This window comes from Canis lupus, chromosome 7 (genome assembly GCF_003254725.2).
Source record: "Canis lupus dingo isolate Sandy chromosome 7, ASM325472v2, whole genome shotgun sequence".
NCBI classification, from domain to species: domain Eukaryota; kingdom Metazoa; phylum Chordata; class Mammalia; order Carnivora; family Canidae; genus Canis; species Canis lupus.
Window position 1 is genome coordinate 28,091,752 of NC_064249.1, and position 60,948 is coordinate 28,152,699.

A 60,948-nucleotide genomic window follows, 5' to 3' on the forward strand; every position below is an offset into this window, starting at 1 on the left:
TGGCACTCTGTAAGTACCTGGCAAAGCAGTCTATGAGTGGTACAGCTGGCAAAACTAACGGCTAGAGCAAAAGTGCATGTTCAGGATGGCCAGGGCACCCAGGCCAGCAAGGCTATACGCTTTCCTAGTAATAAGTAACTGAGTCGGAACTAAAGACTGTTAATCAGAGTCAATATTCCAAACACAGCAGTGACTTTGGCCATCCACAGTCTTTCTGTGCGGGGAGAAACAAGACATAACTATTTTTACAGCAGTTCCCACCAATTATTTTTAAAATATATAAAATCTGATGTTTTCATCAGGCAAATCAATTCATCCTGGGCTCTTGTCTCCAGCAGTGACAATTAAAGCTTTGCAAGAAACCACTACCCACTGCCTCTCTCTCTTTCCAGAACACTTCTTGTTCATGTGCTAAATCCTCCTTATTCCCTGAAGACTATACCTGTAAAAACTTCAGGACTTAACACAGGAGATTCAATTACCTTTTTTATTATTCTCTTATCTTGTGTTGCCATGTTATTACACTAGAAGAATTTTAACCACCCAAACACCATCTAAACCTGTGTAAATGTAATTTGCAAGAAAACTCCCGACAAGTCCCTTTGGGCCTGTTGGACACAAGCTTAGTAACGGAATATATTTTAAGTGAGTCTATTTTTCTGGCTGAAATTTCACATTTGCTCCGTGTTTATAGAAGAATGTGTTTACTCCCTCCAGGGGACGGGACTTCATCCTCCATATTTCCTCTGGGGTGTAGTGCTATAATGGACCAGTGGTTTTGATGACTTCCCGAAGTTCTTGCTCCTGGAACACATGATCTGGGAAGACTAACGCAGGGGCAAAAGCCAGGACAGGAATGCCTTGAGAGCGCTCAGTGCTAAGCCTCTAAGGAGTTAGGAGAAGCAGTACCAAGAGAATTTAGCAGACCTGGGAAGAAATAGAAATTAAATATCTCTTCTGATGAGCAAATGATGCTCCTAAAACCAGACAAATGTGTCGCACACGGGCAAGACTCTAGGCTTCGTCATTTCCAGTTCATCTCTGACCCCACCACTAGATCTGCCCTTTCACTAGGCTGTGGCCGAGTAGGAGCTCTATAGAAAATCCCTCAAGCTTGTAAGGAAGCCCTGAACATTGTACCTTCCCAGCCAATCTACCGCTGCTGTTCCTCACAACCTGTATCCACCCATACTGAACTTTTCCTTCCTCTAATTCACCAGGATTTGCTCTCTCCCAGGGTTTTGGGCTGGCTATTTCTTTTGCCTGGTGAAATCCCCTATTTGTCAAATTCCAACTTAAATACAGCCCTCCCAGGATGCCTGGGTGGCTCAGGGGCTGAATGTCTGCCTTAGGCTCAGGTCGTGTTCCTGGGATCCTGGGATCCAGTCCCACCTCGGGCTCCCTGCAGGGAGCCTGCTTCTCCCTCTGCCTGTGTCTCTGCCTCTTTCTCTCTCTGTGTCTCTCATGAATGATTAAATAAAATCTTTAAAAATAAATAAATGAGTACATACATACATACATACATACAGTCTCCTCAGGGAAGGTTTCCGAAGGCCTAAAGCTGACATAGTCTCTGACTACCCTGGTGTTCTTGGATACTTTGCAACAGATCTCTATTATAGCACCCTGTACTCCTTTGTAATTACTGTTCCTATGTCCATTTCCCCCACTACACAGTGATATCTTCAAAGGGTAGGAAACATTTTTACAAATTTTATGTACTCCAGTGTTTCAAAAAATAGTGAATGAACTACCATAAATAAATAAAAATTAAAAAAAATTTTAAAGAATGAATAGATGAGCCGTCCCAGAGCAAGCATCCAATGATACATCTGAGAGAAGATGAGATGTTAAGGAGGTACCCAGCTTCTTCCTCCACATTGTCTGGACTATTCTACTGACTGAGTTATTTTGCAGAGGATTTCCTGGGAATAGATGACAACAGATCCCTAGGGAAGGACCCTCTGTTCGCAGAAAGGCAGGTGCCCCTGAAAGAGACCTTTCAGGTTGCTGATTTTCCCATCATGAAAATTTACCAAAGAGAGGACAGTATCACAAAGAATCCTCAATGAGAATGGAGGGAAAATGTGTGGAAGAAAACAAGGTGCAGAGATCCCTTTGCAGAAAAATCACAGCTCTGTGGGCCGGGAAATTCTTCCACTTAAGAGTCATATGCTTTGGAATGTGCAAGGGGAAATAGTCTCAGTAGGGTCTTGACTCAGCAAGGCCTGGAATTGATGTTTGGGGCTGTTCTGCAAGGTCCTAGGGCATTTAGATTCTCAGTGGTCTGAGCCCAAGTGCACACGCCAGCATGCATCAGTACAAGCCTTAAATCAGAACCACCCGTTATACCCCCTCCCCTCTCCCTGGCTCTGAGTTCTCCCTCCCCACCTCCCCCCTTCATTGCAGGCTCATTAAGGCCTTTCCCAGTGCAGAGACACTGCATTTTGGGGACTGGTGGAGTGTTTGATATTTTCCACTCTGCGTGTCAAGGGCATTTACAGTCGGCGTCAGAATGTTATGTCGGTCTGAGGAGGCACTTTGAAGTGTTTGCGGTGGAGGCCACATGTGCAGGCAAGATGTGCCTACTCCCCATCCCTGAGGTTCCTGCTCAGCTCTTTCCCAGCATCATGTGACAATGAACAACACTGTTTAACCCTTTACTTCTTGGTGTAGCTGGTTACGATTACTCTTATTCTTATCATTTGAAAAGGCATTTCATCTTTCCGTATCTTGGCTTTGGAGCTGGTTTGCAGGCTTCTCTCCTTGACTTCTGGTCACCCAGTATTGGCCTTCTGTGGCTGTGTTTGCTACCACCCACATGAGCTTATGTGTAGAAATGCATTTCTAAGGACTATACACAAAGCAAAGGCATACGTCTTAATACTGCCCAGATGGTAAATGCAGTGGGATTCTTGACACATTCATAGAAACCCAGAGCCAATTCAGAGATGCTCAGCCACCTCCAACAGCAGGAAGCCCCCAAATGGAGCCACTGGTTTTTCACTTTACTAAATGATAATTCACAGGTGGCCCTTCAAAAGTCACTTGGCCCCTTCTGTGAAAGTCTGGGGACCTAAAACTCTGATAAACAAAAACAAAAAACATTAGACTTTGGGAGGAAATATTATCAGCTGACCTCAGTGTCTTACTCAGCTACATGGTTTGGCTCATGCAACGGAGCAGGGCTAAGATTGATGACCTCCAAAGCTCCTTTCAACTCTGAGGTATGGCAATGCTCAGCCCTCAGCTAGCCCGGAAAGGTCTTGGATTTGGCAGGACGGGCTGGGTGGAGACAGAGGGCTCTTCTCAGAGATAATGGACGTCAGTGTCTCCAGGGATCAGTTTGTATTCACAAAGCACTTGGCAGTCCAGTGGGAACAAAAGAGTTTTTAGTGCACATAAGTCATTTTTAAGTACTCAGAGACTGAGACCTTTTGGCAAAGGTGCCTCAGACTCACTTCATCATCTAGAAGTGTCTCTGGAAATGTTTCTTATATGTGGAATTATGCCCTATGATAATAGCTAAGCTTCTTTATTTCAATTTAGGGATCTGAAGAAAGGAAGAGACATGCCTTAATATCAGACCATTAAAATACTGATAACAGTTACAATGTGCAAGGCAATCATGTGTTAGGTAAAACAGTATCTTATTTAATGTTCATAATGACCTTATGAGGTAAGTACCATTATCAGCATCCGAAACCCAGAGAGGTTAACAAGGTGCCAGAGGTCAGATTGGAAAATGAAAGATATGGGACACAGACCCAAAACATCCTGAGTCTAATTAATATCTTTGTTACTAACCTCCTTAGCACAATTCTGCGTATTCAAGGTCAGAGTCAGTCAGATGACCTTTTCATCTCCTAGGACCACTCCTGGGATTGCTGCCTGCCCTTAACCCACATTTTCACTAGCTCTGCATCACGAGTGTTTCATAAATCCCTGCTGAATGAAGGAATGAGTGAATGGCACTTAACAAGCCTGGGAAAGGCAATGGAGCCTAAGACAACATCTCTCAATTTCTGTAATGAAACTCTGCCCTGGGACATCCCCAACACAAACAGGACACTTTCCCAAAGCAGCCGGGGGATTCAAATCCTTTGGAGCCAGGAATCCATGATTCTCTGTCCAGAAATCCCGCCCAGATAGCATAAACTCACAGGCTTCCTAAACCTCTTTCTTCCTATGCCACAGGCTCTAAGCTTTACTGGCCTGCCAACAATTAGGCACCAAGAAAGTGGACTGAAGAAAACACTGACTCACAGAGTTTGTTAAAATTACTTTGCCTTTTGTATTTGCTCTGCATGGGGTCCAGGTCTTTCCTAATAAGGCATTTGCTCTCCTGTAAAGAGCCTTACTGAAGTGAGAGGAATGAAGTGACCAAAAGGAGAAGGCTGAGAGTGTTTTGCTGGAAAGATGGCTTATCTTGTAAGTTGTTCCCAAGAGGGCCCCTGGCGTGGGAGCAGGGAAGCGCTTTGCCGTTTTTTGTACACTGATTGGAATGAGAAACCTTTCCGGTCAGTGTGTCCTGAAAATAACATGTTTGATGTGGAATAGTGTCAAAGATATGTGACCCCTAAAAAGCCTACTTGTCTCAATACTTGAGCCATGTTTTCAATCAAGAATTGCTACCTTGAGTTTCTTCTGTACCTCTCACAGTGGAGACCTCCCTGCAAGCATCCCTTATAAAAGAGGCTTCTCCCTTTCCATGGCTCTCTTTCCTGAACAGAAACTCATTTGTTTTGTCTCCAATGTACCAGAAAGAAAGAAATATATTTTTCACTTGCTGAATGGATTAATCCAACTATTTTCTGGGTTTGTTTTAGAGCTGAGCTGGCAGTTGATTCTCACAGGAGACGCGATTGGCAGTTAAATCAATTTTAAATTAGATATTTGTCATGCTTTGGCCTGCTCATAAAATTAAAAAAAAAAAAAGGAAGGAAGGAAGGAAGGAAGGAAGGAAGGAAGGAAGGAAGGAAGGAAGGAAGGAAGCTTAAAGGTCAAATCTATCAGGACCAAGATCTGCTTGCCTTTGGAATTAATAGAAGACGATTGGTGGTCCTTCGCCTGCTCACCTGAATTGCTACTAAGATGCACAATTTTGGTTTTATTCTTTGTTGTCCCTCATCTTCCTCTACACTTTTCTACTATGTCTCTTCTTTCTCCCTCTTGCTTCCTATTTTCCTTTGCTCACTGACTCATATCTTGTACTTTTTACATCCTCTGACTTTTCTCACTCAATATTGTATGCTTCAGATTTGAAGCAGGGTGAGAAGCAGGTGAGAGATAATGCATTTGTTAAAAGAGGGCGTTCATGTCAATTCTCCGTCTTTGTTCACTTTCAAGTCAGCTCTGTCACAGCTTCCCCCTGAGCACCCAGCTTTCCTATGCTCTTTATTTCCCTCTTCGTTTTCGTTGTTTTTCTCTTGTTCCTGTTTGTCTATCTCTCCAATTTCCTCTGCTTCCTTTCCAGAGGGAACAAAAATAGCTCTTGAGTACTGAATAAATGCTAAATATAATACTTAGCCTTTTAAAGTATGTCATGTAATCATAACTGGAATCCTAAATGATAAATGAGTCTCTTACCATTGGACAAGTGAGGAATCAGGTGTCTTGCCCGAGTGAGGGTGTAGGTAGAATCAGGATTCCACTCTACAGTGCCCCATTCGTTGCTGTCTTCACAGATGGATTCTCATCTTCCGTATTCTTGCTGACTACAGGTTTGAAGGTCTGAGAACCCCGGGGGCCTGTTTTTTTCAGTTTAAAATCTGAATCCCTGGGGCTTGAGACCTTGATACTTGGCTCAAACTTCCTCTTAGTATGATTGTGGTAAGGGTGTGCTAAGGGCTATGGATGGTGCAGCCACTTTGGAAAATTGTTTTCAGTTCCTCAAAATGTTAAACAAAGAGTTACCATTTGGCCCAGCAATTTCATTCTTAGGTATATACACAAGAAAAATGAAAACGCATGTATATATAATAACTTGAACATGACTGTTTATGGAAGTGTGACCTGTAATTGCTAAAGCACGGAAATGCCATAAATGTCCATCACCTGATGAATGGATAAACAAATGTAGTATATCCATACAATGGGATATTATTCAGCAATAAAAACAAATGAAGTACTGATACATGGTACAATATTGATGAACCTTAAAAGCATTATGCTAAGTGAAAGAAGCCAATTAGCAAAAACACATATTGCTTGGATACATCTATTAGAAATGTTCAGAATAGACAAATCCATAGACAGTAGATTAGTGGTTGCTTGGGGCTGGGGTGGGGAAGAGATGGGGGTTTGGGAAATTACTGGTAATGCATATGGGGTTTCTTCTTGGGGTGTTAAAAAGGTCCTAAAATTAGATTGTGGTGGTGATTACACAACTTTGTGAATATGCTAAAAACCAGAGCTGAACAAAAAATATATTGAGAGAAGGAAACCTCCTCTAAGTAAATTACAGTGTTAAGGGTGCAAAATAAATAAGTATGGCATAATCTTTACACCAGAGGGAAAGAAGAAAAATAATAATCCATACATATTTATATGAAAAAAATGCCAATGCACCAATTTAGTTAACTGGACAAAAGTTATGAACAAGTAAGCCAAAAAACAGGGAATATACATAGGGGAAATATTCACTTGTGGTGTTAATTGAAGAGATACAACTTAAAGCAGCAATAAAAAATACTTTTCTTTTTAAATAATCAACCAGAAAGCTTGAATTCTAATACTCTGTGCTGGCAAAGGTGTGGGGAAACTGGCACTTTCATGCACAGCTGGTATGAGTTATATCAATACCCTTTTGAAAAGCAATTTAGAAACATATATCAAAGACTATGAAAATGTTCATACCAATTGACCTGATACTTGTTGGTACTCTATCGTAAAGAAATTATTTGAAGTATGGAAAAACTATTTGAGAAAGTAGAGAAAAAAATTTTTTTAAAGATTTTATTTATTTATTCATGGGAGACAGAGAGAGAGAGAGAGAGAGAGAGAGAGAGATTGGCAGAGACCCAGGCAGAGGGAGAAGCAGGCTCCATGCAGGGAGCCTGACATGGGACTTGTTCCCGGGTCTCCAGGATCAGGCCCTGGGCTCAAGGTGGCACTAAACCGCTGAACCACCCTGGGCACCCGAGAAAAGAAATATTTATTGGATCCCTACCAGGTGCTAGGCTCTTTACATATCTTATCTCTTTTAATTCTCTCAATAACCTCAGTAGGCATTGTATTCTTTGCTTCATTTACAAACAAATAAACTAAGTCTGTACAGTGGGGCTCTTGTCCACACAGCTTGTAAGACACAGAGCAGAGTTTTGATCTCAGATGATCCCGTTCCAAACCCACTGGGCAGTAGGGAGCAATGATAGTTTTCCTGGGGGCAAGAACAGTCCTCATGGAAGCAGAGGAGCTTAAGGAGTCTACACTTCCTTTAGAACAGTTTATCCACCTATCAAATAAAGGGGAGGGATGCACTAAAAGGTCGCCAGGATTTGTCTAAGTTCTGGGCTTTTATTTATTTATTGTTGTGAATAACCCTCAGAAAAGACAAGTACAGAGGTGAGTAAGAATCATACAGAAAATACTAGACTCCCTTCATTTTTCCATCTTTAGGACTTTTGTTTAGGATGATCATCCTTTGTTTTGGATTTTTATTTTGAATATATTGGAGTTTTCATAATCAAGATTAGCTCCTTAGTGTGTTTGAGTGCCTATATGTTGAATGAATATAGTGTAGTTACCAGAAGTGCAGGCTATATGTATGGAAGTTCCCTATACCACTCTTGAAGTTTTCATTCTTGTTTAAATTGATGTCAAAATAATAAGTTATTTAAAAGTTAATTTCCAAAAAGCAACTGGAAAAAATGCTTCAAAAGTTATGTTAACAAGGATAGTAGGATAATAGAGAAAAATGGTTGTTAGACTGTCAGGTGGGGAAAAAAAGCAGTCTATAAACATTAATATACAATATTACTATAATTGTATGCAAAAATACAAAAACCAGTGATTGATGTAAAAAGTGAAAGGGAATATAATAAAATGTGAATATCTTGGGATGCTAAAACTAATAGATACTTATATTCTACCTTTTTCTATTTTCCAAGTGTTCTAGAGTAAGTGTTATTTATTTTCACCAACATATCTCGGCAATGTCACTTCTCATTACTTTTTCTTGAGTTTTTCTTTTTCCCTTTTAGATTTACTTTTTAAAAAAAACTGATGTTGACCCTTTAAAGTTCCTTCAATAAGCATCTATTGGGAGGCCAAATGGGTTTTTTTTGGGGGGGGTATTTTTATATGTCCAAACATATCTTTATTTCCCTCCTCATTGAAAAAAAAATCATTAACATAAGTACATGGTTGGAAAGGGATGGCTACTTTAATGCAGTACCTTTGCCTTCTGTATCTAGCATTGCAAATAAGAAACTTATTGCTCAGTTTTGTCTCATTTCTCTGTATATAAATGATCTTTCTTCTCTGCTAAGTTTTTTTTCTTTATTTTTTGATGATCTGGAGTTCTCTATTCCCTACTTCTGGAAGTACTATTATTGAAGCATCTAAATCTATCCTTTATTTCTCCTAACTTCTCTTTCAAATTTTGTCCCATTACATTCTTATACCACATTCAGAGGATCTTCTGAATACTACCTTCCATTTTACTAATTTTCTTTTACACAGTCATGTCAGAGATTCCTCATTGTTTTGATATTGGTCCTATTTTCAATTCCAAAAAATTCAATTTCCTTCTTTTTTATATCCATCTGTCCTTGAGTCATATCTATTGGCTCTTATTTTATGATTAATTGTTCTGTATTACAAGATTATTACTTCTTTTGATATCTGAGAATCTTAACTATATTATTTCAAAGTTATTTTTAAATTGCTCTCTATATTCATTTAGTTGAGATTGAATTCATCATTATTGAATACACTGACTGTTGAATATTAATTTTTTCATGTGCCTTAGAATTTTAGTTTGTAAATTCATCTTATATGAATGTCAGCCTAGCTCTTATAATTTATAATTTCTTTTTTTTAATATTTATTCATGATAGACAGAGAGAGAGAGAGAGAGAGATTGGCAGAGACACAGGCAGAGGGAGAAGCAGGCTCCATGCCTGGAGCCCGACGCGGGACTAGATCCCGGGACTCCAGGATCACGCCCTGGGCCAAAGACAGGTGCCAAACCGCTGAGCCACCCAGGGATCTCCTAGCTCTTATTTCTCATAGTGAGCCTACATTTTGTCCCTTGTCACGTGTGGGACACTATGTTCTTCATTATCCAATAAAAGTCAAATTTCTTTGGTCTTTTCTAGTCCCAAAGTCTGGTAGGCCCTTGCCTTCTTCCCCTGATTGTTGTTTTGCTTCTTATTATCTATACGTATGCAGTCCATATAATATATAAATAATATCTAAGTATCTATAAAATATAAACCTATATATAATATGTTTCTATTTTTTACATTGTTTTATTGTTTTAAGAACAGCTGTGCCTTTTAAATGTACACACATACAAATCTATTGTTTCTAAGTCTTTGGAGCAGAGGAGTGTGACTTTTAAAGCTCCACCTTGATTGGAAATGCATTTATTATTTCTTCTTTTCTTTTGGTTTCTTATTATGAGACACCTAAAAAATACATGAAGGCTCAAAAAATACTGTATTCACTCATATACCAGTGGTAAGATAAAACATGTTAATTTTTTACTATATTTGTCTCAGATCTTTCTTTTATTTTTAAAAATGTAAACTATTACAGATGATGTTGAAATCCCTTCATTCTTTCCCCCTCTTCTTCCAAAGTGATGATTACTTTATACATGACGTTTATCATTCCTGTGTGTTTAAGATACATGTATGTAACAGAATTTCCTACACATAAACATGTATGTCCTTGTTTGTTTGACAATGATATCCTAATGTGCTCTCATGTTTAAAATTTTGCATGAATAAATTATTCCATATAAATGCAAAACTCTTACTGTGACTTGAGTTTCTAGATTCAGTATCATATGTGAGTTTCATGGCGCATATTTCCCTAATGCAGAACTGTTAAGTTGTTTTCACTTTGCTGGTATTACAAATGGAGCTAAGAAAATCATCCCTGAGCGTGTCCCTTGCACTTATGTGTGTGAGCTTCTGTAGGATGAAATTCAAGAAGCAGATTTGCTGAGTATTGACATGTTTAACTTAAATGTTGCAATGACTCCACAAAGTAGTTGTACTCTCGTAGAATCCCACAGTTATGTGCTAGGGTTCCCAGTACTCCACATATTCATCATCATTTGGTGTTATCAGATATTACATTTTGCCATTCTGCTGTGAATTAAACATTTTCTACTTATTTGGAATTTTCCTTATTTCCAGTCAGGTTGGGCATTTTTTCATCTATTTAATTGTTGGTCAAGTTTCTCCCTCTGGTGAATTGTTTTTACATGCACTTCACTCATTTTTCTGTTAAATTTTTATCCTTACTTTTAATTCTATATTTTGTATTTATATATTCTGCATACAAATTCTTTGTCAGTGTTATAGTCAATAGTGCCACATATTGATATACAGTTCTCCTTTCTTAGCACATGAATGATTGAATTTCCTGGCCTCCTTGGTATTGGGTGGGACCATTCAACTAGTTCTGCCAAGTGAATTCTGAATAGAAGTTGTGTGGGTCACTTATAAAGAGGTTAGAGCATTTACCTGCCAGTATAAACTTCAAAACTTTCTCTCTCTCTCTCCAGCATGGTTCTTGGTATTGGTCAAGATGTGGGTGCTCCCACTGCCTGGATCTCTGTGTAACTATAGTGAGTAGCATTCCCTGCTGACTATAACATGACCATGATATAAACCTTCATTGTTTTAAGCCACTGAAAGTTTGCAGCTATTGTTATGTCATAATCTAGTCTATCCTAATTTACAGAATTCATTATATGTGTTGCAAATAACTTCTTTCCATCTGCATCACACTTAAAGTTCTAATTTTAATGTAATCAAATTTGTCAATCTTTTCCTTTATGATTTGCCTTTTAAAATTGTACTTTGTAAATTATTTTCTCTTTGAAGTCATAGTTTCATCTGAAAAGTTTTAATGATTTCATTTTTTGGAATCTATTCTTGTGTATGATATAAGGTAAGGCATTAGTTTAATTTTAATTTTATATGTAAGTGACCAACTTTATAACTTCCATTGATGGAATAACTTAACTTTTCCCCTTTTGCTTTGTAAGGCCACCTGATCCACATCAAGTTTCCTTAAATGCTTGGACATGTCTCTGAGCCACTCCACTCTCCATTTGTCAATTTTGCACCATTACCATGCTGTCTTAAACATTTTTCTAGTGAAAGTCTCTGAATGATAAATCCTTTCTGTTTTTGACTGAAAATGTTTTCTTTTGTTTTTAGTTGTGAATAATTTAGCTATTATGTAGGATTTTAGTTTGGCAGTTATTTTACATCAGCACATTAAAAATATTAGTGCATTTTCTTTCGTACCCTATTGTTGGTATGGAATAGTCTTTTCTCACTTCTATTGCTATTGCCTTGTAGGTAATCTGTCTTTTCTATCTGGTTGCTTCAAAGATTTGGTCTTTGTCTTTGGTGCTCTGCAAATTCACAACAATATGGGCAGGTATGATTAATTTTTATTTATTTGTTAAAAGTTATTGTGAAGCATAAATTTGAGTATTTATTATGTTCTTGATTCTAGAAAATTTTGAAACATTTTCACCATTCTCTTGTTCTTTTACCACTGCAATCAAGTAAATGCTAAGCCTCTCTTTCTATCTTCCATGTCTCTCAATTTCGTTTATGTACATGTATTTTTTGTCATTAATTATCAATCTGCACTACATTTTGGAAATATTCTTATTTCTCATGTTACTAACTTCTCTTCATATACTTCTTTTCTATCATTTAAACTGTACTTCAATAACTTAAATTTTTTTTTCTTAATTTTTTCCAAATGTTGGTTTCTTTTCATGCTTTCTTGCTTTCTTTACTTGACTTTTACTTATTTTTGTATGCTTTTAGTATAGTCATTTTATAAGTCATATTATTATCTAATTATCTCAAGTTCTTAAGAGTTCCAAGCTTGTTGTTTGTCATATTTGCAAACTTTCACTCATGCCAGACTGTTCTTTCAATATTTTGTCATTTTTAATAGCAGTGTATCCTACCTTAGGATAGGTTTTTATCCCCCTGAGAATCCTTTATACCTGTGGATGGATTTCCAGAGTGATTTTTGTTTGCACTTTTCAAGTGACCCCAGAGTATCACTAACCATGGAATGATTTTACTACTATTTTCTAGATTTATGGTTTTCTAGATCAAGGAGGTTTTAAATCTCAAACACCTGCCAGAAAATGTGACATATTTACAAATTACCAGGAGAGACTCCATTCTCTGGCAAGCTGTCTTACCATGTCTGTATATCTCTGGTAATTTTTCCCCCATTCCCTCCTTTAATTAAGGATGCAAGCCTTTTTGGACTCTGGATATGTTCAGATGGTCTTTGTTTTAATTTCCTGTTTTATACAGTTCCAAGGCATCAGCATCCATCTCTGGAAGGCCAATAGGAATTATCTCCCTAATATAATTAGAGGCACACTCTGTACACATTCTACCATTTTTCCTTTCCCTAATGGTTTTCAGTCATCCTCCTGATTCTGGCATTGTCCATTCTCACGTATGGCTTCAAAAGAACGTGTGAACATTTGAAATATGCCATATTTTATCTAGCCTTTCTGTATTTTTTTATTAGATAGATTTATAGATTATACTGTCCATCAATTTCCTGGAACTGTAAGTAATTATTCAATATTTTAAACCACATATTTAAGATGATAAAAGAAGAGAAATCCCATTTTGTGTTTATTATAAAACAAAGCAAAAAGAATCAAATGTCCCTAGACTACATGTATCTGACTGTATTTATCTTTCATAAAAGTCAACCAGATATAGTTAAGCTACTTAATTTCCTACTGTTAAAGAATTTCCAAAGCTTTGATTTTACCAGTAGGAAGACACTGTCTAGAATATCAAATAGTTACTGAATCTCACTCTATACTGATACTGCCTAGATTGAATTTTAAGACCTCCCACTTAGAAGTTATGTAATCTTGGACGAGTAACTTAGTACGTAGGAATAAAAATCGTATCTATCCCAAAATATTGTTGGAAGAAATAAATGAAATAAGAAAGTAATATATTTAGTCCAGTGTCTAGTCATAGAGAGCACTGGTAGAAGTAAGTGGTGCTCGTAGTAGTAGTGGTAGTAGTAATATAGAAGTAGTATCTGGTCACCAAACCTCCAGACAATCTGGAAGAACCAACTATATTTGATTCAGAAGCAGTTCTTTCATGATACCAACATTTTCTACACATTTTTACAGAAATCTTAGCTGTCATGGTGAGGAATAAGATTAAAGTACTTGCTTTAGCATCCTTTTTAAAGCTAAGTTAAAACTCTAACTCACTACACATGTGACTCTAGAATTTTCTTTTTATTGTTTAAATTAATTAGCATTAGGAGTAAACATTGTGAATGTCACCTGGCACCTTGTGGGCATAAGCCAGTTTCCTTCTTCTCTTTATTATTACTTATACTGGCACAAATCTAGGTCTGTATTTTCAATTAGGTATAAAGAAGGAAGTTAGTAAATACATTTGAGCTACTCAAAACTAATCACTATTTGATTATTTGATCATAAAGAAGGCCTTTCATGAAGAAATTAGGCCAATCCTCCAGAGAGTGGTCACCACATTTTCTTGGCCATTCTATATACAGCACAGTTGGGAACTGTTCACATAAAAGCCTTGGCGAGTAGCTTTGTCTAGTGGTCTGGAGCTGATTCTGATACTAGAAGAGTTATAAACCAGTATTGTACATGCCAGGCTACTCAGCATAAGTCAGCAAATGTACCTACTATTCTAGAAGCTGAGATAAAAAATGTTGGCCAATAACCCATATCGGTTTTTGTATTTTATCTCATGGATGAAGTTGATTTCAGTAGATTTCATCTCAAAATACTTTGTAAAGTTCCCACTTTTATCTCACATATTCTGGTGCAACTAGAATATCTCTTTCCCAATTCCTTGCAATACTGAATTATAGATACCTTTGGGAAGGGAATAATGACAGTTTAAACAAATGTCGTGTCCAAAATTAAATCTCATTATTTTTTAAAAAAAATCATCTGAAAAGAATGCTGTGTACAATATGCAACTCGGATCCACTTTAAATTTTGGAAATCTTTCCTGCATGGAGTCTGGAAAAATCTATTATCTGAAAATTTTAAGTATTCTTCTGCCTCTTGGAAAGGAGCCTGACTTAAAGTTTGAGGCAGTGTATCCTTTTGACCCGGGATAACCTTGCCCAAAAAGATTTACGCAAGCAACTGAAGTGCAAATACCTTTCCTGGAATGGACATGTTTGAATCGACGTGCTTTTAAGGAGATAAACTGATTTTCAGAACAATAAAACTTAAAATTAATGGAAACAACAACGTGTTTCTGGAAATTGTTTCATTTAGAGGAATATTTCTTTCTTAAGTATGTATTTTGATTATACTGCCTGGCCTTTAGGCTCAAGACTATGTGTTTATGTTGTTGAATTGCCCTTTCTACAATGCTGGCCATGAGTAATCAAGCCCAAAGGAAATTAATAAAGAATTGACTTACACTTTATTACCAGTAAGCTGTCTTGCTTTCTGGAGGAACTTGGCATGAGCAGCTACTTCAACCATGCCGATTAATGCAGAATAAGATCCAATATATATCACCCCATAGTATAATCTTTACACCATTTATTCCATCCTACTATTTCTTAACACTTTCTTCAATTCTATTTTTCTTTTGTTAAGATAAAATAATTTCTATAAACCCGAAAGTGATAGAAATTTACCATGTAAAGTCTCAAAGAGGTGTGATTCCAGGGCCCAGAATCCTTTTGTCTTACAGCTCTGGTATCCTTAACATGTGGCTCCCAAGTTACCATGTGCATCTACATCAAGTTGTGCAGAAAAAAAATCATGGAGGCTGAAGCACAGGATATTTTTATTGCCAGACATTGAAGTAGTATACATTACTTCCACTCAGAATCTACTGGTTAAAAGCTAGTCATAAGAGGATCCCTGGGTGGCTCAGCGGTTTGGCGCCTGCCTTTGGCCTAGGGCACGATCCTGGGGTCCGGGGATCGAGTCCCGCGTTGGGCTTCCGGCATGGAGCCTGCTTCTCCCTCCTCCTGTGTCTCTGCCTCTCTCTCTCTCTCTGTGTCTATCATAAATAAATAAATAAATCTTAAAAAAAAAAAAAAAGCTAGTCATAAGACATAGATTTAGTGGAGGCTAGAAAACATACTCCAACTGCCTGCCCAAGAAGGAAAGTGGGTTTGGTGAACAGCTGGCCAGTGTTAAATAACACTATCTTTGCTTTATCAATCAATTTTTTTAAATTAGAAGTTTACAGTTGTTCATGGGAAGCTACAGTTCTCATTTCTAGCTTCTTGCAAGCTGACAGAAGTGCAGGATTTTCATACTCTAGAAGTCAGAGGAGTTAATTTGCATACAGAAGTTCCTTACAGCTACATGTGTGCTTTGGTCTTTACAGTCACCCACTGTAATCAGGAGTCAAGACCAAAAATCAGAGAGAGAATTGGAAGCATGATCCTCACCACATGTTAGTGGAAGAGTAAAGAAGGAAGCCAAAATTGAATCACCAAAGCTCAACCTGAATTTGGCCATCAGCCTCTAACACATGAGGTATGATAGATTCAGAAATAATTGAATCATTACAAACAAACCTCAGTTCTCTCCAGATAGACTGAGATGATCATTTATCACTTAATACTTGTAAATTCATCAGAACTTTATTCTGGATCTCTGTCTATTTCTACTCTTGGACAATTTTTTTCCTGCAAAAGTCAGTTTTCATAACTATATGGAGCTTCCCATCAATAGAACTGAGTTCACTGAGGCTGGGTCATACAAATTTCAGAGCACAGATAGGCTAGTAAGGCATTACAGTATTAATTTGGAAGGGGACGCCTGAGTGGCTCAATGGTTGAGTGTCTGCCTTTGGCTCAAGGCGTGATGGAGTCCCACATCAGGCTCTCTGCAGGGAGCCTACTTCTCTCTCTGCCTATGTCTCTGCCTCTCTCTATGTCTCTCATGAATAAATAAGTAAAATCTTAAAAAAAAAACATAAAGATTTAAAAGGCCATTCTAATTGAGGTCTCATTGACTGTGGAGCCTGAGGTACATCCCATTGGTACTATCTGACATGTGGTTTTCAGCTACACCTTCTGACAACTTTTTACAAATGAAATATACAATACAACTCCTTTTCTTGCAAAGGAGGCACTTGGAATTTTTATACACATTAATAATGTCTAGAGACAGATATTAAATATTTTAAATGACTGAGAGAGGTTAATTTATATATTTGAGTTTAATTCTTATCTTCTTAAACTTAACAAAGCACTTTGATAGGATTTGTGGAAAGATGAAGAAAGACTAGTAATGATTAAGTAGCCCAGGTAACTGTAGTGATGTTGTGGGAGGAGATAAGAAATCATACACCTATTTATCAAAGGGTTCAAAGGTTCAGTTATGCAAAATGAATGAGTTCTGGAGATCTAATGTACAGTGTGGTGATTGTAATTAATATTGTATCAAACGGTTGAGATTTGCTAAGAGGTGATCTTAAGTGTTCTTGTTGAAAAAAATAACAAGTCTATAGGGGATGGTTATGTTAATTAACTTGATTATGTAATCACTTTACAATGTATATATATATCAAAACATCACATTGTATACCTTAAAGGTCTATAATTTTTATGTGTCAATTATACCTCAATAAAGCTAGAAAAAATGTATACATTTAACTAAAACACATGACATAATAGTGCTGAAAGAGAAATATAGACAAGGTATAATGGCAGCATAGGAGATAAATGTGTTAATTCTCATTAGATGATATCTAAGAGGACTCATAGAAGAAGTGCTATGTGAATTGGGTCTTGAAAGAAGATTGATTGGCTCATGATGGTGGAGATGTTGCAAGAGAGCTTATGTGAGCAAAGGCACAGAAATAAGCCATTTCGTATGTTTGGGAAGTAGAGAGTAATCTGATTTCATGGCAGTAGTTCAGTTGTTATTCAATAAATAGAGTGCCTATTATGTGTCAGATATTTTTATAGGTACTTGAGATACATTAATGAACAAAACAGATGAAATCAAAACAAAACAAAAATACTGTGATCTCTTCATGGGTAGGAGCATAGACAGAGTAAGAGAAAGCAAGGAGATGAACAAAAAGGTTGCAGCCAGTACAGAGAAGGCCTAGAATCCTTTGCTAATAAGCCAAAGGGACTGAATTTAAAACATAGATTTGGAAGTCCTTGCATGCACACATGTGAGAACAAAAGCCTTTGGGTGAATGTCTTTACATAGAGAGAGGACACTGCAGGAGAAGACTTTGAGGAATGCCAATATTATATGATGAGGAGAACGGAGGAGCCAATGGAGTAGACTAAAAGGAATGGTCACAGCATAAGGTTTCTGAAAGGAAGAGACAGCACCTGCCTTTTCACCACCAGATCTGCAAAAGTAAAAATTGCTTCTCTTCTCCCTCCCTGCTTCCAGTGGCTTTGGCAGAAGCTGACTTTCCTCTATGAAGGCCAGATTGCTTTGTGGCTGTTTGTTTCTGATAACACTCCTCTCACTTTACTGCTTCAGGCCCTGCTGTCCTGCTCTGGGTAGTCCCTGGCTGCCTCAGCACCCTCGGCTGGCTCCCTTAGCCTCCCCACAGGGTTACTTTGCTTTACTAAAATTCACTTCATTAAAATTAAACCCTGCAGTATGCTGTTGCCTACTGTGACCATGATTGAAGGAAAAATTAAATGCTTTAAAGAGACCGTTCTTGATATTGTAAGTGGTTAGAGTGGGGAAGCTGGACCCAGGTAGGAGTCAATCAGCCAAGAGTAAGTAGAAATATTAAAGCTGTGAGTGGAGATGTTTTTTTGGTGACTAGGAAGGTGGGTGCCTGGGTGGCTCAGTCAGTTAAGGTCTGCCTTGAGTCAGGTCATGATCAAGGTCCTGGGATAGAGCCCCTCCATCAACCTCCCCACTCAGCAGGAGTCTGCTTCTCCCTGCCTCTACTTGCAAGTTCTCTCTCTCTCTTTTTCTCTATTAAAAAATAACTTAAATTTAAAAAAAAAAAACTAGGAGGGTAAATGGAAGGAAAAAATAGCATGATGTGAAGAAGAAAGGGCAAGGGAAGGTTTTTTAAATTCATTTTAGGATGGGAAAGAATTTAGCCTATTAAGATGTTCAGCGGAATGAGCCAGTAGGAAAGGAAAGAATAGAAACCTAGGTCTCAAAGATAATAATCAATGGATAATAATTATTCCAGAGAAATCAGACCCAGGAGCACTAGTTAAAACCTATGAGAGAAATAGGGGTTTATTCTGAGATAGGGAAGAAAACTGTGAAGTCAGGGGCAGAAAGAGATGGAATTGGTAACAGTAAAGACCTGAGAAGGGCTGTATAAGAGGGCCCTGCTTTTCTGTGCAACAATAATGTCTGTGAAGATGCTCTTAGGAGACTGTTCAAGGCTTGAGAGAAATGAAAAAAGAGAATTAGTTAGAATGTTGTAGAGCTTGATTTTATTCCATACAATGGTGTTGGGTAAGAGACTGAAAACTCCGCTTTTCTATCCTTGATCTGGCAACAGTGAGTAGAATGGGTTACCGAAAATGGAAACACTATTGGTGAAAATTGCAGTCATCTAGAGCAAGCGTTACTTGAGGGTCTGGCCTGGGCGGAGATGAGTGAGGCTGAATGAGGATGCTGCAGAAGGTTAACTAGTGCCTTTATTGACTGCTCTGTGCTTGACTCTATAGGAGGCACAATAGGGATTTCACAAACAGTAGAAAATATACTATATATTTAGTATATAGCCCAAGTTTGCTGGGAAAGCACAATTAATATGACAATGACCCAAGTAAAGGAAAGACTATTGAACCAGGAGACAGACCCAGATTCGAATCCCCACATGCCATGAAGTCAGTGACAGATTCTGTGTAATTTATTACCCCATTTGTATCAGAGCTTCCTTGTTTGACCAATGAAGGAGTCATTTGTCTCCTTGATTTCTAAATACCATTTTTGAATAAGAAAACCAAGGCTCCTTGGAAAAAATGACTGATGCTAGATCCAGGGCAGGTAGAACAGAAGATGAGCTTGGAGCATCTTGCAGCACCAACAAGGAAATAGATGGGTATGTGTCAAAAGACCCTAGCAGCCAACCTAAAAGAGCTCCCAATGGTTGGAGTTGGAGCAATTTTATCAACAAAATAAATAACAGTCTTGGATTATAACCCCAAATATAAAATAAATATACATGAGGACATTTTGATAAGATAAATGATTGAATAAAACATATGGGGGAGAAGAGTCAAATCTTTCTTACAGAAAAATTTCAAATAATATACATAGATGCTCCCCCCTCCAAAACATGAAGATCAACTTCCCTCCCCACCCAGACACATCCTGGGAAGGTCTAGGCTTAGTGACTCACTTCCAAAGAATAAAATTGAATAGGGAAAAGGAAAATAGTAATTTTACACAGGAGAAGTCTGGCAAAACTGACATTAACTAAGGGTTGAAGATTAGTAGCACAGTAATGTCATGTGGTCATCAGGGATCACAATATAATATGGTAAGCAGGGCACTTTGCCTCTGTTATCTTCCCCCAAACACCTAACCCCAGGCTAGTCATGAGAAAGACATCAAACAAACTCAGTGGAGGACATGTTATAGGATCCCTTGCCAGTACTCCTAAGGAATGTCAAGTTCATTAGACAAAAATCAAACAAAACAAAACTGAAACTGATGTAACATTGTAGGTCACCTATACTTCATTGAAAAAAAAAAAAAGGATGAGAAACTGTCACAAATTAGAGGAGAAACTGGAGAAACATGACAACTAAATGCAATGTGCTATTCTGGATGGAATCCCAGAACAGAAAGAGGACCTTAATGGGAAAACAGATGAAATTCAAATAAAGCCTGGAGTTTAGTTAATTAAAAAAAAATTGATGGTCTCTAAAGTCTCTTCCAGCTGGTAGCTATAAGAATAGCATTTATTATCTAATTGCTTCGTAACTGCACTCAGATTGCTTACCAAGTGCCAAGAACACACGAGGTAAGGCAACCATTAAGGCAGGCTGGAAGGCTTTAATCAACTGGTTTTTTTCTCTTCTAACTTCCTGTAGTTGTATGTTACAGTGATGTAGTATGTGGTGAGCACAAAACCATTTTTGAGGCAGTAAAGCAGTGTTTTGGTGAAAGTCTCTTGTCTATTACTTTCCCAAACCAGCTCTCACCCGGTGCCCTAGTGAGGACAACCTCAAGTGACCCGGCGGGTTCCCCCCACTGCAGCCCTCAGTGTTTGATTCCCCTGAGCCTTGCCACCCACCACCCAAGGCAGCCCTCCGTGAAACTGTCTCTATGGAGATGGTCGTGGTGGCAAGGCTACCTTTGGCTCGTTTGATTTTCCTGGACAGGTTCTTTGCTTAAAAAAGTTTATGAAGCCCCAGTGTGAAATCATGCTGGCTCTGATTCATGACATTTTCCTGAGACTTTATAACGTTTCTTTTTTCTAAATAAGCAATTTCAGGTCAGGTAAAAATGTGAGTAAATCATGCCTGGCTCTTGTTCCAGATGTATCAATTTCTGTTCATTCCCGGGTCCCCCCCCCCCTTTCATGGCTTTGGGGCAATAAAAATAAGCAATGCCTCCACTCTGGAGCCTTTCGGAGTACACCGTATATAAACGGTATACCGTGCAGGGAGCAATATTTCCCTACCTTGGTCATTACCGACCTTCGCGTTTTCTCTGGCAATTATCTGAAACAGAGCAAGAACGTGGAGTAACGATTTTGGCACACTTAAGACCCTGGGAGGATCAAAGAAGCTGGTGTGACAGTTCATGAAACGGGGAGGAAGCAAACCGTCCCCCACTGCCAATACTAACACAGCCCTGTACTTGAGAGTCTGGGAGAGTCCAGTTGCCAAGTGTCTGCCTGCATTTTCTTTGAGGGGGCTGAGCTCAGAACAGGTCAGGAAAATTATGGCTTTTATCAGCAGACTCTGTGGCTCTCTTTGAGGATGGCCAAAGTCTCACTCAGTGCTGCTAACGGCAGCACATGTGGTCTTTTCAAGAAAGGACATGAATATTTTCATGAACTGGGGGGAAAGGTGCCCACACGAGACTTCGCTTATTAGAGATACTAGGGCAAGGCTGAAAGCAGTGAGATGTTTGTAAAGAAATTAAGGGTGAGAGCTGTGGAGCCAGATTGCGTGGATTTGAACCTTGGTCCTTTCAAATAGTGTTCTGTATGACTTGAGCAAATTCCCTACCCCTGTGCCTCAGTTCCCTCGTCAGCAAAATGAAAATAGTAGTAAAATCTGGGCATCTGGGTGGCTCAGTGGTTGAGTGTCTGCCTTTGGCTCAAATCATGCTCCTGGGGTCCTGGGATCGAGTCCCACACCAGGTTCCCCGCATGAAGCTTGCTTCTCCCTCTGCCCATGTTTCTGCCTCTCAAGAATGAATGAATGAATGAATTTTTTTAGAAGCAATAAAATCAAAATCACAGGATTGTCCCACCAATGAATAGATGTGAAACACTTATAGAACAGTATCTGGGACAGCCCGGGTGGCTCAGCAGTTTAGTGCCTGCTTTCAGCCCGCGGCATGATCCTAGAGACCCGGGATTGAGTCCCAGTCAGGCTCCCTGCATGGAGCTTGCTTCTCCCTCTGCCTGTGTCTCTGCCTCTCTCTCTCTCTCTCTCTCTCTCTCTCTCTCTCTCTCTCTCTCTGTCTTTCATGAATGGATGAATAAAATTTAAAAAAATAGAACACTATCTGGCACATAGCAAATCCTCAATACAGGTCAGCTGCTGTTATTTTAATTTTAATCATCATTATTCTGGAAAGAAAGCAATCAGGTTTTGTGATGTCCCAGGAGTGGCTTTTTCAGACTTAGTGAGTCCTCCCAAATCTTCACCGAGGGCTTAAAATGTACTAAGCATTGTGTTAAGCAACTGTAGATAATTCAAGAACAAACAAGTCCAATTATTTGCCTTTATATTCCAGAGGTAGAAATAGGAAAAGTCTGCACACAGGGGGACACTGCGTGATAGAGCGCTCTCTCCACTGGTGTGGCACTGATTATAAAGTACTTTCAGATTTCAGAAAGAGAAGTGAATTGCCCAGTAAGTGGGATGGGGCACTCTTTATAAAGGAGGTAGCACTTGACCAGAATTTGAGTTATAGGTGGGATTTGGGGGTTTTAATGGTGGAGATTGCCATGGTGTGGGTGGCAGGCAGGTGCGGTAGGCGTAGAGGACTCAAGGCAGACGAAATGACAGAAGAGGTATTTGAGAGACAGGCATTAAACCAGAGTTTCTTGGTGGAAAGTTTCCAAAGGTAAAAAGGGGTGTAAGTGGAGGGCCTGGAATAGACATAGCCAAAGGAGTTTGCATTTTTACTTCATTAAGAAATTGGGACTTGGGGCTCCTGGGTGGCTTGGTCAGTTAAGCATCTGCTTTTGGCTCAGTTCATGATACCAGAGTCCTAGGATCCAGCCCCACATCTGGCTCCCTGATCAGAGGGAGTCTGTTTCTCCCTTCCCCTACCTCTCCCCATGCTTGTGCTTTCTGTCTTTCAAATAAATAAAATCTTTAAAAAACAAAAGTCAATTAAAAAAAAAGAAATTGGGCCTGTTTAGGGACAAATCGGAATGCTAGAATTTTGGAGTAGAGGTGTGCTGTAGAAACTCATTCTGAGAGAATATCCTGACTGATCACTGACACTTTCTTACACAACACAAAAAGATATTTCTATCATCTATCATTGTCTCCAACACATATTTTTTTAAAAAGAACTTTAAAAATTAACAAAATATCTTAACAAAACACTAATTCCTCAAAGATTATGTGTTATGAGGTTACAATTGCAGAGTACTTTTACCAAAGGCTTATAGAGCACGTTATCATTAATCTCAATCATTTTTATAACAAAAGGGATTTGCCAACTGAGATTTCTTTTTTAAGAAGAGTCTCTTTCCCATAACTCCATGTACTTTATTAACATAGTGCTGGCACTCGGATCTGTGTAACTACACACAAAATATTTCTTATGCAACAGTTTTGGTCAAAAGGCCAAGTTATTTCAATTATGCAAATATATGAAAAGAAACCTTAATAAAATAGGTTTTTCTAATATTCCTTGAAATTAAACTCAAAACTTCACTCCAAGTGTTAGTCACAAATTCTACAAACAGAATATTTTGAAGAGGCCCAAATACTGAATCTACATTCTCTTTGGGATACTAAGCCACTTGAATTTTCGGTCCATTCTTTCCTTTTTTTTTCTTTTTTTTTTTATTGGTGTTCAATTTACCAACATACAGAATAACCCCCAGTGCCCGTCACCCAATCACTCCCACCCCCCACCCTCCTCCCCTTCTACCACCCCTAGTTCGTTTCCCAGAGTTAGCAGTCTTTACGTTATGTCTCCCTTTCTGATATTTCCCACACATATATAAATAATAGTGAAAGTGAATATAAGGGAAGGGAGAAGAAATGTGTGGGAAATATCAGAAAGGTCCATTCTTTTCTGTTTCAAAAGCTGTTTTAAAAGCTCTTCCATCTTCTCACCCTCCTTTCTTCCCTTTCCTTCTTTCCATCAATAAACATTTAATGAGTACCCCTTCTCTGCCAGTTATTGTACCAGATGCTTCCATATGAGTTTCCATCATGTAGGTGTTTTTATTTGTTTGTTTTTCCTGTGAAAGCTTCACTGTCAGTAATGATAGAGAAAAAACCCTACATCAAACACGACTTCAGTTGTTTCGTGAAGTTCTCTTGTAAAAAAAGCTCAGTCCTTCATTAGGGAGAGATGATTGCAAAGCTTTTCAGGGATTCTCTGGGCACTCTTTAGCCCCTTATAATCTCCTTTTTCAGTGCACATGACCCTCCAAACAGAAGCTCTGGATCATAGTGACCTTTGAGGTTAATCAGGATTCTTCAGAACTGGATTCTGGTTATGATTCCTATATGACCCAAAAGTAAGCCAGTAACTCAATCTATCTGACCTTTGGTTTCTTAAACTGATATTGTATTAATAATACTTGCTGCATGCTGCAGAAGAATTAAGGCATGTATGTGGACAAAGTATTTGGAGCTCCTTAGATGAAAAAAATTGTATGAATTATTAAATAAAAATAATAGAAATGGTAATAAAGCCAAGATGGAAGAATATTGTGCTGTTTACTTCTTCCTCAATGGAGTTTTTCCACACCCTTAAAGGAGCTAAGAATTAATAGTTTTTTAAAGGGACAACTGACAACTGGCAAGTAGACCATTAAACAAAAGTGATATAATTTTGTGTAGCCTACTAGTTATTAAAGAGAGCATTTCATAGTAGAAAAGCAGCACCTAAAAGTTATCAGAAGATAATGTGGTGCCATGGAGAGAATGCAGACTTCCATGCACAGCTGTGAGATAATAATAACTCAGGTTCCATGTCTATAAAACAAGGAAGTTTGACTACAGAATTTGTAAGATCCTTTTCAACACAAAAGGTCTTGCATTCTTGGAACCTCTTAATGCTAACCCCTAGCGTAAATTTCCAACCACTAACTTGAAAGTTTTTAGAATCTAAAATAACCATAATTTCTGCTGCTTTGGTCTAGCCCACTCCAAAACTCACACCTTTCGATGGGTTAGCCAGAGAACACAGTGTTTTCCCAGGGTTCTTTGTTCTCAGTAGAATTATGCTCCGGTTCAACTTTCTCTAGTTTACTTGCTCCACATTTTACTGAAATTTGGCATCCAACAGCTCAATGAAACATTGCACCACAATTGAGAGTTCAAGACCATTTATTATCTAGGGCCCTCTCAAATTTATTCCCAAAGAATGAGAATCTGAGAGCAGCTGAAAGAACACTCCTAAACCTGAACTCCTCTTTCCAGAGGCAGCTGAATTCAAGTGCGGGAGGCTGGTCATCTTGTCTGTCATCAGGAGAGTATATGGCCAGGTATGCTGCAATTCTCAAATAATATCACCATTTGTATTTAGATGAAATCAGACTGAAATGAACAAAGAATTCTGAATAATACTTTCTCATGCTGTTGTTTTAAGGTTTTAATTTAATGTATATAAAGTTTCTGAGCCGCACGAGGTACTAGTAGTTTGCGGTCATTATCAAGGGATACCTTAATTTATTGGGTCAACTCTCATCATACCCATCCCCCACTCTAAGCCTTACCAAAGCAGAAACCTCAGTTTCTCCATAGTTATTATGCTTTCAATTGCCACCAGGCCATTGCATATGCTGTTCCTTTTGCCTGTCCCAACACTTCACTCCATTCCCTTTAACTAACTCCTTCCTACTCAACATTTTTAATATCAAAATTCATTCATAAATTCAACAAATATTTACTTAGCACCTACTATGTCCAGGGAACTGCTTTATGATGCTGTGAATACATCAAGAAACAAATCAGACCAAAACCCAGTCATGTGTTCTCCCTAACATGCCTTGTAATTACCAGATGCTCCTCTGGTAATGTTCTTTTTTATCCCCATGTGACTGCTTGCTCCCTGGGAGGGAGGACCATGCCTTTCATAGAAACACAGCACCAAGCAAATGTCTGGCACTCAAAATTGAGCAAATAAATCACTAAGTAAATAAAATTAAGAAGAACCAAGAATAAGTGGAAACAGGAAAGGGACAACACTTAAGCTATGTTATTAGACCATTAATTATAACAGAGCATGAGGAAAAGAGAATATTCAGGCCCTGACCAATTGAACCCTAGAAGCTTTCTGCTGATCATTATAGATTTTATTCTCAAAAATCACAATTCTCTTAAAGGTAAATTATACATTTGTTTGATTCCAGCACACACTTAAAATTTCCCCTGAGTTTGCATGTTTTTTTTCCAAAAGGGGAAAAAGCATTCTTTAAGATGTTTGCAAGGAAGCATTTCAAAGAGACCCATGAAAAGTGTGGCATTTGCAGAAGAGGAGCATGGAAAGAATTATGGAAAGAGAAGGAAACTTAAAAAGCAGGAAGAAAAAATACTAAGAAAGATGCACTATAGAGGAAAGATACTGACAGTTTAAGAACATAAAAGCAGCAGAAACCATGCAAGTAGTAAATACGATTGTCATAAGTTATTCCTGAAATTGCTTTATTTGATTCATTCAACAGCTCTGTAAGCTGCGTAAGGGGAGTATTTTCCTTCCCATGTTATAAATAAGGAAACTATGGTTCAGCACTTGCCTGACAATTACATGGCCAGTAATCAATGATCTCTGATTTATTGTCTAAGAATTTTCCCATGAAAAGGGGAAGATAAGATCTTAAAACAAAGATAAGTATAAAGAGCAAGCAGTGCTCAATAAATGCTGATGGAATGGGAAACAGACATAGAACAGGAAACAGAGGTTGAAGACATGAATTTCAACTTCAATGAAAGTGATTTCTCACAAATAACTAAGCATTTTCAGGACATTGGCTCCTGACACCGATAGTTAGTGCAAGAAATTAGTATTCTTAGTCTATAAATGAAAGGATTGGTGAGCAGTAAATCAGTCAATAATTTGAGCACAGTATCAGCCACAGTGCAGGTGGGAAACAGCACACTCAAAGGGCAAAGAGAATTTAAGCAAGTAATGGATTTACAGAGATGGAGGCTGGAAGAACAACCCATGCACTGGCCATAGTGGGAAATGACTCCTACCCCAGACTGAAAGGGAACATGAACCTCGGTGAGAGCTGCAGCCAGGAGAGAGGGCTACTTGACAGGAGCCAAGGTCTTTGGGTCTCTGATAGAATAATGTAGCCATGGCCATAATGGTGGGGAGAGGGAGGCTGTGCTAAAAACCCTCTTCTCTGAAAACATAAAATCAAGAAATAAGGACGAGAAGAAGATGAAGAGAAGAAGGATTGCACTACTTCTACGGGATATAAAAAAGGAAGAGAAAAAAAAAAGGAAGAGAAAGCATTTTCAAAGGTGTATGAATTTAGAAAATGGAATTTCCCAAACTGTATATGTATACATATATGGTTTGTTTGTTTATCTTTTAAATTTCCCTCCATTCATTCTGCAGCAGTGTAATGAGCCCATGAGGGCAGACATTTAGAACCCCTGGGATGGATGTGAGAACAACACAAAACTCCTGCTCCAAAGGAAATCACAGTCTCCTGAGGAAGAAGATATGCAAGTGAACAATGCAAGCAACAATAACAACAACAAATATGTCATGTTATAAAAGAAGTACACACACAATACCATGATGCGAAGATGGCAAGCACAACTCTGCTAGTGGTGAAAGGAGGGCTGGAGAGGGCTTGCCATTGGGGGTGATAGTCTTCTTTGCCAATTTGAATGCCTTTAATGTCTTTTTGTTGTCTGATTGCTGAGGCTAGGACTTCCAGTACTATGTTGAACAGCAGTGGTGAGAGTGGACATCCCTGTCTTGTTCCTGATCTTAGGGGAAAGGCTCCTAGTGCTTCCCCATTGAGAATGATATTTGCTGTGGGCTTTTCATAGATGGCTTTTAAGATGTCGAGGAATGTTCCCTCTATCCCTACACTCTGAAGAGTTTTGATCAGGAATGGATGCTGTATTTTGTCAAATGTTTTCTCTGCATCCAATGAGAGGATCATATGGTTCTTGGTTTTTCTCTTGCTGATATGATGAATCACATTGATTGTTTTACGGGTGTTGAACCAGCCTTGTGTCCCAGGGATAAATCCTACTTGGTCATGGTGAATAATTTTCTTAATGTATTGTTGGATCCTATTGGCCAGTATCTTGTTGAGAATTTTTGCATCCATGTTCATCAGGGATATTGGTCTGTAATTCTCCTTTTTGATGGGGTCTTTGTCTGGCTTTGGAATTAAGGTGATGCTGGCTTCATAGAACGAATTTGGAAGTACTCCATCTCTTTCTATCTTTCCAAACAGCTTTAGGAGAATAGGTATGATTTCTTCTTTAAACGTTTGATAAAATTCCCCTGGGAAGCCATCTGGCCCTGGACTCTTGTGTCTTGGGAGGTTTTTGATCACTGCTTCAATTTCCTCCCTGGTTATTGGCCTGTTCAGGTTTTCTATTTCTTCCTGTTCCAGTTTTGGTAGTTTGTGGCTTTCCAGGAATGCGTCCATTTCTTCTAGATTGCCTAATTTATTGGCGTATAGCTGTTCATAATATGTTTTTAAAATCGTTTGTATTTCCTTGGTGTTGGTAGTGATCTCTCCTTTCTCATTCATGATTTTATTAATTTGAGTCTTCTCTCTCTTCTTTTTAATAAGGCTGGCTAATGGTTTATCTATCTTATTAATTCTTTCAAAGAACCAACTCCTGGTTCTGTTGATCTGTTCCACAGTTCTTCTGGTCTCGATTTCGTTGAGTTCTGCTCGAATCTTTATTAACTCCCTTCTTCTCTTGGGTGTAGGATCTATTTGCTGTTTTTTCTCTAGCTCCTTTATGTGTAAGGTTAGTTTTTGTATTTGAGTTCTTTCCAGTTTTTGAATGGATGCTTGTATTGCGATGTATTTCCCCCTTAGGACTGCTTTTGCTGCATCCCAAAGATTTTGAACGGTTGTATCTTCATTCTCATTAGTTTCCATGAATCTTTTTTATTCTTCCTTAATTTCCTGGTTGACCCTTTTATCTTTTAGCAGGATGGTCCTTAACCTCCACGTGTTTGAGGTCCTTCCAAACTTCTTGTTGTGATTTAGTTCTAATTTCAAGGCATTATGGTCCGAGAATATGCAGGGGACAATCCCAATCCTTTGGTATCGGTTCAGACCCGATTTGTGTCCCAATATGTGGTCTATTCTGGAGAAAGTTCCATGTGCGCTTGAGAAGAATGTGTATTCAGTTGAGTTTGGATGTAAAGTTCTGTAGATATCTGTGAAATCCATCTGGTCCAGTGTATCATTTAAAGCTCTCGTTTCTTTGGAGATGTTGTGCTTAGAAGACCTTGATAGAAGCGCGAACTCTTCTCACTGTTGCATTCCAGCTGGTCTCTCTTTAAATCTCAGGCCGAATTCATAGATTTTCAGGATAATTTGAAGGTTTTCTAGGTAGTTTGGTGGAGACAGGTGATTTGGAGACCCTACTCTTCCGCCATCTTGCTCCTCCCCCCTGGGGGTGATAGTCAAACTCCATTTTGAAGTAGCAATTCTGAAGCAGACCTGTGGACAAAGGCATTCTAAGTCGAGAGAGTGTTCTATGCACAGAGATAGGACTCAAAAGGGCATAATGACTTGGGAAACTGGGATAACTTGACAAGGCTTAAGTTCAGATACATGGCACTGTGCTAAAGACCATGAACTATATTCCATAAATGAGGGCAAGCCACTGGAAATTTGAAAGCAACAAAGTGATGTCATTAGGTACAGAAACCAGCAAGTCTGTTACTGAACTTTGCTTCTAATTTAGGGACTGGAAAGGAAGCAATGAAGGGAGGAAAAAAGAACAGTAGACTATAAGTTTGTTTTCACTAAATTTCTATTTTTTAGATCATGTTTTCACATGTCTGTTGTATCTGTTTGATAAAGAAAGGCTATTGTGATCTGAGATCAGGAGAAGGGAAAGTCAGTGTGAAAGATGGAATGTATTGTCACACTGGTGTCTTTGGTTTATAGATATCTTGAATCAGGATGCAGGTGAAGGGGATCTGCTCAGGCATTGATCTGCAAAGGACCTTACCATTCAGGCGATTTCCCTCTGATTTTCCTTCTCCATGTGGCCAGCCCACTGAGGAAGGGAAAGGGAAAGGAACCCTCATCCTCTACCCAGTGCACCATTGGCAGTGCTGAGAAATGGAGCTGGGAACTTTGAGAGGCAAACCAGAACCCCTCACTTCTTTCTGTTATTCCTGACAACAGATGGAACAAAGGCCAACCCTCACCTCCTGTGGTCACTGCTGCTACTCAACTGGGAACCTCCTCCCCAGTAGCTACAGATTTTCCTAATTATTCATCTTAACTAAACCTGACACTGAGTTCTACTGCCTCTCACGAGAAAGGCCTTGGGAGGCTATAAACCTATGTGGTTGGGAAAAGAATGTACTGCACTGAATGGGGAAGGAATGGAGCTACAGATTTCTGACTTTCACAGTTTGTCTGCCTGTGGAGACTGTGCTGCAATGTGCTCTTGAAATCATTTGGGTGGGCCTTGTTTCTGAGGAAATAAAGAGGCCCCAGAACCTCCCAAGTGAGTGAAAGAATGATTTCCAGATAGTCAAGTGGAGCAGCCTCTGGCTACATGAGCTGGATGTGCTTGGCAGTTATTCCATGTGGCTGGCCAGTATCCTGAGGTTAGCAAAGCAGAAGGCAAATCTTTGGGGAGCTCAAAGACATGTGCACGCGCCAGTATTTTTGACAAATGCTCAGTTAATTGTTGTCTGTGATTCTTCTCCTGAGACACAAACTGTGTATACCGGGCACCAAGAACTACCTCCTCCCACCTTCCTAAACCTAGGGGGAATCTTCATAATTACGGACATTTGGGCCAAGTGTCTACCCCACAGGAAATGGACAGATCAGCTCCCAGGGGTTAAAGAATGATGCAGGGCATGGGAAAGTAGAGAAATCTCCTGGGTGACAAGGAAGACAAACTCACATAAGTAAATCCAAAGAGTTTATCTACCAACATGAGAAACTCAGAATTTCTTATAAGAATATGAAGGAAATGATGATCAGAAAAGACTTGGGTAAATTGCTGAGAAATCTGGATCATCAGCCCATAACTGGTAAATAATTTAGTATTTGGAAACCTCAACATTCCAGGATGGAATTCAATTTGGGGTGAGTTACTGGAAATCATGGCATATACAGTGAATTCAAAAACAAATTATGCCTATGCAGAGGTGAAACAGAAATCTAAACTCTCTAATCCATGACCTTCATGACTATTTTCTTCAATATCTAGCCTTTTTACAATTTTGCATTTTTCCCCTACAGCTTTGTCTAGTTATGTTAAAGTCCTCCCGTTTGTTCATCAGATATTTAGAGCTGCGCGTTGTGTAGGATGCCTATATACTCTGCTCTTGTTGAGTTGGAAAGATTTGGAAGCTGTATCTCCTCTGAATAAATGCTAATTGAATCAGAACCTTGCCAGTTAGCAGTGTTGCTTATTCAAGCAATTAACTGAAGTGGTAAAAAGTCCCACTTCTACTGCTAACACTGCTCTGGAGATTGGCTTCAGTGGAAGATAACTCAATTTTGTCAAAGGGTTTGAAACAAGAGATTTATGCATTAGATATAAAATTTAACCTCTCTATGGTAGTGTTGAGGTGCTTCTTCATTACTTCTACCAAAGGTCGATTTTATGAATAATGACAATAACATGTCAAATCAATTTCACAGCAAGATCTTCAATCTAAATAAGTACCTATAGGAAAATTAAGATGCTGAATAATTGATTCAAGGGTGAGTTATCCATTCTCTTTGATCCAAAATGCTCACAAACAATGGAAACTTTCTTGGAAAAGAGGTTGAATTTAAAAGGCTTCAAATCATAAAGATAAGAAAGATATGTAGTTGAGTAAAGGATTATAAATATCTAGGGAAGTCTGTAAATAACCTCCCACAGAATATACTTAGTAAATGAGAATATAAGAGAAGAATGTATCAGGAATTTAAAATCCTAAACAACAAAATTGTTAATCAGAAAATAAAACAGGAATCGGGATTCGCAAATTCAGATTTTAAAATCTGACCAAGACACTCAGTATAAGTGGCGCAATAAAATTAAATAAAGGCAAAGAAAAATCTAAGCAGAAAGGGAGAAAAGAAGAGAAATAAGACTGATTTTTCCTTTACAAAAAAAAATAAATAAAAGAAATAATTTATCTTGAACAACCATATTGACTTCCTCTAGGGAAAAAAAAGCATTTTTTTTGTTTGTTTGTTTGTTTTAGTTTATTTTTTGAAACCAAGAAACAGCTGGGTCTGACTGAAATAAAAATAGTCACCAGAAAACTTGGTTGGATAAAAGATCCCACCGAAGCTCTGAAATTAGCACAAAGCTATTTGCACATAGAGTGTACTTTAAGAAGCAGTAGTAAACATTCTGGTATGCTTTGTTTGAAAAAAAAAATAGTTAAAAAGCCCTCAATGAAACCTCTTTCAGACATGTGTCATGGGCTTTTTGTTGCTGAACTCTTCCATATTAACAAACTAAGTTGCTCTTCCTTTCATTCCTTTGGCCACAGGACAGACAAAATTCACCAATGTCTCTACCACAGACATTCTCAGATGGTGCTAATAAAAAGAAGAAACCAGAATTGGTGGTCCACATTGTGAGAGTTGCTAAATATCATCACAAAGCAATAATTATCCTACAGCGTGCTTGGTGGCTCGACATTCTGAAATGCAAATGTCAAGAGCACATAATCTGGATGATGTTGCTAATGAGAGCTCATGTTTTGTGTTGGGTGGTCTTCTGTTCTGCCTGGTGGTCTTATTTCTGCCTGCTATGACAGCACTAATGGTTTCATGTAGTCCCCAGTCCTACACAGGATTCACTTGTCTCTCTTTAGTAATGCACGACAAGTCATAAAAGACAGACTACCCAGAAATGACACTGCAAGTATTCCAGACATTTTCTCTCTTGGTGGTGACAGTTCCAAATCAAGTTGGCTCAGTGTTTAAGTCAAAGCATTTTTTTAAGTGGCGGCTTAAAACACAGCCTTAGATCTGGAAAATCAAACTGGGCTCCTCTTGCCTCTTCCATCATTGCTTGTAATAAATATTCAACTGTTGGACCGCAACTAGAAGCTTATGATAGATGACACAGAATAGCATCCAACTCTCTCTTTCCCAGATGTAAAGAACTCATCTTTTGGTTAGAGAGACTTCACTACCTTTTAATAAACATAGGCAGATCATTTTACATACTTTCTTGTCACACTCATTTAGGATTTATTTCCTAAAGTCCCACAAAGAGTAGCAAGGGAAAGTTCATAGCTGCACAGGATGTCAATATAATCTCTGTTCAGAGGGTCAAAATGTCACATAGCCCAAAATTAATCCAAGCGGCTACCCCAGCTTTAACTCTAAAGTGGGTACCAGAATGTTCTTCAGCATAAGCTGACCTATGACTTTGTACTTACAGGACGTCAGAACAAGAATTTAATCTCAATAAAATGTGAGGGATCATCAGTTGAACTGGGCTTGGGCATTCAGTCCCAGCCCCCATAAGCCACCCATCCCAAATTAATTTCCCCGCAAACTCCTTCAGCACTCCCTGCCTCTCCCATTCACTGGCCATTTTACTACATTTGGCCTTGTACTGTGGTTCCATTTGCATAGTAATTCCTTTGTTGAACAAACACAAATTGAGTTCCCACTAACCCTTTTTAAAACCTAGGAAAAGCTTCCCAAGGACAGTGAAACCATTCTAGGTGCTTCCATTACATCTTGAAGAAATGTCTGGCCTGGAACCTGTCAAACTATATTGGAATAATTTTTCTTTTTTGTCTGTTTTCCCTTCTTTATTTTAAGTCCCTTGAAATTGGATACCAGACATATTCATCATCATTTACTCAGTGTCTAGCATGCTGCCCGGTACATAGCAAAGGGTTCATACATTTCTTAATGAGTGAATTAAACTTGGCCACGTTGGACTGCAGAAAGTGATACTAAAGATGAATCAGTTCCTCTTCCTCCCCTCAAGGTCTTTCTAATCTAGCTCATGTCCAATACAGGGGAGGTGCTCAATAAATGCTAGTCAGTTAGTCAATTCTCAGTTACCTTTTTTCGAATGGAAAGATGATGCTACCAAAATGAATGTATGCCAGTAAAGCCAATTACTATTTTGTTTCACTCTTTCTTGTGATATAAAATCTCTCCTCCTCTCACGCAGGATCCCAAGTACCTAAGAACAAGAAAGGATCAAAGCATAGGAAATGTTTAACATACCAACCATAATATCTGAAGCCTAAACTTGGACACATGTTCTTAACCAGAAGAGGATATTTGAAAATAGGACCATCCTGGATCATTCATGATGTTTGGTTTTTAGTATTTCTGATCTCCAAAAAAGTCAAAACACATTCTATTCTTTAAGAATTTCTATTTCCTTCACAGTTGCATGAGAAAATAAATATGGACGTAATTTGAAACTGTATAACACACAATGCAAAGATAAGGGCTCTAAACAGAATATGTATTTCTGCAAAAAAGATACAGGAACTGATATGGTGAGTGTATCTCACACAAAAAATAATAATTTGAAATCTTCGCTAATTTACATACATTCTTTATTGAATAGCTTAAAGCATGAGATCTAATGTGAAATCAAAGCCAAAACATACCATAGAAGGACATAAAGTAGATGGCAGAAGAGTAGGGTGTTCTAAGAGTGAAGAGATACAAAGAGTCAATATGGAGGTATACAACCCAAGAGAGAAAATTGGAAACTTTCTATTCAACATCTATTCAACAGATTAATAAGTGTGCACCTCTAAGGTGCCAGGCATGGAGCTTAAAAATGTGGAGGACACCAAGACAAAATCCAGCCTGGTGAGGGAGAACTCACAGTTTAGTGGCAGTGTTGGTAGGAAGACAGGTAGAGAGAAAAAAAAGAATGACAACATGTATAAATATAACAGCAGAAGTGCTCATTGCTGGAGGAGGGATTCAGATAAAGTATTTTGGGAGTTTAGTGAAAGAATATATCTCTTAATTGAAGGATGCTTCTGAGTAATTTTATAATTTTATGAAGGGGATGGTATTTAAACTCAGCCTGAGATAGAAGGAATTCAAGAGTAGAAAAGGAATAAAGAACACTCCAATCAGAATTAACAGCATGAGAAAGTCATGGAAGCAAGAGATCTACTAGATTTGTTTAATGAGCATTAAGAGGTCCGTTTTGCCTTAAGTTTAAAGTATACACAGGGACATGGTGAGAAATGAGATTGATCAACTGGACTGTGGATAGATTATAGATAGCCTTGAATACGAAGTGAAGGGATTTGGAATTTATTCAAAGCTTTTGAAAGCTATTCAAGATCTCATGAGATCAGAGCTATATTTTCAGAAGTTTAAAAACAATGCAAAGAGTAAAGAAGCCTGGGGTTGGGAGGTAAATTTGGTTTTTATGAATTAGTATAGAACTAAACAAATATCTTCAAGAAGGAGATGACTGCTAGAATGTAATACTATTAAATGTGGCAAATACCACTGCCTGTTTTTATCAGTGGGGCAAAATGAGTCAACATAGACTTGGATGGGAAGCCAATATGAATTAGAACTGAGGTGGGGAAATACACTTTTAGGACTATAGCATCAGGCAAGACCAAAATGACCAAAGTCTTTCACAGTTAAGTCACATATAGAGTCTCCTGACAGAGAGAGGAAGATGTGAGTAAAGTAAAGTATCAGTGAATGTGAGGCAGACTTCAGGACTGGGGTCCCTTCCAGTGAAAGTTACTCAGATAAGAGACTTCAGACAAATGTGGCTTTGTTACTGAGGTGATTCTAACCTTTCCTAGAAAGGTCTGTCTTCATGGTGGTCTTTCTAGGTCTGAAAGAGCCCCTGAGGGTCTTTCTTGATCCACCAAGTTATTTACACGAACATAGTAATAGGATGAACTCAGCTAAAAGGGTCTCCTCCTCTAAGATACTTTTCCTCTAATTACTCATTTATTCATTTAGCATGTGTTTATCACATAATTGCTATTTGCCAGGACCTAGTCTAAGGACTTGGGATATGTCTGTGAACAGATAAAAAAAAAAAAATTCTACCCTTCTGGAATTGACATTATAGTAGATGAAAACATTAAACATAATAATTGAGCAAATTATATAGTACATTAGAAGGTGACAAATTCTATGAATAGTTTAAGTAGATTACAAAATAGAATGGAGTCAGAGAGATCATGAGGGTGGAGATGAGCTTGAGGAAATTGAAAGCAATTTTAAAAAGGTCATTGGGCAGGCCTGATTGAAAAAGTGTAACTTGAGCAAAGGCTTGTGTGAGAAGAGTGAGTTATCCATGTGAGTATCTGGGAGAAGAATGCTCCAGATGAAACTGCTAGCTCAGAGGCCTTGAGGCAGGAAAGTTTTGCTGTCTGCTAGAAAAAGTGAGACCAATGTGACTAGAATAGCAAATGAGAGAGAAATATTGAAAGATGAAATCAAAGATGGAAGAGAGGGCAGATCATAAAGGAACTTCAGGCCACTGCAAAGACTGGCCTTTCCAATGAGTGATGTGTGGAGCCGTTAGAGAATTCTAGCTCTAGGATTGACAAGATCAGATTTGAATTTCAAAGCATCACTCTGGCTGCTTTACCAAGAATAGACTTTAGGGAGTCAAATGTGGACTCAGAGAGACTATTTGGGGGGCAATTACAGTAATCCAAGTAAGAAAAGATCATGTCTTGGCACATATTAGTGGTAACAGAGGTAGTGAGAAGTGATTTGATTCTAAATACATTTTGATAGTAGAGCCAACAGGATTTCATGGTAAGTGAAATATGGAATGAGAGATGAGTCAAGAATTTCTCAATATTGTTGATCTGAGCAATCAGAAAGAACTGCCAAAAATTGAGGTGAAAAGATTATAGATGGGGCAGGTTTGGGGAGGGTGATTAGGAATTCAATTTTCTATGTATTATATACATATGGAAATGATACATAGACATTTGAAATTCAGTACAAGAGGCTAGGGATATAAATTTGGAAGTCTGGTATATTGATGGTGTTTAAAATTATGAAACTCGAAGTTCACCAAGGGACTGAATGTCAATACAGAGGAGAATCTGAGTTGTTACAACATTAACAGGGCTGGAAGAGGAAGAAGAACCAGAAAAAGAGATTGACACAGCATAACCAGGAAGGCAAGAGGAAAACAGAGGGAGGTGGTTTTCTGGAAGCCAAATGCGTAGACTTTGTATCAAGGAAGAAGTCAACCAATTGTGTCAGAGGCTGCTGCTTTTTCAGGCAAAATGAGCACTGAGAGTAATCATTGGATTTTTACCAAGGTTGTTAGGGACCCTGACTAGAGTGGATTTGGTGGGCTGGTGAAAGCAAAAAGCTGAATGGAGTGGGGTTAAGAAAAAATGAGAGGAGAAAGCTGGACATAGCAAGCATATATAACTCTTTCAAGAAGCTTTTCTGTAAAGGGAAATGGGAAATGAGATGGTAGTAAGAGAGAGAAGTGGGGTAAAAAGAGGGTCTTAGTGTTTCTTCTTGTTGTTAGTTTGGGTTATAGCCTGAATTTTGTTTTACCCAAAATTTGTATATTGAAGACCTAATCCCCAATATCTCAGAAAATGACTGTACTTGGAGATAGGGCCCCTAAAGAGGTAATTAATCTAAAATGAGGCTGCTAGAATGGGTCCTAATCCAACATAACTAGTGTCCTTATCAGAAGAGATTGGGACACAGAGACACTAAGGATATGCACACATGGAAGGAGCACAGTGAGCAGAAAGCCATCTGCAAGCCAAGAAGACAGAACTCAGGGGAAACCAAACCTGTTAACTCCTGGTCTTAGACTTCTAGATTCCAGAATTATGAGAAAATAAAGTTCTGTTGTTTAACCACCCAGTCTGGGGCATTTGTTAGGCAGCCCTAGGAAACTAATACAGTTATTTTTGTTTGAAGTGACTTTGTTTCTGCTTTTGTTTCTGTTTGAGGGGGTAGTTTCTAAGATGGAAGAAATAATAGCATGTTTATGTATTTTTAGGAAATCCTAAAGAAATTATTATCTAGGAGTCAGAGGAGAATATTGACAGAGAGATATTTGTTGAGAAGGTGAAACCGGATGGGATCTGGTCTTTGTTATTCATCCCAGAGCTCCTCTCAGCCTTTGGCATCAAACAAGGACCTAAAAATAAATCTGATTTCTTGATGGTTATTGTACCAGAATCAGTAAACTTAATAAGGGAAAGAAGGAGTTTCTACTATATCTGATTTCTAGAGAAACTGTGGATCTGTTAACAGAAATAGATCCAAAAAAGAGAAATTGCTTTTAAGTGGAAGGAAAGAGACAAGGAGACAGAACTGAAGAGAGCCAAGAAAAAAGAAACAAGGTGAATTTAACTTTGTCAACGAGAAGTTTGAGTTCAATAGATATGCAGGTGGAGATGTTCCTGTGGGTGTTGAAACTGTTACAAAAATATTAGCAAAATCCAGTGAAAGAGATGGAATGAGTCTTACAAACAAATCTCCCCTAAAAGGTTGTATTTTCAATAAACAGTTTTCCTACTGTGAAAAAATTCCTGCTACCACACCACCCCTCCCTTTCTTTAAAAAGGCATGTAATAGTTATCAAAATAAGGTTAGTAAGATGAAAAAAAAGTGGTTTGGTAAAGGGAAGTTGGTTAAGAATGAGTTCCAGTTGGAGAGAAGAGAATGCCCATTCAGTCTTGGCATCTTTGAGATGTTTAACCACAGGCTGACGATACCACAGGAGATAAAGAAAAGAACACTAGGATTTTAGAGCTGATGTGAAGGAAAGTGGATCATCTTACTATCCCGTCTCACAGCATCCCTGGAATTAAGAAACCTACAAAGACTAACCCCATTTTGCAGTGGTGGGGGAATCTTAGCAAAGTGAGGTTAAGAGATTGGATTCATAATAAATATATTTTGAATGGGTCCCATATGTTTCAATGAGTCAGTACCAAAATAAGGACTGGAACCCAGGGACTCCTGGTTCTTAGCCAGGACTCTACCCACAAAACTATATTTCTTGTGTTTTTATTTTTGATCTTGAGTTAATTCACCATCTCTTGCACATGCTCTTTCTCTCACTCTGGGTCTTTCTCCCTCCCTTTCTCACATGCCACAGATGACCCTTGTGCATGTCCTCCATAAATCACTCTATAATGGAGCCCCTTTGTTGTTCTCTTCTCTAGGTACCCAAAGGAAGATTATGGCAGAAAACCAGGGCTCAACATTAAGGGAGATAATTGAAGGTCATTCAGCTGAAAATAATTCCTATTTATCCATGGCTTCCTTTACCAGAGCATCTGGTTTCCGTTAGCCAGCATGGTGTCCTCTAGTTCTGACAGTGGTGGCCTACAGTAACCACATTTTTTGCTAAAAAGGAAAGAGAGCTTTCTTACATCTGTTCCCGAGATGTTTTTCAACTCTTGCTTGTACAAAGCAATGCTCTGCATTTAGATGAACAAAGACTAAAACTTGATGGTATTAGGTACTAGTGACTAAGCCTGCTCCTGGGCAGCTTCTCTGTTGCTTTCTCTTTCTGTCAAGATCAATCATAGAATTAAAGATTAGGAAAGTGAAGGTCAACCAATTCACCCTGCTAACTCCTGCCAGAACTTCACCATTCTAAGCAGGTTTGGATTTCTTCTATTTGTGAAGAGATTTTGTTGTTGTTGTTGTTCTTATCTCCAGGTATGGAGAATACATTAACTCACTCACTAAGCTATGAACTGAAATCTGTGTGCAGGCTTCAGAATACCTGCCCTCAGTAGGCACTCATTTTTATTTATTTTTATTTTTATTTTTTGTCCATGACCATTGCATTAGCAATAGGAACTCTCGCTAATTTAGAACCATAATCTCTTTTGGCCTACTTTTTAAAAAATACTATATTTAAATTCAATTTGCCAATATATATAGTATAACACCCAGTGCTCATCCCATCAAGTGTCCTCCTTAGTGCTCATCACCCTACCCTACCTTACCTCCCCCGCCCTCCTCCCCTTCTGCAACCTTTTGTTTGTTTCCCAGAGTTAGGAGCCTCTCATGGTTTGTCTTCCTTTCTAATTTTTCCCCACTCAGTTTCCCTCCTTTCCCTTATAGTCCCTTTCACTATTTCTTATATTCCACATACGAGTGAAACCATATAATGATTGTCTTTTTCCCATTGACTTATTTCTCTCAGCGTAATACAGTCCAGTTTCATCCACGTTGATGCAAATGGTAGGTATTCATTCTTTCTGATTCGGCCTGTTTATTTAACAAATAATCCTTGGCATTACCTACTAGTTATCTTTTAAGAAACTTGTTAGCTAAAGGGACAAAACATGAGAAACAAGAGAAACAAAAGTGAGAAAGACACATTTCTTACCATAGGATAATGTAAGAAACAATATGCATAAATATTAGAAAAACAGAACATAGAAGTGTAATCAACGGAAGGTAAATTCTAATCTTATTTTTAAATGAATGACATAGCTACAATAGTAATAGCTAAAATTTATCAACTGCCTTCTGTATATGATGTATAATGCCTTAGGTCTAATATCTCATTCAATCCTCACAGCAAGTCTATGGGGCAAATAATATTCCTATACTGATTTTACATAAAAATAAATTGAATCTCAGATATATTTGTGGGTCCCAGCAGGAAACAGACGGAGCACTCAAAAATGGACTAGTTGGAGGAGGTTTTAATAAAAGAGCTGTCTGCCAAAGTATAGGCAGGGTATAAGGAATTCATAAAGGATAACACAGGACCCTGACGTGGGTAATGTTAGGGCCATTGCCATCCTTAAACCTGGAGCAGAAGGGAATGATTACCAGAAGCCAGGAAGAGAGCTAATGGGGATGATCACCTGACAGGATCTCCTTTTGCAGAAGCATGCAGCTGGCCTAAGGGAAACCCAAGGAAGTGGGGAATAGATATCCCAGCCTCATTCTCTTCCCATACTTAAGTGTAGCCAAAACCAACCCCATATCAAGGGGTCCTGTGGATAAATCCACAAATATCAGACTAGTAGGGAAGAAAATAAGGGGGGTGAGAAGGGTGGAGAGTAGATCTAGTAGATTATGGTCACCTTTCTAAGGTCACAGCAACAGAGCAAGTCACTAAGTGAATCAAAGTCACCAAGTGACAGAGCAGGGATTCAATTCCATAGTTGCCTGACTTTGGGGCTCAGGCCCTTAACCACTATGCTCTAATGCTAATGCTTTGAAGTGGCAAAAAAAAGGGAGGTCAAATCGGGCAGTATAGAGTATATGGAGAGGTAGAGAGGCAGGAACACACAATTATATATTTGCTAGACTTCCCTGAATCTATTTTCACATCTACAATATATATCTCTAACACAAAATGCAGCCCTTTTCTCTCAGTGCAGCTAGTATCATCAATTTCATTATAATAGCTTTGATCTAGCCTGGAATAAAAATAAGCCACCCAACCCTGTGCTCAGAGACAGGATCCTGCTCTGTCTGACAGAGTTCAATGCATTGTGGACAACTAACTGCCTACTCTGTAGGCCACACATTGTTAATTGGAGTCAGTAAGAAAGTGGCCATGAAATTTTCAGTTACTTTTTCATACTATTTGTACTTCACGTAAGAGAAATACCCAATCATTTCACCAAACCTGATTGGAGAAATTTTGTATCTGTGGCAAAAGAAAACTTAGGAGAGGTGATTTGATTACAAGAGGGTTCTTCACTTATAAAAGAAATCCCTTTAACACAAAAATCAGTAGAGTGATAATATAGGGGATTCTTTCATGCTGTGATCAGCCAACAGTAATGGGCCTGATAGTAGCAGTGCTTATGGGAGTCTCCATGGTGCCAAGGCCCTATGAGGTCTAAAGAGATGTCTAATAGCGGCTTACAAAATATTGTTCAGGAACTTCCTGTGCCAAAAGCAAAGGTGAAAAGCAGGACTGTAAATTGAAGAGGAAACCAAGAGAGCCAGAGGGAGCCAAGTAGAAAATGCACAGCAGGAGCAGTTTGGAAAGGAGTCCAGGATCATAACAGGGCCTCTAGTTTCATTGACATATGATGTAAGAGAGTATCAAGTTGAGTTAGAAATCAAATTTCCAGAATAAAACTCCAATAGAAGGATAGCAAGATACTGTCTAGTTTGCTTCCTGGAACTTCCATTACTCCTGGAGTAAAAAGGAAGAAAAATGGAAAACACAAGAAAAGATAAGAGACTTAAGAGATGAATCCAGAAGACTGAACATCTAACTATTAAGAGTTTTGAGATGAGAGAGTAGAGAGAGAAGAGAAATAATCAGAAAAACAAAACAAGGGATCCCTGGGTGGCGCAGCGGTTTGGCGCCTGCCTTTGGCCCAGGGCGCGATCCTGGAGATCCGGGATCGAATCCCACGTCGGGCTGCCGGTGCATGGAGCCTGCTTCTCCCTCTGCCTATGTCTCTGCCTCTCTGTGTGTGTGTGTGTGTGTGACTATCATAAATAAATAAAAATTAAAAAAATTTTAAAAAAAAAGAAAAACAAAACAAGAATAATTTTCCAAACCGAAAGGCAAATCCGAAATGGAAGTTTCCACCAAATGCCAAGTAATGTAAATGAGAAAAGAAGCACACTTAGGAAAATTACTGAAAACATGAAAAAAATGAAAAGAGTAGATCATTAAAGCATCCAGGGAATTTGTGCCTTGGAGGCTTTGTTAGCTAATGCTGTGGTGGCATTCATTTTGCAATGTCTATCTGTCTCAAATTGATGCTGTGTGCACCCTCAATTTAACAATGTTGTATGTCAATTATATCTCAATAAAGCTGGGTGGAAAAGCCTCCAGAGACAAATGCAGACTTCTTGTCAGTAAAACCATGTGCTACAAAGCAGCATCTTCAAGTTCAAGGATCAATTTGTTTTAGCTTTGAATTTTATTTATTTTATTTGTTTTTTCATGATTTGATAAAGATATATTGCAAAATGATTACTACAGTAAGGTTAGTTAACACCTCCATCCCCTCACATCACTACCTTTGTGTGTGTGTGTGTGTGTGTGTGTGTGTGTTGATTACATTTTTAAGGTCTCTCTTAAAAACTTTCAAGTATATAATACATTATTGTTAATTATAGTCACCTTGTTATACTTTAGACCCCCAGAACTTACTTATCTTATAGCTGGGAGTTTGTGCCTTTTGATAAACATCTCCCTATTTCTCCCACCCCTCAGCCCGGGCAACCACTATTTGGTCTATTTCTATGAGTTCAGCTTTTTTTTTTTTTTTTAAGATTTTTAAAATTTATTTTTGAGAGATAGAGAGCAAGCAGGTGGAGGGACAAAGCAAAGGAAACTTCAAGCAGACTCCTCACTGAGCATAGCCCCAATTCGGGGCTCAATCTCATGACCCATGAGTTTGTGACCTGAGCCAAAACCAAGAGACAGACGCTCAACCAACCGAACCATCAGGTACCCTGAGGTCAGCTTTTTTTAGGTTACACATGTAAGGAAGGATATGAAGTATTTGTCTTTCTCTGTCTAACTTAATTCATTTTGGAAAATGCCCTCAGACTCACCCAAGTTGTCACAAAAGGCAGGATTTCCTTCTTTCTCATTGTTGAATAATATTCTGCTTTTTGCATATACCACATTTTCTTTATCCATTCATCCGTTGATAAATACTTAGTTGTCTCCAAATCTTGGCTATTGTGAATAATTCAACACAGAATTTTTTAAAAGATTTTGTTTATTCATTCATGAGAGACACACATAGGAGAGAAAGAGAGAGAGAGAGAGAGAGGCAGAGCCACAGGCAGAGGGAGAAGCAGGCTCCATGCAGGGAGCCCCATGTGGGACTCTATCCCAGGTCTCCAGGATATGCCCTGGGCCGAAGGCTGGGCTGAATCGCTGAGCCACCCGGGCTGCCTTCACCATAGAATTTTATAACCAAGCTATCAATCAACATAAGGACAGAATAAATATATTTAAGACAGGAGAAGACTACAAAATTGTACCTCCATTTATCTTTTTATAGGCTGTCACTTGCAGGAATAAACCAAAAAAAAAAAAAAGAAAAAACCCAGGAAGCCATAGGATCCAGCAAATGGTGTATCCAATATGGAGAGATATAAAAGAAGCCCCAGGTCATGACAGCTAGATGAAAATCTAGATGAAAGAGGTCTCTGCAGGGGAAAAAAGAGAGCAACTGGTGTTGATTCTCTGCTTTAAGAAAAAATGTTGGTAAAAATTACATAGACTAGACATTAAGATGCAATACTTGGGAAAACTTAAGATTTTGATCAGTATGATACACACACAAAGCAAAGAAGAAACCTCAAGATTAATATTTAAAGAGAACTATATAGGGAAGGCAGAGTCCAAACAACAACACAACTGAATAGTGGCATGATTTTCATCTAGAGGTCTGGGTCAGGGAAGGGCTGGAGACAGGAAAATCAGCTGGGAGACTATCTCAGTCATCCAAGTGAAAGTTAATGTTGGTCTGATCCAAAGTCATGGCAGTGGGATGGAGATGAGTGGGGAAATTTTAGAAATAGTTAGGAATTAAAATAAACAAATTGAGAGGTTGATATCAGAGAGGGAAGAGTCAAGATAGACTCCATGGGTTTGGTTTAGAAATCTGGGCACAAAATAGTACATTCACTGAGAGAAGAAACAAGCCAGGAGAAGCAATATTGAAAATGATGAGCTTACTTGGGTCAGAGATGCTGAAGGGAAATCCAAATGAAAATGACCAATCCATAGCTGGACATATGGCCTGGAGCACCAGAGCATAGTCTGGTCTAACATGTGGCATCTTAAGAGCAGAGAGTGGGTTCCTTGCGCATATGAATCAAAATATCCAAGATCAAACTTTCGCGGAAAGTCATTTAGAATAAGCAACAGAATTTCTGTTGAATCTTCCTAAAGCTATATCTCAGTTGTTTTGATTCATACAGATGTTGAGCTTAATAAAATATATTCCATTCCACCCAACCAAAATAATTTCAGAATAACAACTATTTTACTTTTGTTTCCTCAAACTGTAAGAAGTTGATACATAGTCCTTCAAGACTTCTTCTTATTTCTCTCCTCAATCTGCGTCTCACACAAACCATAGCAAATCTCCTTTACACACTTGTCTTCTTACTCCTCCAGGCCCACTTTTTCCTCTCAGTTCTCCATCACAAAATTAAAAAAAAAATGATTCAAGCAAATTCAGGACAATGGCTGTAGAATGGGAAAAGAAATAGCCTGAGGTAGCCCAAGCTAGAGTCCTTTTCACATCAAAGAAGAAGAAATATTTGAAGTATGTATTTACTGATAAGCCTTATCCCATTCTCTGTGTATTATTTCTAAGTAATGACCCAGCAATAATAAATGTTCAATCTAGTTAGCAACAAACTACTTTCTGGAGGAAAATCAGCTTCATCTCTACTGATAGTCCTCACAGGTGACCCAGTGCTGGATGTGACTTGCTAGTGTTTGTGCATTGCCATCAATCCAGGGAGGCCTGTCTCAAACTACTCAAAGTCATGGTAGATTGAAAATTATCAATCCAATTGACTGCCTCATCCTCCACTTATCTTAGGAGATTCTTCTTCCAGGGTTTAGAATAATGCTATCTCCCCATCCATAATACCACCTTCTCATTAACAGAATAGCTCATAATAAAAATGTAACGTAGTGAGCAGAGAATAAAAGCAATTGGAAATACATATGATCTCAAGCAAAGTTTCATCTGTATGCTAGAGGCGGGGCTGTGGGTGAAGAATCACTATCCCATGGCACCCTGCAGTGACTGAGCATCTGCATCTCCCAGTTCCCCATCTCCAGACTGCCCAGCTGTAGGGCCCTTTTCCATTTGTCCAGACTGAACTGTCTTCTGTTCATTCAACTCTTTCTCCATAGAAAGTACAACACAGTTGGGTTCCAATTACTAAATTAAAATCACATTCTAGAACTGCCTGCTTGAAATTACACCCAGGTGACCTTAACTGGAGTTTTGTGTGTTCCCAAACACTTCAGGAACATATTTACAGATAGTCTCCAGACTTACTCCCACAGATGGCAAGCCTTATTTCCCCTATTTCCAATTTAGGAGGAAGCATCTCATTGCTGTCTTCATTGTATTGCTGTCACTCAACAGAAAAATAAAAACCTATCAGTATCTCCCAGGAATGTTGAAGCCCTCCTTCTTCTGCCTTTTGTCTTCTGTCTTCTCTCTCTCTCTCTCTCTCTCTCTCTCTCCCTCTCTCTGAAGTGTACCTTCTCTAGCTATCCAAAAGTCAGAAAGTGTAAAAATAAGAGTTTTTCATGTTAAAGTATAAGAGTCCTACGCCAAAGCAGAGATTAGTTAAAATATTTGGAGGTTGGTAACATCTCATTCGAATACTGGTAGGAGCTTCACATTAGATGGTTTTTCATAGATTTTTCTCTTTATTTTTTCATAAACTTTTCATTTTAGCCAAAAATTTTGCAAATTTTACTTTGATACAGCCCAAGTAGAACTTATATTCCTCAATTCACATAGCTGCTTCCATGGATTGATTTGTTTCGTGTTCTGATATAATTCCAACTGCTAATTTACCTTAATCTCCTCTAGTGTGTCAGTCTGCCATTTGGGAACATTGAGGAAGGGGTGTGACTGTGTTAGAACACAGTGCCTGGCATGCAGTTGATGTGATGATTCAACATGGCAGGGTAGACATTGGCTTCCTGTGCTCTCTGTCTAGACATTTCTCCTGCCAGTCTTCTCCAGACCTCACTGTCCTCTCCTCCTGTTTAGAAGGAACACAGAACATTCAATTTGATGATGCCCAGGCAGAGTGAACAATAATTCACCAGGATAGAGAAGGGTTGAGGTAGAGATGGGGAGTAGACGCGTTTAAGACTGGCAAGAGAAGAAGAAAGGGGATATAAGACATTGTCAATTCTATTTTCTGGCCCTTCTATGCCTCCTAGTTCTTAAGGTATCCATAGAAAATTTCTTTTATGCTTCTGACATCATTGTCATTTGGAGTTTGGGGCCCTGGATGGAAATCTGGAAAAGCTATTCAGAAGTTAGCTCTTCCTTTAGCACTCCCACATACAGGCAGAGAAACCCATACACAGACACAACAGGCACACCCACCAAGAAGCCACATGTGTACCTACGAACACATGGACAGACAGACAATGAAAACGCTCAGTGGTAGCCAGAACCGCTGCAGCCACACATGCCTTCTGCAGCAGACAGAACATGTGCTTACATCCTCACTCCTACGCGGACACAAAGACCCACACACAGATGCCACCACCACTCCCACAGCCCGCCCTTACTCGGCTGTGACTTTTCTCCCGCATGCCCCATTTGAATGCAAGACTGTCTCGAATTAGAATTTCTCAAGTCCATCTTGGCTTGACTGATTGAACTTCTTTCTGTGCAGCCTCATGAAAATTCACCTTCTGAATTCCTCCAAATAACAGAATGGAAAGGAAATAAAGTACAACTCACTAGCAAGCTAGGGGAATGGAGATTTGGAAAGCTAAGTGGGAAGGTGGTCAGGGCTGGTAGGGTCCCACTCTAGCTGGCTTTTTCAGTGGATGGATACCTGAGTGGTCCTGAAATGGTAACGATACAGTAGTTACTAAGGAGATGACCACTGATGCTAAGTGAAGAAGAAAATATGATCTACTATGGAAAGAAAATGAACTTTAGAACCAAACAGACTTAGACCTAAATCTGGCAATGTCATTTACTAACTGTAATCTTGGGCAAGTTATTTAATATCTGAGTATCAGTTTACTCAACAATAAAATCTACATTGCAATATTTTTGAGAGGGTTAAGTGTAATGATATATGTAAAGTGGCTATTACATTGTTTGGCTTCATAAGCATGTGTTTTATTTTTGTTACTTTTGTTCCTAAAGTATCTTATGAGCTCTCCAGGCAAAAGACAATGGTTTTGGCTTTCAGATTCTCTAAGGCAAGTTAGAAAAGCTACATGCTCACTCTTCCCTCAAGAATAGAGTGACATTGGTAAGCAATATTTGGTAAGGGAATAAACAAATGAGTGAACAAATGGATGATTGAATGAATAGCATAACTACCTTTTACCTACTGTTCTTGGAATCACCAGTATTTAATAATGAACCTTGCACATAGTCCTAGTGCTAAAGGTTTCTCAGTTTAATGGGAGAAACAACTAGAAAAAAAAAACATTCTAATGAAGAGAGGTATTGCAAGTTTTTATTAGAGCAGAGGAAAAGAGTAACTCTACTGAGAGACAAGGGATGTTCCAAGAAAGCTCTTCAAAGCAGTGATATGTCTTCTCAGTCTTAAAGGATAAACGAGAGTTTATTGAACAGCAAAAACTAATAAAGCCACTCCAAGAAGAGAGATCTTGAGTACATTTTATGACCTAGCCATAGAAGTTACATAAGGTCTCCTCTGCTTCCCTGGTCGAGGTAATCACAAGGGTCCACCCTGGTTCAGGAAGGGAACAGAGACCCTCAGCTCTGGATGAGAGGATTTATAATGTCACATCACAAGATCACAATGAGACATACTGTGGTAGTCTTCCTAGGAAAGTATAATCTGCAACAAAAACATATAAAGAAAAGTAAGTTTGAGTCCTGTTTTTAATGTGTTGAGCTTTCAAATACCTGCAGGACACCCAGATGAAGAAGAAATAATAAACTTGGTTTGGGAGTTCAGGATTTGTCAGAATTTATGTGGTGATGGAAGTTATGGGAGTTCTGTTATGGTTATCCAGGGAAAAGGAAGAAAAGGGAAAAGGGAAAGGAAGAAGAGGAGAGGGGGTGAGAAGGGGAGGGGTGATGAGCAGTGAGGAGGGGAGGGGAGTACAGTAAGTTTCATAGGGCTACAGGAACCAAGTACCCACACGCTGGACTAAAAACAACAAAAAGTGTTGTCTCACAGTTCTGGAGGCTAGAAGTCTGAAATCAAAGTGTTGGTAGGGCCATGATCCCTCTGAAGCCTCTTATAGAGGAGTCTTCCCTTGCCTCTTCTAGTTTCCAGTGGCTCCTTGGCTTGTGGCAGCATCACTTGGATCCCTGCCTCTGTCTTCCAGTGGCTGCCTTTCCCCTAAATATGCAGCATCTAAATTTCCTTTTCTTATGCTAACACCAGTCATATTGGACTCAGAGCCAACCCTACTTCACTGCAACCTTATGTTAACTTAGCTAATTATATCTGCAATGACCTTATTTGCAAATAAGTTCACATTCTATGATATTAGAGGATCAAACTTTAACAAATCTTTTTGGAAGGGACCCAGTTCAACCCATGTAGGGAAGAAGGCGAGGGAAAAGTAGAGGATGACATACCAGAAGCTCAGGGATGTCACAATGTAAGGGTGAGGAAGAGGAACCAGTAGGAGGGAAATGAGAAGGAATAATCAGAGAGGAATATGTGGCACAAAGATTTGGGGATGAAGAAAAGAAATATGTGATCCAAAAGTATTCAATTAACAAAAGGCTGAACCCTCTGCATTTGAGTCATGAACTGGGAGGTGACTAGAAACTTTTGTGGGACCAGACTCAGGAATAGTGGTGGGCAGGAGCTCATCCGCCGGATGCTAAGGAAGATGAGGCAGTGGGAGCTGTCAGTCTACATCATGGGGCTGCAGAAATTCCAGAAAATCTCCTCCAGAACTTTGCCCCAAACTAGCTCTAGTAACCTCTTCTTCCAATTAGCTCAGTTCCACACAAGGAACTAAAAGTAAAACTTGCAAGTGAGAGGAAGAGAAAAATCATGGGGAGCAAGCTGGGACTGCCATTTTAGGAACTGTCTTGTGGTTGTCCCTGAAGTGGAAAATCAGCTCTCCAGCATGATCTGGGCCAGGACAGCTGCTTAAGGAGCACCCAGCAGCCCTTCACAGGGGTGAGAGCTGCAGATGCAGGGACAGGACACTGCAAAGAGAAAATGAGTGATTAACTTAAGGAGTAATATCAAAGGTTTGAAGAATGGAGAAAGGATGCAAATGCCAGGAGAAAAAGGATGTGGCTAGGGCTACGCTTAATTGTTTATTTCCTTGATGCCTAAAGAGTCTCCAAGGAGAGAGGCAGTTCTGGGCAGCTTCCTTTAAAACTGTAGCTTCTACAAGTGAGAGCCTGGGAGAACAGACTTCTTCCCTAACATTCTTTAAAGACTCATCCCATCCCCCAGACCCAGACCCCCTGACTCTCTCATTCTTCTCAAGTCTTCTGTTCCTTGTACATTCTACTCTTATAGTTTCTGCCCTTTTCTATTAAATACTTCTGGCTCTTGCTTTTCTCTTACCTCTTTTCTCCACCCATAGTTGGCCTAATCATATGCAGATGACTATAGGGGCAATTTGTCCTCCTCCCTCTCTGGAGCTTCTGTTCCATCCATAAAATCCAGGTCAGTAATTTACATGCTTTGTTCACATTTTCTGAATCTCAATGACAGAAAAATGGAAAGACAACACTTGTGTGGTTCCCCCAGGAGATGGGGATATGCACACACCTGAAATCCAGGCTGTGAATTGATAGAAATAGCAAAATTTGAACTAGAGTTTTACAAGCTGAATATGGTCAGTGCAATGGTTTCTAATTTGTTCCCAAGGGGCAACTGATCCCTTCTTACAATGGGTGAGAATTTTGGCTTTAGATTCTCTTCAGAGGGAGTTTTGTTCTTTTTATTTATTTATTTATTTATTTATTTATTTATTTATTTAAGATTTTATGTCTTTACTTGACAGGGAGAGAGAGAGAGAAAGAGAGAACAAGCAGGGGGAGTGGCAGAGAGAGGGAGAGGGAGAAGCAGGCTTCCAACTGAGGAGAGCAGGGAGTCCAATGTGGGCTCAATCCCAGAACTCTGTGATCATGACCTGAGCTGAAGGCAGATGCTTAAATGACTGAGCTACCCAGAGGAGTTTTGTTCTATTTGGTTGAGTGCACAAGGGTAGTAGTGATCTACCTCCTAATTTGTTAGCTTACTGGGAGAATAGAGTAAGGGAAAGTGGCAAATCCATTTATCCCAAAGTGTTTGGGATGATAAAGGGACAGTATCTTTACATACTCAGATAAAGGACTGAACAGGAAATGTATTAAAAATGTGGCTCAGCACAAGTTAACAAGTAATATAATTATTCTCATATGAAATATACTGAATATTACTTGGGAGGCAGCTGAGTGTAGTGGGCAAAAGAGCATAATCTAGAGCCTGATTATGGTTCAGATTTGCTTTGCTGGAGCAAATTAGTCAATGTCTGGGGATGACCATGGTACCAAATCCACAGAGTTAGTGAGAAGACTAAATGAGTTAATATAGACAAAGATCATGGAACAGTACCTGGCACATAGTAACACTAGATAAATATTACTCATTATTATTTAAATTAACAATCAAATACCTAAAACTGTAATAGTGCTATTTTAAAATTCTAGCCTCCAATAATATAGCATGGTCTATTTTATACAGCACATGGTATAATAGAACATTTTTAATTTGTCAGTTTTATTTTAAGTCATTTTTCTTACAAACATTTTAAATGTTTAAAATCTACAATAGGGTTTTTTAAAATGCAGCTTTTTGTGAATGCTGTTTGTTCTTTACTCAAATATCCAAAAATATAAACAATATATTTTGTTTTTATAAAAGGAAGTAAAATGAGGTTAACATTGAAAATTAAAAGCAGATTTCTTTTTAAACTTGGCTTCTGATAAATACACAAGCTATTGTTTTCCACAATAAAATATAGCCAATGTCTTGGAAAGAATGCTATCCCTGAGTATCAGATTTAATTAATGAAATTTAAAATCTCGATTCCTAACCTCTCCCATGTTTAAAGTATGACTTCAAAGAAACTGACAACCTGTCCCTGCTTTCACTTTGAAAATATCCAGATGACACTGAACCAGCTAACTTTGGGTACAGTAACATGTATCTTCTTACCATCACCTTTAAATGCTCTACTTGCCTACACACCCACCCCTCCCACACACACACATGGACAGAGCCAACTTCCCCTTAGTTTCATCACCCACAATTGGGTCACCACTTATAATTGCAAAAGAGTCTGGGAAAATGAGAAGAACAAGTTACTTAGGATCATCTTAGATCAAACATGATTCACACCTGGGCCTAGGCATTACAACCCTGGATAAAATTAGGGCTATGTACCAGAGAAAATTTAAATTTTGGAAAAATTGATCAGAAAAACAAGAAGAATAGGAATACTTCCTTTGATTCAAAGATACTCAAGTGGTCTGAAGATTATAAAAGGCAAAGTAACTGACATTTATATGTAAAATCAATACTGACAGTTACATAATACAATTATATGGCTTTGAAATAAAAGTAAAACAAATCTAACGATCAAAAGAAAATTAGAGCTGGGGGTCCCTGGGTGGCTCTTTCAGTTAGGCCACTGCCTCTTGGTTTCAGCTTAGGTCATGATCTCAGGGTTCTGGGATCAAGTCTTGAGTTGGGCTAGCTCAGAGTCTACTTGAGATTCTCTCTCTCCCTCCGCTCCCCCCTCCACCCTGTGCTTGCTCTCTCTCTCTCTCTCTCTCTCTCTTCCTCTCTAAAATAAATAAATAAATCTTTAAAGAGAAAAGAAAATTAGGGCTGTGTTACCAAGGAAAAAGAAAATAGAGCTATTAGGCAGGTAACCAACAATGTCTGTCAACTTAGGACTTATTGAGATCCTATATGTAGAAGGCACAGACATAGCCACTTTACATGCATTATGTCATCTAATCTTCACAACATTGTAACATAGTCATTTGTAAATGCTGGTTCTCTGTTTCTTGTAGATAGGGCCTCACTGAAGTTCTAAGTATCTCACCCAAGGTCGAACAGCTAGTAAGTGGCAGGCTGGAATTTGAGCTCAGGTCTGATTCCAAGTTCACGTACTTTCCACAATGTCATACTGCCCATAATTTTACCTTCTGTTCCTTAACCATTCCTAATACTATCTGGCTACAACATATACCCTTAACTTCGTGCTGTCTTGATCACAAGCCTACCCACTACCAAGTCATCTGGAATCTTGATTTAGAAGATTGCACATTTTCTTTCTATATGTCAAAATGTTGGAAATACAACAGTGAACAGAGCAAACTGTTCTTGATCTTTGAGATTCCACTCTGGTAGGGAAGAAAGGCGCTAAACATGCAAACGAAGATAATTTCAGGTAATGAGAGACTTGTGAAGAAAATGAAACAAGATAAATGGGATGGTAAATATATCTGCAGGCTACTTTTGTTGTGATGGCTAGAATTGAACCCTGACTGCCATCAGGAGAGGATAGTCTGATCAAATGTAGGGGAAAGAGAACATCAGGCAGTGGACCTGTGATGTGCAAAGGCTCTGAGACGGAAATGTTTTATGGTACAGAAAGTTGGAGAATAATGATTGGAGAAAGACTTGATAAGAAATCTGGTTTGAAAGAATCTGAATTTTTTTCAATGTGTAATGAGAATTTTGACAGGTTTTAAATAAGCAGGGATAACACCACCTCATTTTTTTAAATCACCGTGGTAGCTATGAAAAAGTGGTTATACAAGGTGCCTCAGAGGAAGTGAAGATTTCGGCAAGGTGGCTTGGCCAGAGCAGTGCTGGCAGAGATGGGGTAAAGGTGAATAGTTCAAGATAGACAAATACTGTTACAGAACTTACCTGCAAGGAATTTGTTCATTCATTCTATTTTACCTGGCTTTGCAATACTGTTGCATTTCATCACCCTCTTATGTATAAACTCTAATGAATTGTGGCTACATTTTCCTCTTAAATGCTTTTAAGATAAATGTCTTACCATGCTGACAAAATTCAACCTGATATTTAGCATTTTCTCCTACTTGAATGAACTGTATCTATAAGGCAGTCCTGGGGCAGTTAGTTCATTTAGCCTCTGAATTCAGAGCTCCCTCAGCCTTCCAAAAAAAAATAAATAATGGCCAGTCATATCTTTTTATAGATACAGCCTGTCAGAGGTTTAGCTTTGCATAATTTGCCATAATAAATCATAAGCTACTCCATTTTTCTCTGAGTTCATGAAATTAGGATAATAGAAGTAAGATTCTCCCAGAAACTGTGTTCTGGGGTTAATCAGTGTGTTCCTAATTGAAATTATGAGTGGAGTAAGTGAGGAGAAACACATGTCACTTTTGGAAGCCTCCATCATAAATTTACTGTGGCTGAATGCTAACTCCTTCTGGAAAAGCCATCTTAATTTAGTTGCAGTGGGAACTGATATTAGTGCTAGTGTTCCTTCGAGAGACATTTAGATGACTATAACCCAGCTTATCCCATTCTGCTCTTTTGGTATCTAAGCCCTTTCAACAATAGCCAGTCATCCTCAGGATATGCTTTGTGCATCAAGTTTAACCTTCTTAAATTATGATGGAAGGGAGATATGTAGCACCGGAAGGAGTTCTTTGTCAATAATTTAATTCTTTCACTTTCATTAATTTGGGAAGAGATGGCTTTATCTGCAAGTCCCAAGAGGAAACTGGGGTCTGGCTGTTGTATGCAGAATCAAACAATAGATGAAACTGACCTGGGTGGCTGAGGCCAGAAGTACTCCACGCAGGACATCCCGGGCTCTTGAATCTTTACAGCCTGAAAGATTCTACTTTTAAGACTTTCAAGGGGTAGGCCTTCACTTGGCGATCTTCAGAGGATTGAAAACAGGTCTCCAGGTGATCAACACAGAGAGTTAATGTTTCCAGTCACAAGATCCAATTCAAGCGTTCTTGTACAACCAAAGAAAAGAAATCAGAAGATATTTAATGCATTTTAAATCCAGGTAATTTAAGCATAATAAAAACACATGCCAATTCCTTGACTTCCTGACCTGATATGCCAGAATATGGTCGTAAAGACTGATCCAAACTACAGGACCAATGAACCAGAATGACTTGGTGCAATGGCAAAGTTTTCATAGGTCCTCTATTTCTGAGTTAGTCTCAGCAGCCAAAACTGATTTATAAAATGTTGGGGGAAATGGGTTTTTTATTCCATTCTTTAGCTTCTAAATAAATAATAGACATCTTTTGGTTATTAGGGATTTCTGGCCAATACTTGGTTTATCTACCTTATATCCTGTTAATGAAACAAAAAAAAAAAAGGTTAAGAGAGCTGTTATTAGTTATCACATACATTTTTTAAAAATTCATTAGAAACAAAGAAAGGGAGACAGAGACATAGGCAGAGGGAGAAGCAGGCTCCCTACAGGGAACCTGATGCGGGACTCCATCCCAGGACCCTGGGATCATGCCCTGGGCCGATGGCAGATGCTCAGCCACTGAGCCACCCAGGTACCCCATCACATGCATTTTCAGTAGCAACAGACTATGTTAGTTTCTGTTTATTATAGACTTCCCTAATCTTGTTATATGGCTTTTAGATCTTATTGGTCTGATAAATATATTTGGAGCCCTCAGAATCTCAAATAACTGTTAGGATTTCATTCCCCACCCATCTGACTATTGCTCATCTCACTCTTAATCATGCAGTTCCTCCTTCCTCCCCCACACAGCAATGCTGCTTATGTACTTTGTTGATCAGAAGGCAATAATACTTGTAATACAACCATGTGACTTTCCCTTTCTGGCAAGCCAAACAAATCACTGCATATTTCTGTACTTCCCTTTCCTTTTATCAGTGGTCGGGGGGGTAATCATCCTGACCGCCTACTTTGTTTTCATGGGTTCGAAGAGGACTGACATTCATAGAACATTGTGAAGAAAGAAGAAAGCTGCTTATAAGTGCCTCGAATTACTATTTTCACATGTCTTAACTGCCATAACAAGAAGGAAAATCTTCACAGTTGAGAAGGCTTTCTGAAAATTAGCCCCACTGCACCAAACCTTTGATCCTTTGGTCAAACTGTCAACCTCTTGAGAACTCTGCTTTCTTCTGAAATTTCCAGGCTGTTCCCATAACAATTGGTTGCATAAGTTCTGAGAGCCAGACCCACAAAGCTTCTCTGTGTTTTGGAAAGTTCCCTAAATAGACCTAGGTAACGATGGCACTATCACAGAGAAGGGGGAGTGGTGCCGCCCTGTCCTTTCCTAGCACACTACTGGCTTTTTTCTTTCTCTCATCATCTCTTTTTTTTCCCTCCTACTACCCTTCTTTCTGTATTTCCCTCTCCTATTCCCTCCTTTGTTCCTTCCTCCACAACACTTCCAGGCTTTGGGCTGGGCTCTGACATCACCAGCTTTGCTTAGGCAGGTCTGCTGCTTGACCTATGGATGGAAGATGTTTCCCCATTCAACTAAAACCCAGGTGGGACACCACACACCACATCTGGACTGGAGTTCTGATTGCCAAGTGCTCCAAGGACAATGTTTTCCCCAATACATCTGAACTTTTGGTACAGGGCTTCAAGGAAGAGCTAAAAATTTAGTTAAAAATACGTAATATGTCATGCCAGATAACTGAAAACAAATAGTTCGTTTATAGTAGGACCTCACTGGTTTTCACTTTTCTGAATTATAGAGAAAAAAATCAGATTCCTTTGTTTTGAAAGCAGGGTTTATTTGCTAAAATAAATATAAATGGAATAAATATAAATTGAAAATAAATTGAATAATGTATAATAAATTGTCAATTTAACTTTATTTTAAATTTATAATTTACTTTGATGTAGACTCCCTTTTGATTTAATATTAAAGGGCTTAAATAAAACTATGCGTGCTATTCTGTATTTTATATCAGTTAGTAAGTTTATGCTTACCAGTTTTTTTTTTATTTTTATTTATTTATTTATGATAGTCACAGAGAGAGAGAGAGAGGCAGAGACACAGGCAGAGGGAGAAGCAGGCTCCATGCACCGGGAGCCCGATGCGGGATTCGATCCCTGGTCTCCAGGATCGCGCCCCGGGCCAAAGGCAGGCGCCAAACCGCTGCGCCACCCAGGGATCCCGCTTACCAGTTTTATATACAATGATGAGGTACATAAAACTGACTTTTCAAGTATTTTACTTCTTAAATATGAAATTAATAAAATTAAATAAAAATAAATTAATAAATTAATTTTATTTATTTATTAATAGATTACTAAAATATAAATATATAATTATAAATTTAGGAAATGAAGAAATAGATTGAGATACAAATTGAGATAATTTGAGAGACACCTGGGTGGCTCAGCAGTTTAGCGCCTGCCTTCGGCCCAGGACATGATCCTGGAGTCCCAGGATCATTCCCACATCGGGCTCCCTGCATGGATCCTGCTTTTCTCTCTGCCTATGTCTCTGCCTCTCTCTCTCTCTCTCTCTCTCTCTCTCTCTCTCTCTCTCTCTCTCCCTCTGTCTCTCATGAATAAATAAATAAAATCTTTAAAAAAAAGATAATTTGGAATTATTGAGACTTTTCATCTACTAAAGACTTTTGAAGTAAGTCATAAACTGATTTCAAGGAACATTTTTTTTTCTCCTGGATAATAAAGTTTCCATTAAATTATTTTGTTTTATTTTTTATTTAAATTCAACTACCCAAATATAGTACATTTGGCTACATCAGTTTCGGATGTAGTGTTCAGTAATTCATCAGTTGTGTATGACACCCAGTGCTTATCACCTCATGTGCCCTCTCAAGGAATATTCTTAAGCCAGTGATAAATATCACTATATAATATCAATATAAATTAACCTAGTACATTTTGTTTGGGAGGTCCCTGTATATTTTCTTCTCTCATTTGTAAGTGATAGTCTGTGATATTTCATAATCGGCGGGACCTCCTGCATGAGCATAAATGAGGAGCAGTTACTGGGGCTGAGATTAATAGCTTCAGTTAGCTCACCAAACTTAGAGCAATTTAAAAGGTGTTTACTTTTCAAAAATCAGAGAATGTTTGGCAACAGAAATCAAAGCAAATGAAGTTTTTATTATAATCAAAATATAATTGGATCAAAATTCCTAAAGATTAAAATTTATCTAAAAACAAGCTCTTTTAATTTTTATCTAAAAACAAGTGGTGCTTCCCCCCCACTCCAAAGAGATGTCTATAATTGTTCTATTGCTTCCTAATGCACCATCTCTTACTACTCTGGGGGGAGAAGAACCATGAACTACTTTAAGAACTATATAAATCAGCTTTTTCAAATAGCTATACTCACTCTTTACAAACACAGTTTTAAGGAAACCAATTTCCAGATACTCAACTTCCATATCTACTCTTCCCTAAAAGCAATCTGCCTATATAGGTGTCTTCAAAGAGATCTTCATAGGCCTTCTCTTTCTGACTTCCCTTTGTCCATAGACTATCTCCCACTTGGCAAAAGAAAGGTATAGCTGTCTCCCACCCCTATCAGTACCATGCATTGTTCCCAGGTATAATAATCTCTGCAGTGTCAAAGAAACAATTTTAAATATTTGTGTCACCTCATTGATCAAAACACCATAAACTTCCACCACCCATCACACTAAGAAATGCAATTTTCATTTTTTCCAATACTATTTTTATACACACTAATTACAAAAATGATAACTTATGTATATTAGTTTTGATCATTTACATATGAAAAATAACTGTAGAGGGATACCTGGGTGGTTCAGTCAGCTAAGCGTCTACCTTCAGCTCAGGTCATGATCTCAGGTTCCTGGGATCAAGGCTCACATACAGCTCCCTGCTCAGTTTAAAGAGAAAAGAGAATGATAAAAATATCTAATTATTAAAGAGATTTGTATTCCTTGAAAAATAGATGATAGTGTACATATTATTGCTATAGATATATTTAAAAAGTAGAGTAACAGTTTTACCTTAAAATTCAATTTAAATGTGCCAGAAACATTTTAGTTTTAAACTTTAAAATGTGCAAAGGGGAACCATAGTGAAAATTATCTTAAGAAGCATAAAAGAAACAAAAAAGTTCCCTGATAAGGAGAATATGCTCTGCCTTGTGAAATTTGCATTCCTAACTAATAGAAGTCAGACAGGGAGGGTAAGCACTTGGTGGCATTTTTTGTTCTTACAGGAAATATGTCTTGTCCTTTCTCTTCCCATCTGGAGGAGAAAAAAAAAGAAAAAAAATCAAGGTAGACTATTTCCCTTCTGGTCTAAGTTGAGTTTACTTTATAAAATGACAAGAAAATACAAACAGATTTTGACTGGATAATCTATGTCAAGACCTCCCAGTATGTCCAAGTGACTGGATTAACCTTGTGTTTACTGTATGTCCAACCAAATGCCAGCAGCCAACAAAATACTACATATAGCAGCAGGGCACTAACATCTTATCTAAATGAAATCGGTTTAAAATGTGCATCACAGAGAGATTTGAATGAGAAAGGAAAATATATAGAAAGTATTTGAAAGGAGACTCAGGGAAGGAAGAAAATAAGACCATACCATGACAGTACAAAGATCCAGGAGCTGGGGTGCCTGGGTGGCTCAGTGGTTGAGCATCTGCCTTTGGTTCAGATCATGATCCTAGGGTCCTGGGATCGAATCCTACATCAGGCTCCCCACATAGAGCCTGCTTCTCCTTCTGCTTGTCTCTCTCTCTCTCTCTCTCTCTCTCTCTCTGTGTGTGTGTGTGTGTGTGTGTGTGTGTGTCTCATGAATAAGCAAATAGAATCTAAAAAAAACAACAAAAAAACAAAACAAAACAAAAAAAGATCCAGGAACTGATAGGATGTGTATTATTACCTCAAGGTAGGTGTGAGTGTTGGTGTTGGGGATGCTTTGTTCCCTGCACTCTGTTTGCTATGGATTAAATGGTTGAGTCTCCTAAAATTCGTATGCTGAAGCTTTAATTCCCAGTGTGCTGTCATGTGGAGGAGGGCCTTTGGAAAGTAACTCGGTCAGGAGGTTGGAGCCTCACCATGAGATTAGTGCCCTTAGAAGAGAGACAAGAAAGATGCTGTCTCTCTCTCTCTCTCTCTCTCTCTCTCTCTCTCTCTCCTTCCTTCCCTCTCTCTCTCTCTGCTCCCTATGCAAGGATACAGCAAGAAGGCAACCAACCATTCACATACCAGGAAGAAAACTCTCACCAGAACCCAACCATGTTGGCACCCTGATCTTGGACTTCCACCCTCCAGATCTGTGAGAAATAAATGTTTGTTGTTTAAGTCACTCAGCCTATGGTATTTTGTTACAGCAGCCTGGACTGACTAAAACTTTAATCTCCCCAGGTCTCGGTACTCGAGAGAACATAGAGACCAATGAAGATGAAAGAAAAGAATCTAAGAAGAAAAGGATGCAAAGAAAAAAATGATGGAACCTGGGGAACAGTGGGAAAAATCAAAATTAAAACTGTGAGAAAAAAATAAAAAAATAAAACTGTGAGAGCATATTATCCAGTCTCAATGGAAAGCAATTCTATCCTTCGTTGGAGAGATATAAAGCAAATTCATTTCACCTGCCTTGTCATTATTTTAACTCAGTCATTCAATACCCCCTAAAAAATCACATTGGGATTACCATCTATTGAGTTTTCTGAATAAACCACCAGAACTGTTATGGATCATGTCTGATTGCATTAGCTAATTGGAAGGGTTACCAACTAAATTTCAGTGAAGAACTAGTTTTGAGCAGACTTAGCTCTTTCTAGTGCTCTTGTAAAGATAAGGGGAGAGAGTAAAACCCTATTCTTAGATTTCACCCCAGAGGATGATTTACACTGAAGTTAATGACACTTAAGCTTCTAGGTGGCTCTTCAGCTACATGGACTCTATCCAAGGCCCTGAGAGGCCACATATGTTTTTGTAAATTTTCAAAAGTAAGATATTTTAGCCTCAATCAGTCAAGACCACTGTCTCTCTACATGCTCACTTTCCTGTCCATACATTTCCATACATTCCATAATTGCAAGGTTTGCTGTCATTTCCATGTGTACAAAGCGATTGCTAGCTATGCTGACGTAGAAATATTATCCAGACCAACGCCTGTGGCCACCTGTGCTTTCTGGCCACTATCACTGCACAAAGGTACAGGGCCAGGGGACATATTAAAATGGGAACATGTCCTATGGCTCCAGTGTTGGGAGTACATAAGAAATGGCAGAGATGGAAGTGCAAAACCTGTGAAGCCAGAAGCCAATCTGCAGAATATTCTGCTAGTCCTCAGTAGTGTAAACTTTCAGTTTCTCATCCATGATTTGCTTTTCATAGATGCCTCATCAAGACACACCTTCTTCCCTGACAGAAATATAATGTAGCATGTACAGTTGTAACATATTGCACATTATCATTTCCATTTTGATGGGAACTGTGAGAAACAGAATACTGGAATCATCAT

General features: G+C 38.7%; 3 long non-coding RNA genes across 3 annotated transcripts; 2 read left to right on the forward strand and 1 right to left on the reverse strand.

Annotated features, from left to right (window-relative positions):
- The first annotated feature begins 5,653 nt into the window (after window positions 1–5,653).
- Window positions 5,654–11,688, forward strand: LOC112647959 (uncharacterized). Its single transcript, XR_003128594.3, has 3 exons — window positions 5,654–5,731; window positions 10,745–10,807; window positions 11,550–11,688. It is a non-coding gene; the product is annotated as an uncharacterized LOC112647959 (long non-coding RNA).
- A 13,075-nt stretch (window positions 11,689–24,763) lies between these two features.
- On the forward strand, window positions 24,764–60,127 carry LOC112648239 (uncharacterized). Its single transcript, XR_003128848.3, has 3 exons — window positions 24,764–25,106; window positions 39,955–39,992; window positions 59,844–60,127. It is a non-coding gene; the product is annotated as an uncharacterized LOC112648239 (long non-coding RNA).
- On the reverse strand, window positions 48,010–58,412 carry LOC118355328 (uncharacterized). The gene is made up of 3 exons (XR_004817613.1): window positions 58,253–58,412; window positions 54,259–54,453; window positions 48,010–48,305 (listed from the first exon to the last, which is right to left on the reverse strand). It is a non-coding gene; the product is annotated as an uncharacterized LOC118355328 (long non-coding RNA).
- Window positions 60,128–60,948: the final 821 nt, after the last annotated feature.